We start from the raw sequence: 72,089 nt of genomic DNA, 5'->3' as shown, positions 1-72,089 counted from the left end.
ACATAGGGGCTGGGGTTGTGACTCAGTGGTAGCACACTTGCCTAGCATGCAAGAGACACTGGGTTCAGTTCTCAGCACCACATACAAATAAATAAAATAAATGTCCATCAACAACTAAAAAATATTTTAAAAAGCAAACAAACAAATAAATAACATAAAGGTATTGTGTCCATCTACAACTAAAAACATTTTTAAAAAAGAAAACATCATGGATTGTTAGTCTCTTGTGTGTAAATTCTCTAGTTTCCTCCTTCCCTCTAAGCAGGCACCTATTATGATGTTGGTATATATCTTTCCTTTTTATATGCTTTTGTTACCTGTTAATGTGCCTACTTTATGTAAATGGCATCATATCATATTTGAGCTTACAGCTTTCTTTTTTTCATTCAACATTATATTTTTGAATGATATTCATGTTGATATCAGATCTGATCACTGATTTGAACTGCTCTATAGTATTCCTGTGTGGATATTTTACAGTTTATTTATATTCGTTTTTACTAGAGTTCCTACACATGGTAAGTACCCCCACAAAACTGGCAGAATTTACTAAAATAAATGACTTATTTTATAAACACTTAAAAATTAGATATTAAACCAAAGAAAGATGACTGTTTTTGCATTTCTCTGTCCATGTTCTCTTATGCATTAGCTTATTAATCTTTATTACATCCCTGTAAGATAAGCCTTTTTATCATAAACATGGCACAAATAAAGGAAGTGAAGTACAGAGAAGTGAAGTCATGTGCCTAAAAGGTTTAGGAGGTGTAACAATACACCTTCCCCTGAAGCTTTAAACTACAGACCTCCTAAAAAAGGAACCAATGCTTACTCTAAATTTGCTGAAGTCAGAGAGTACATATGTCTTTAGCAATGAAGGACAGACTTGATATTTTCATGTGAATATAAAATTGTATCATAAAGAATTTGTAAATTGGGAAATGAGATTATTTTCTTCTTCCTATTAAATAATGATTGAAGAATGTTTTAAAAACTAAAATTCATCTTTATAAAGAGGCTTCATATGAATTAATATGAGGAAAAAAATGAAAAACAAGATTTATAATCAACCATGGGAGGGGACCAATTTGTAAAGAACAAAAAAGAAAAGTGTTTTCTACAAAAAGAACTTTAAAATATTGCTATCAGTAACAGCAATTCAACAATGTATTTGAAAATAAATTTTAGGCAACTGTGTATGTATGATATCTAACAATTTCTCATTATATAAATGTTTTTCCATCTGACCATATAATGTATGTGCTTTGGGGAAATAAAATTCAAAAACTATTTAAATAGTAATTTAACAAATAGATTTTTCTTGTCACTGAAGTAGATAGCCACTTTAAATTAAAACAGTGGCTTAAATATGGTCTGATATTGTGTTTTATATTCCTAAAGAAAGTGATAACCTTAAGTCACACTAGTCCAGCCTTATTTCTTATGATTCTCATTCCAAAGTAACAGGAAATTGAACTTATTTTGAGTGAGTACTAATTAGTACTAAAATACTAAATAGTATCATGAAAATCATGTCTCCAATACATGTCCTGAATGTATAAAGAATTTCTATTTATAAATTATTTTAAAATTCTGGTTAGAGAATGGGCAAAGGACTTACCTAGATATTTTTCCAAAAAAACGGCCAAAAAGGTACTCAACACCACTAATCCTTACAGAATGAGATGTGCATGGTAGCCAAAAGGTGGAAGGAATCCCAAGAATTCATCAATAGATGAGCAGATAAACAAAATGTGGTACATATATACAAAAGAATATTGTCATCTCTTATATGTAAGCATCACTGATAATGGTGTTGTACTAAATTTTCTTCCAGTTTTCTTCATAAGATGTAATTTATTCTTTTATGGTTGATAATTTTTTTTTTGTGTCAGGTACATTTATTTAAAAAGATAAAGGCAAAAACACTGACAATCAATGAAATGCATAAATGGAGAGTTGTATTTTTTTTTTATTGGTCGTTCATAACATTACATAGTTCTTAATACATCATATTACACGGTTTGATTCAAGTGGATTATGAACTCCTGCTTTTACCCCGTATACAAATTGCTGTATCACATCAGTTACCCTTCCATTGATTGACATATTGCCTTTCTAGTGTCTGATGTATTCTGCTGTCTGTCCTATTGTCTACTATCCCCCCTCCCCTCCCCTCCCCTCCCCTCCCCTCCCCTTTTCTCTCTCTACCCCTTCTACTGTAAATCATGTCTTCCATTTGTATTCTCTTGACTTACCCCTCCTTACCTCTTATATGACATTTTGTATAACCCTGAGGATCGCCTTCCATTTCCATGCAATTTCCCTTCTCACTCCCATTCCCTTGAGAGCTTGAGAAGAATATTTACAGTAAACAGGGATGAGAGGTGGGAGGGAATGGGAATGGTTGATAATTTTTATGCTTTTATTATATTTTATTTTTCTGTGGTGCTGAGGATCAAACCCAGCGCCACACACTTGCTAGGTGAGAACTCTACAAGTGAGCCACAAGCCCAGCCCAACAATGTTTTTCTATTACTGATAAAACTTGCTATTATGAACATTCTTTTGTGTAAATTACTTTAACAATATTTATTGAACATCTACTATGTGCCAGGTACTGTGATTTTTTTGTCCTAAGCAGAATTCATTTTGACACAATGTACACAAATGGAGCATAAATTCTCATTCCTTTGGGTGTACATGGTGCTGAGTCACACCAGTACTGTAATTATACATATATACATAAGCTAATAGTGTCTGTTTAATTGTAATGTCCTTCCCATCCCCAATGCTTCACCCCTCCCTTCACTCTCCTTTGCGCTATCCAAAGGTCCTTCATTCTTCCCTACCCCCACTCCCACTGTGGATCAGCATCCATTTATCAGAGAATATATTCAGCCTTTGGTTTCTTGGAATTGGCTTATATCATTTAGCATGATGTTTTCTAGTTCCACCATTACACCTGCAAATGACATAATTTTATTCTTGTGCATGTCTCTTGGTAGACTTATGCAGTTAATTACTGTGTAGTACATATTCAGGGATAGAAATGTTTTGTCATCAAGTATGTATATCTTCAAGTTTAAGAAATAATACTAAGCAGTTTTCCAAACTAGTACAGATTTTACTGCTATTAGAATACATAAAAGATCATGTTGCTCTTTATACATATTTTCAATTATTAAGTTCTGTCATATATATGTATGTAATGGTATCTTGTGGTTTTAATTTGTATTTCCTTGAGTAGTAATAATGAGATTGAATATATTTTCACTGGCCATTTGGATAAACTTTTGTGGAGTTATTAAAATTTTTCCCCATTTTAAGTATCTTCTCTTGGCTTATCTTTCCATTCTACACTTCTTCTTGTTTTTCAAATCTGCCACGCTTGAATTAAAACTAATAATATTCCATATTTATGCCAAGGATTATAGTTTTGTTGATTACACATGGGTGGTTTCCTTGTAAAAATTATTTAAAACTTTAAAGTACCTAGTAAGAGAGAGTAACTGCTATCCTTAAATAAGAATCAAAACTAATCAATGAGTTTCTTTTCTCACTTCAAGTGCCCACGCACTTTCCTTTAATCTTTTAAAAGCAGGAGGGACTACCAAAGAGTCATGTGGGAGAAGGAGATTTTCTGGAACCATCCAATCTCATTTCCCTCCACAAGTGCTACTAATTTCCATTGATTTCAGCTATTATCAGAGCACTTTCGTCTACTTTCAGATTGCTTTTGATTTTTCAGGTGTGATTCCAACAAATATTGTTCACTGAAATTTTCTTCTCAAACATTTTTAAAAAGCAAATGAATTTTCTGCTTAACTATTTTGTACTTGCTTTCTTTTGGGGGAGTTCTGGGGATTAAACTCAGTGGCAATCAATTAATGAGCCACATCTCCAACCCTATTTTGACTTTTCCTTCCAAAAGAGTCTCGCTAATTTGCTTGGTGCCTCACCATTGTGGAGGAATCTGGGTTTGAACTTGTAATCATCCTGCCTCAGCCTTTTGAGCTGCTAGGATTACAGGCAGACCTGGCCTAATTTACTTCTTTCGATTATGTTGCTTCAGAGAGCCTGTTTACACTTTTTCCATCTAGTTGTTTTAGTAAAAATATTAAATAAATGTCAGAATAATTATTGTACATACATTTTAGGCACATAGTCAAGAAATTGATTTGGTGATTTCTTTCTTTTTTGTATAGTTTGATTTTGCTGTCAGCACTGAAAACTGAACCCAAGAGTGCTCTACCTCTGACCTGCATTCCCAGTTTTTTGTTGTTGTTGTTTAATATTGAGATAGTTACCCATTCTGGCTTCCAACTTTCAATCCTTATGCCACAAGCCTCCTGTGTTTCTGGAATTAAAAGGATATATTTGTTGTTGTTGTTGTTGTTGTTGTTGTACATGCTCTAAATTCCTCACTCTCTGTGGCATCATGATGCTCTTTTTAAATTAATTTTGATTGCTGCCTTTTTTCAGGGGAAGGAGATGCTGTTGGAAAATATGTTTTTTCATTACTTGTAATTTTTCCTTTATGAAACAGGTTACATAAAAGCATCTTGTAGTCCTTGATTCTTGCCAGTTTATCTACAAAATTTAGAAGATGTAATGTCACACAATAAATGTTCAATGAAAGTTTTGAACAGGTGACTGTAAAAGGCAAGGAAAGTGTGTCCATAGATTTCATGGAAAGGGTTTTTACTCTAATATTAAAAAAAAAAAAAACTGTCCCTAATGGTTCTAGAAAAATCACATACTCATAATTTCCTCCTAACGTCTTAGATGCTGTTTTCACTCTAATTTATGTAGGCAAATAAATCTGGAACCATGGTGAAGAATCTGTATACTGATTTTACAAACAGCTCTTACTGTTGTTTCCTTTACATAGTACTTCCCTACATTCTCATTGTATTTCAGTTTAAAAAGGTTTTAGGGGAAGTGTGATATGGGCCATGAATAATTCACATGATGATTGAAGTCTGCATATTCCTTTCCTCATTTGGAAATTTTTAGGAGACTTAAAACTTCTTCAAAATCTCATTCTGGTTGAATAAATTATATGGTAAATTTACTGGTATCTGATTTCCATAGTGAGATAGTCAGGATTATTTACAGAAATAGAAAAAAAAAAACATTGTATCCACACACCACACATTCATTCTTGTACAGACATAAATATGACTTATGTTAAGAAATTGGCTTATGCAATTATAAAAGCTGAGGAGTTGTAGAATCTGCAGTAGGAAAGCTGGGGATATAGAAGAGGAAGAGGGAAGATATGTTCCAGTCTAAACATCAGACAATTCAAGATCAAAGAAGAACTGATGTTTCAGTTTTTGTCCAATGGCAGAAACAAAGCAGAAAAAGATGTTTCTGTTCAGGTAATCAGGTGTGAGAAGCTCCATATTACTTACTCAGTTAATCATAATATTTTGTTCTATTCAAACATTCAAATTGGGTAAGAGCTACCACAGTAAAAATGGTAATCTGCTTTCACACTCTACTGATTCAAATCAGTCTCATTAAAAAATCACCTTCATGTGCATCATCTGAATAATATTTGACCAAACATATGGGGACAAGTGGCTCAGAGGAATCCATGCATAAACTTAATCACTAGAAATGCACGTGCATGCTTATTCATAAAAAAATTTATTATATTTTCATTTCCTGAATGCCACTGATTGAAAGAAAAGTGAGATCATTTTAAAATTATGTTAGCCACTGATTTAAAGACAAATGAGATCATTTTACAATTATGTTAGCCATAATATACTTAGATATTTTTTATTTATATATACACACAAGTCTCACTCTGATTATTGTATCTTCATCTCTTAGATATAGCAAAAAAAATTACCAAATTTCAAGGCTTTAAACATAAAACTGTGTAACCAAAATCTGGTATTTTCTCTGCAAGTAAGAAATTTAGATATTTTAATGATCAAATCTCATCATTCTGTGTACAGCTTATATTAATTTCTTCATTATTTTCTTTATTTTATGTTGTTTATCATTTGATTTTGAGTCATTAGTATTTTTCATCCTGTCTAATTAGAAAATGATAGACTAAAATCTTATTAGAAATGAGACAATTTAGTAACATGTTGTGCTAATTTTAAAACAAAATTAATCTTTTAATTTGCCTTAGGATCCATGTTTCTTATTTAGAGATATGAAGCATAATATTTTATGGAATATTATACATTATATTATGAATTGTGTACATTGTTGTATCTTTTTATTGCACTCTTTTATATAAAAAAGACATTCACACTACAGTTGATTTCCTAATATAAGAAAGATATTTTGATTTCACTGTGAAGCTATGCATTTCATCATTGCACCCTCTGTATACAATCTTGTTTACATTCTATATAAAAACACAATTTTATATACAAAAGTCACAGTGCAATTAGGCTCCTATGTGGAAACAACCAGAGTCACCAAACCAGTGAGCTATATCCCCATTTCTTTTAATTTTATTTTTTTTTAATTTTTAGACAAGTTCTAAGTTGCTGAGACTGTCCTTGAACTTGTAATCCTCCTGCCTCAGGCTTCTGAGTTATTGGGATTGCAGGCATGCATCACTATGCCTAGCTGAATTTACATTTTACAAATAAATTGGCATGAATATTTACATGTACCTATATTTTTGTATTGAAGGATTTTGGTAAAATTACTGAATGATAGAAGATGTGCATTTAAAATATTACGTGTTTCACAGTTGTTAGCAGGTATTTACATTGTGTTTCTGATTTCAAAGAAATTCTTCTGAAGATTGAACATAATGAACAATCTCACTTTAGATTAATTTGTTTTTAAACAAAGGTACCAATATTTTATATCTGAGGAAAACTTTCCAACTTTTTGTTAGTAATATTTTTAGACATGAGTAGGTTTTGAACTACATCAAAATTTTGTATAAAATTGTTTTTTACATGATTCTGACAGACCCTATTTAATGTTCTTCCAAAACTTTCCTGATTCTATTAAATTAAATTTGGAGCAAGTACAGATATAAGATGTCCAAATTTTGAGTAAAATCAAGATTTTGTCAGAAAAAAAGAAAGAATAAAGTCAGTAGGAGGAATGTGCAGAAGATGCCATATTGAGCAGAACTTTTATTCAAAATGTGATGAAATAAATACAGACATGCAATGAGTCCTCTGAAGGCTATATAAGCAACTTGTAACTGGAGGATCAAAATGTATCCAGGAAAAGACTATCAGAAAATTGACAAAAGTGACAGCTTTGGCAATGGATCAATAGGAGACATCATTCTCTTGAGGCTAATTCTAAAATGATCAAAAAGTTGCAATACCAGATTTGGAAATAAAGATGTGGTTAATAATAGAAGCCAAAAACAGCAGACCCAGAAAAAAATTTTGCAGAATTTCTCAGTGAAGATGGAAGTGGGGAGCAAGATGATGGATATGGAGCCTTTAAATTATGTTCTATTCAATTTTTAATAAAGTTATCAATGTAACAACAATAACAACAAAAAAACACAGGTTTTCCAAATAACTCTCATTGGATTAGAACTGAATTTATTAATTTAACATAATTAGCATGTTAAACATTAACTGACGGATAAAACATCAAACTTAGTATGTTGATCTTATAGCCAGCTACTTTTCAAGCTGTCTTAATAATTATAAAAGTTAAATGTCCATTTTCTCAAAGAGTGTATTGAGTTTTACTTTTTTGCTCAAATTCTTCTAAATATTCTTATTTTAAGTATACTTTTGCCTTGAGAGACAAGGCTAAAATATACTTAAAATAAGAAAATCTATTCTAGCAGATATTTATGTATGGTCTCTTATACAAGCACACCAAATCAAGATGATGTTTTGCTTCATATTTGTTGTCCTTTTGAAAAATGGAAACTAATTTTAATAGGTTAATTGATTTATACTTCTGATTTTTAAAAATAATTTCCTAGTCACTAATAGACATTGAATATTATTAAATATGTTTCATCTGCCTATTAATACTCATCAGTTTCTGTTCATTATGTGACAAATTACATTGGTAGATACAACAAAATCTGGTCATCATTGAAAAAGCCCTTGTCTGTGATATATATAGTTAAATATACAACTGAAACAGTTGAGAAGCTCCTTACTACTTACTCATGGGAGAGTTTGCTATTTTGTTCTATTCAAGCATTCAATTTAGGTAAGAGCTACCACAATAAAGATGTTGATCTTATACCCACCTACTTTACAGTTAACATTTTTTTCTATTTTTTTCTTTTTTATTATTTTAATTGACAGATAAAATTGTATTTCTTTCTTTCTTTCTTTATTATGTACAACAAGTTTTGAAGTATGTATGCATTATGGAATAATAAAATCTTATTTATTAACATATGTATTACGTCTCATATTTATTATTTTTGTTGTGAAAACACATACTATCCACTGTCCCAGAATTTTTCAAGTTAAGCTATATGATTATTGACTATAACTAACATGAAGTACAACAGAACTTTTAAAATTGTTACTCTTAACTGAGATTTTTGTCTCCTTTGACCAAAATCTCTCTATCAACCCTCCCACATCCACCTCAGACCCAGGTAAGCACCATTCTGCAGTTCAATGGGAAATAATTTTAGATTGTACTTACAAGTAAAATCATGGGGTTTATCTTTCTGTGCATGGTTTTAATTTAATAATGGCATGCCTTCCATGTTTATGTATCTTCTCACAAAGACCAGGATTCTCTTTAGTTTAATGATTGAATATTATTCTATTGTGTGTATGTACCATTTCTTTATCCATTCATCTATTAATAGATCCTAAGGTTGATTCTTTACCTTGGATATTTTCAATAGTGCTGCAATGAAAATTAGAGTACAAATGTCTCTTAGACATACTTATTTCATTCCTTTGGGACATATATAGCCAATAGGGATTGCTGGATATGTGGTAGTTCTTGAAGTCTAATGAAGACAATTCTATAATCAAAAGGAGGGGGATAAATAGGTTTTAAATTATTCCTTTGTCTCTGTCAGTTCTGTTGCTGTGGTGTTTCTGCCAGAACTGGCCCTGCAGTCTGGTAATGAACAGCTTTTATTATAACATGATCCCAAACTCTGAGTCTTCATGGTAACACACACTTAGACTCAATAGTTACAACACTCTTTTTAGTTCTTATGCACTCATGATTTTTTATTTAACAATTGTTTCCAAGCAGCAGCACTCTGCTTTGGCAACTTAGCCTCTAGCTTTGGCCAACAAATGTTAAACACTCTGACCTTGTCCCCATTGTAGGAACCTGATTCCTATTAGCCTTGCCCTTTCTGGTGAATTATCCTTTGAGGACTTTTTTTTCTGTCATAAAATTAAAATCATTCAAAGCTATTAGAGAGCTTCAAGTAATTTCACTGGAAGATACCAAGAGTTTTTTGTCAATGTGGCTAATAGATCTGTTCCCTGAATCCTTCCATCCCTTGAAATAGATTTTCTTTAACTGCAGGGAGCCCCATATCTATGTTTTCCAGGGTGGGTGCCAACTTTTGAATGGCACTTCTAATGGTTTTCCGGAGCAATGAAAAATTTACAAGCTGTTGGAATCACTGCCTAAAGTTTTGAGCATTTATTAAGTTCTATCTCAAAAGGAAGAGATTAAGTAGATTCATTGAATGCAAGAGAGCTAAGCCCCATCATGACTCCTCAGCATCCATTGTGTTAAAGAGGAGTTTGTGTTCCATGTCAGTTGGAGATCAACATGGAAACGTAGCTACTCTTACAAAGATCTGCTGGTTCTGTTCAACTAGGTAGGGAAGAAATGGTAGTCGACCAAGCCAGTACTTGGCATTTGTTAATTTCTTGCCTTTGATGCTATTGATTAGTCTCACAGAAGGGGATGATTATATTCTTTATTAAAGGAGATGTTTATAAATAGATTTATAAATTAATTGCTGATTTGCTCTGAGTTATAAAGCACAAAGAAGAGCCCAATTAATAATGAAAGTTAGGACACAAGCATTTTTTAAAATAATTTTAACTTTTGAATATTAGAATCTGTGAAAAATACACATTAGTTCTAGGTCAGTTTTAAGTAGTGAAGTATGTCATTATTTTACTATTTTGCTTAAAATGTTTCAATATTATCTTGGTAAATCTCAATAACAACCAGGTGAACTAAAGTTATACAACCCTAATTTTTTAGAAGGCTTTTAAGCCTAAGGGAAAGTACTTGTGCAAGAACAAAAAGCTATTTTTTACAGACAGAGAATTTTCTGAGTTCAAGACACACTAGTTAATATATGTACCTGTCTTTCTCTCAATTCATGATCATTTCATCTTACTTTTTCTTTTTAATTACAAGTTATGAGTACAGAGACACATGCATTTACCCCAGCCACTTGGGAACCTGAGGCAGGACAGTTGCTTGAGCCCAGGAATTTAAGATCAGCCTGACCATCATCATGAAAAACCATCTCAAAAACAGAACAACACTGTACAAATAATTTTCAAGTTAATAAAATGTTTATACAGCATACAGATTTGGAGAGCATATTAAAAAGTTCTGATACTAGATCTAAAACATTAATAAGTATTGAAAGGTATTTGGTCAATGTTTTCATCTGAATATTAAAATACCAATTTTATTACTTTTCAAAACATAGCAACAGGAATCTAATTCTTTGTTATATGAAAGCATAATCTAGAACATCAGTAAATTTCAATCCAGGTAAGACTCACAAAAGTGAGTTACTCTTGGTGTTCATGCCCTGTGTAAATAAGAGTAAGAAAGTTTGATCACAAAAGAACAGTGGAAAAAAATAAATGTTCAAATTCCATTCATATTTTTCTTAATATCTTTCTTGATCATATAGAATTCAGGAGTTAGTAATTAATTATAGGAAATTTATCATCTAAATGATATTGTGAAGAAATTCTACATTAATTTTGATTCTGAAATTTTATGTCTTTGCAGAAGTAAGAATAATATTTTTAAATTAGTACATTGTGTTTTGTATATGGTCACATGATAACAAATTGTCCTTGTTATAAAAAAAGGTGTTCTTGTCAACTATTAATATCAACTCCTATTGAATGACCAAATTAGTGAATTTCACAGTGATATTTCTATACACTCATATACAATACTTGAATCCTGACCACTCTCCTTAATTCCAATTTTCCCTACTCTCTCTTTTTCATCCCCAGTTACCATCCCTATTCTTTAATATTCCCTCCATAATTTCTCTTTCCAGATACCATATGTTAGGAAGAGAATATGATAATTGGATTTTTTTCTGATTTTTTCACCTTAACATGATGACCACCCTTTTCATCCATTTTACAGTTTTTTCTTCGTTTCTTTTATTAACCTTTTCATGTGAGGTTTGAATTATACCATTTCCTACTATCCTGGGCCTTTAAATTTCTACTCATAAATCTAATATTTTTCTGATGTGTTTATAATTGCTTTGGCCCTTATTATAGATTTCAGTTTACCTTTGGTAATTTTATAGACTATGATTTGGAGAGGTTCTCATATGGCCATGTCCACTTGGTATTCTAAAATCTTATACCTGGATGTCCATAACTTTCACAATATAAAAGAAATAGTTACTTTTGTTCACTGAGAAAATTTGCATTGCCTGCAGCCTGTACCTCTTCTCCATTGTGTGTACCAGTGATTCATAAAAGTAGTCTATGAATTGTGTCTAGTGGGTTTGTAAGTTGTTTACAATTGTTTTAATTGTTATTGATATTGTGTGAATGTGATATTTCATCACCTTCAAGCTATGATATTTTTCTTTCACTTGATCTAGTTTGTGGGTCTGACTTCAACTGGATATTTTTAATTTGAGGCATTGGGCTCTTCATTTTTAAGATTTCTAATTGTTTCTTTTCCAGAATCTGTATTGAATTTTTTTTCCATGTCCTGCATTGTTTTCCTTCATTTACTCAGTTTTTCTTTGCTTCATCTTTGAATTAATTCACAATTTTAAACCCCTTTTCCAAACTTTTTTTCTGGCACTTTTGTCTATTGCATTATCTTTGGAAAGAGTTTCTAGAGTTATGAACTATGAAGCAGTCATGCTACCTTGCATTTTACCTTTCGTATATTTCTGTATTGAAATTTGAACATTTTCAGGGATATATATCTTTTCCACATTTATGTGAGTGTCTGCTAAGGAAATAGATTTCCCTGGATGATGTGTCCTGTGCTATTGGTTAAACGTGTAATGTTGAATTCTTTTCCAAATGGTGTCTGTATTGTAGTTTCCTATGTCTTATCTATGACTCCTGAGTTGTGATAGTTTGCACTGTCAAGTAACAACTTTTTGTGTTGGTGTTGTGAGAGTGGAGTCACGTTATTGGACTAGTAATATAGGCAGTAGAGTATCTGAAATGCATTTTCTGTTGTGGTTCTTCCAAACTTGTCAATAATGTGCTGTCTGCAAATACATTGGAGAGACCTAGGCTGAGGACCTGAATAAATGAAGATCTCATACCTGCATAATTCCATAAGAGTTGCTTCATTTATTTTTAGTTTTGCTTTAGGATGTTCACACCATTTAATTTTAGTCATCTCTATTCATTACTAAATGGGTGTGTTAGGTGAAAACTTTTTATCTCTGTTCTTATTTTTAATTTCTTTCAGCACCAGGTTTTATTTTTATTTTTGAAGATATATATGACAGTATAGTGTATTTTGTACATACATGGGATATAACTTATTCTATTTACAATCAGAGAGAACATTTGACATTTGGTTTTTTGGTATTGGCATATTTTACTTGGTATAATAATCTCAGATTCCATCCATTTACCAGCAAATGCCATAAATTTCATTATTCTTTAAGGATGAGAAATACTCCATTGTGTATATATACCACATTGTCTTTAAATTTCATCTTTTGAAGGCCACCTAGGTTGTTTCCATAGCTTAACTATTGCTGGGCTGCTGTAGATATTGATATGGCTGTGTCACTGTAGTATGTTGATTTTAACATACTACAGTGTGTTTTGGTTATATATGTAGGCCCAACTCTCCATCATGTCAGTTTAGGAACTGACTTCCTCAACAAGACTTCTAAATTGCAACAAATAAAATCAAGAATCAACTGGGTTGATAACTGGTTGAATGGGGTTTCCATTCCAAATTTTCTGAGGAATCTCTGTACTGTTTTCCAGAATGCTTGCACAAATTTGCAGTCTCACTAGCAATGTATGAGTGTAACATTTTTTTCACATACTCTCCAGCATTTATTGTGACTTGCATTCTTGATAATTACCATTCTGACTGAACCAAGAGTGGAATCTCAATGTAGTTTTAATTTGCATTTTTCTAATTGTTGGGACTTTGAGCATTTTAAAAATATATTTGTTGACCAGTTGTATTTCTTGTTCTATTAACTACCAGTTCAGATTCTTTGCATATTTATAGACATCCTGTGCCCACTAGAAGAGAATATAGGCCCAACTGTATTGGGTTATTTGTATGTTTGGGTTAAGTTTTTTGATTTTTGTCCATGGGGGCAAGTACTAGGGATTCAACTCAAGGGCATTCAACCACTGAGCCACATCCCCTGCCCTATGTTTTGCATTTTATTTTTATTATTTTTAGTTATAGATGAACACAATTTATTTACTTATCTATTTATTTGTTTTTTATTTATTTATTTTTATGTAGTGCTGAGGATCAAACTCAGGGTCTCACACCGGCAAGGCAAGTTTCTAACACTGAGCCCCAGCCCCAGCCCTGTTTTGAATTTTATTTAGCCACAGAGTTGTTTAGTACCTCTTGATGCTCCTGTTTCAGCCTCCTGAGCTGGTTTTTTGAGTTTTTTACATATCCACAAGACTAATGTTCTGAGGTGCAGGTGGTAAAGATTTTCTCTCATTTTGTAGGCTCTCTGTTCATGTTCCTGATAATTTTCTTTGCTGTGAGAAATCTTTTTACTTTGTTACCTTTCCATTTATTGATTATTGATTTTATTTGTTGCAGTTTAGAAGCCTTATTGAGGAAGCCAACATGATGGAGAGTTGGGCCTATATTTTCTTCCATGGGTACAGGATATCTGGTCTAATGCCTAAGTTCTTGATGTACTTTGTGTTGAGTTTTGTGCAGGAATAGGGATATGGGTTCAATTTGATTCTGCCATATACATATTTCCAATTTTCTCAGTACAACTTGTTTAAGAGGCTGTCTTTTCTTTCAATGTATGTTGTTGGTGCCTTTGTCTAGTTTGAGATAATAATATTTATGTGATTTCTGTAATGTTTTCTGTGTTCCATTGGACTTTTTGCCTGTTTTGGTGTCAAAACCATGCCATTTTTAGCACTATATTATAATTTGAGATTGGATATTGTGATGCCTGCTGCCTCCTTCACTTTTTTCACTAAGGATTGTTTTGAATATTCTGGGCCTCTTGTTTTTTCAAGTGAATTTCATAACTGCTTTTTCTATTTCATTGTAAAATATCATTGACATTTTAATAGGAATTGCATTAAATCTATAGAATTTTGGTAGTATGGCAATTTTGATAACATAAATTCTGCCAATCCAAGACCATTGAAAATCTTCCATCTTCTAAGGGCTTCTTCAATTTCTTCCTTTAGTGTTTGGTAATTGTCATAAAAGAGGTCTTTCACTTCTTAGATTGTTTCCCAATTATTTTGTTTTTCTAATTTTTTGAGCCTATTGTGATTCATCAGCTGATACATAATTTGTGTACAAGATCATAATTGATTTATGGGTGTTAATTCTATAACCTGCTACTAAGCTGAGTTTGTTTATGAGTTCTAGAAGTTTTGTGGTGTAGTTTTAGAATCTTGTTGTTGGCAAATAGGGACACTTTGAGCTCTTCTTTTTCTATTTATATCCCTTTAATTTATTTAACCAAACTGCTCTGGTTAGAATTTCAATATTCATATGTTGAATAGAAGTGGTAAAAGAGGGCACCCTTGTCTTGTTCTAGTTTTTAGAAATAATTCTTCATTTTTTTTCCATTTGAAATGATGTTAGTCTTGGGTTTTGGGGAATAGAGCTTTTAAAATGTTCAGTTATGTTCCTATTATCCCTCGTTTTACTACCATTTTGAACATGAATGGGTGCTGTATTCTGTCAAATGCTCTTTATTCAATTATTGAGATAATTATGTGATATTTTTAAGTCTATTTATGAGTTATGTTTTGATTTTCATAGGTTGAACCAACCTTGCATCTCTGTGATGAACTCCACTTGGTCATGGTGCACTATGTTTTTAATATGTTTTTGTATGTAATTTTTCAGTATTTTGTCAAGAGTTTATGCATATATGTTCATCAGAGATATTTATCTAAAGATTTATTTCATTGAGGTATCTTTGTCTGGTTTTGTTATCAGGGTGATTCTTCCTTCATAGAATGAGTTTGGAAGTGTTCTATCCTTTTCTATTTAATGGAATAATTTGAGGAGTTTTGGGTGTAATTTCTTCTTTACAGATTTGGTAGGAATTGACATAGAATTTATCTACTCATGGAATTTTCTTTATTGGTAGCTCCAAATATTGATCCATGAAAAATAAGTGGCTTCAAAAATGCTAGTAGTCTCTGGGCTCAGTAGTACATGCCTATAATCCCAGCAGCTTGAGAGGCTGAGACAGGAGAGGCTGAGTTCAAAGCCAGCCTCAGCAATGGCTAGGTGCTAAGCAACACAGTGAGATCCTTTCTCTAAATAAAATAATGAATCAAGGATGAGATGTGGCTCAGTGGTCGGGTACTCCTGAGTTCAATCCCCAGTAACAAAAAAAAATGCTAGAAATGAGAAAAAATATGAATTTGTATAAATGCCCATAAATCATTCAGGTCACAATTAAACAGAAAAAGAAAACAATACATTTGAACATATATATATATACATATATATATATATATATATATATATATATATATATATATTTATATATATTTATATTTATATTAGTGCTTTTGTGGTGCCAGCATAGCATCATGAAATTGAGGTACATTCTCTGTGAGTTGGGTACATTTAAAGCTGTTGTCTTCCATTTTTAGTGCTTTTGTTCATCAGAATAGGACATGAGGACATATAAAATGCATACTGAAGCATGCTGAAGAAGTGTGGAGTCTATAAAAGACTTCCACTTATGAGGAGGATTGGGAAAATTGACATCATATTGTATAACACAGTGCTAAATGGACCATCCTGCTCTCCTGGGACCAGATAAACTCTTCTTAATGGAATTTTACAGTCTCAAGAAATTGTAGTTTGGGCTGGGTTTTTTTGGCTCAGCAGTAGAGCACTCACCTAGTACATGCAAGATGCTGGGTTCAATCCTTAGTACCACATAAAAATAAATAAAATAAAGGTATTATGTCCAACTACAACTAAAAACATATTTTTAAAGAAGTCATAGTTTATAAAATTCTCATCAAAAAGTCTTCTACATTTACCTTGCCATGGGAAATAAGACTCAAATTTGAATAGAATGCATGAATTGAAATAATTCTCTTCTTTTGAGTGGTGAATATAAATTCAGCCTGTATCATTTTAACAGTACAATTTTTTTTAAAAAATCATCATTCATCATCATAGTCATCATCATCTCCATTATAGTTATCATCATCATTATTTATTTCGCTGTTGGGGATTGAAGCCAGAGCTCATACATTCTATGCTATACAGTACCACTTATCTCTTTCCTCTGTCCTACCAGTAAATTCTCTCAGAGGAAATGCCACAAGATTCACATTGTTTTTTTTCTTTGATTGTTGTTGTTATATTATTTTGTTTTGTTCTATAATGTAAATGAAGTGGGAAAGATTTTCTTCTCCTATGTGGATAGACAATGTTTGGCTCCTTCTGAAAGCATGAGTGAGTTAATAGTCTATGTAAATATTTTATTGTATCAGCTACTACATAACAACTTACTGATACCTTTCTAGTGCTTCTTTCTACATTTACCCATGACAATGTGGTGTGGATAAGAGTATATAAACTCTGAAGGTTGCCATCTTTGAACACTTTTACCCTTAAGGGAGGTAAAGTTTTGTTTGTACCACACATAAAATAGAAAAAGTAGCTGGAAGTAAGATATTAGCATATTTGCTCTCTCCTACACTGGAATGTCTTTGTAAGCCATCTTTCCCTGGTCTGTTTACTGCTTTTCTTTAACTTCTGTAAACATTTTTATATATTTGTTGATCATCTGTATTTCTTCTGTGAAGTTCCTGTTGAATTTCTTTGGTCATTTATTAAATGGGTGGTAGTGTTATTATTAGTTTTAAGTTATTATTATTATCATCATCATCATCATCATCATCAAAATCATCATCATTATTTAGTTCTTTTTTTAAAGAGAGAGTGAGAGAGGGGAGAGAGAGAGAGAGAATTTTTAATATTTATTTTTTAGTTCTTGGCAGACACAGCATCTTTGTTGGTATGTGGTGCTGAGGATCAAACCCGGGCCGCACGAATGCCAGGCGAGCGTGCTACTGCTTGAGCCACATCCCCAGCCCCATTATTTAGTTTTTTATTCTGAAGTTAATGCTTTTTCTGAGGTGCAGGTGGCAAAAGTATTTTTCCTATTCTGTTGGTTCCCTTTTCATGTTCTTGGTGTTTTTCTTTGCAATGAAGAAGCTTCTTAGTTTGATGCAGTACTATTTATTGATAATTGATTTTACTTTTTGCAGAAGAGTCTTGCCCTTCCAGCATCTACTATTGGGAGCATGAAGGCACAAAGAAACTGCTCCAAAGACATTTTCAGAGAATTGTTTCTGCTCTATTATGCAGCAAAAATAGCTTCTATAGTGGGTATGTGCCAATATTACAGGATTCTTGAAACCAAGAGTCTAGGAACTGCCTTGTACCAACAGGGGAATAATTTATTGTCAAAGGAGCAGGGAAATGGTGCTTGCCAGTGTTCTGACAACACTCTGTTCCAAAACATAGTGTTGTATGTTAGGACTTCTCTGTTGCACAATGAGCAAGATAGGCATTCTTCTTTGTCGATCCATGGTCAGGCCCACCAATAACTTCTTGTACTTTAGAGATTATATTAAGAAGTCTGTTCCTGAGCTGATATGTTGGAGTTTTTGGCCTACATTTTCTTCCATCAGGAGCAGGGATTCTAGTCTAATACATAAGTCATTGATCCACTTTGAGTTGTGTTTTTTGTGTGGTGAGAGGATTAGGTTTCCATTTAATTCTACTACATATGGATTTCCAATTCTCTCAGCACCATTTGTTGAAGAGGCTATCTTTTCTCCAGCATATTATATTGGTGATTTTGTCTAGTATGAGGTAACTGTATTTATTTGGTTTTGTTTCTGTCTTCTGTTTCATTGGTGGTCTTGCCTGTTTTGTTGCCAAAAGCATACTGTTTTTGTCTTTAGACCTCTGTAGTGTAATTGAAGTCTGATATTGTGATGCCTCATGCTTCATTTTTCTTGCTAGGAATTGTTTAGGGTATTCTAGGTCTCTTGTTTATCTAAGTTATTTCATGATTCCATGTTTTCTGTTTCTGTGAAGAACATCTTTGGGCTCTGGAAGGGAATTGCATTGAAATTTTATAGCACTTTTGGTAGTATGGTCATTGTGACAGTATTAATTCTGACTAAGAACATGGGAAGTCTTTCCATCCCCCAAGGTCTTCCTCAATTTTTTTCTTGAGTGTTATGTAATTTTCATTGTAGAGGTCTTTTACCTCTTTTGTTAGATTTTTTTCCCAAGTGTTTTTATACTATTTTGAATAGGATAATTTTCCTAATTTCTTTTTTAGCTCATTCTTTATTGGAGAATAGAAACAAAATTGATTGATGAGTGTTACGTTTGTATCCTGCAATTTGATGAATTCAATTATGTTCTAAAAGTTTTCTAGTGAGTTTTTTTTGTGGGGGGTGTTCTAAGTATAGAATCATGTCCTCTTTAAATGGAGCTAGTTTTAGCCCTTTCTTTCATTTTGATATCCCTTTAATTACATTCCTTTGCCACATTGCTCTAGCTAGAGATTAAAGGACCTGATTTGTTCAGCTCTCTGTTTATCATTCAATAGTGAATTTGGTTATTCGGTGTTTTATTCCATTATGATCTGATAGATTGCAGGGTATTATATCTACATTTTGTATTTGCTAGGAGTTTCTTTATGTACTAATAGAAGTTGTGAAAGTGGGAATCCCTGTCTCATTCTAGTTTTTAGAAGAAATTCTGTAGTTGTTCTCCATTTAGAATTATGTTGGCATTGGGTTTGTCATGTATAGCTTTTACAATGTTGAGGTTTGATTCCTTAATTCCTGTATTTTCTAGAGTTTAAAGCATGAATGGATGTGGTATTTTGTCAAAAGTAGATGGTGCATCTATTTGGATAATCATGTGTTCTCATCTCTGTGTCTATTTGTGTGATGAATTACATTTATTGATTTCCATTTGTTGAATCAATTTTGTATTCCTGGGATGAAACTCACTTGGTCATGGTGCACTATTTTTTAAAATATATTTTTGTATGGGATTTAGCAGTATTTTATTGAGGATTTTTGCATCTATGTTCATCAAGGATATTAGTCTGAATTTTTCTTTTTTTGATGAGTCTTTGGATTTGGTAGCAATGTGAGATAGGCTTCATTGAATTAACTTGAATAGTTCCCTCTTTTTTACTTTCATGAAATGATTGAGGAGGATTGGTATTGGTTCTTCTTCAGAGATTTGGTAGAAATAGGTTGAGCATCCATCTGGTCCTAGGCTTTTCTTTGTTGGTAGAGTCTTGACGACTTCTTTATTCTCATTATTTGCAATAGATCTGTTTAAATTTTCTATATCCTCTGGTTCAATTTGGGTACTTCATGTTTCCAGGAATTTACTGATGTCTTTAAGATTTTCTAGCTTATTTGGATATAGATATTGAAAAATAGACTCTATTTATGCTCTGTTACAGTAGTGTCTATGATGATATTTCCATTTTCACCATAGATTTTAGTACTTTGCATGTTTATCTCTGTGTTAGCTTGGCTAAAATTTACCAATTTTGTTTATTAAAAAATTGATTAATTTCTTTTTCAATATTTGATTTTATCAGTTTCATCTTTGATTTTTATTATTTGCTTTCTTTTGCTGATTTTAGTGTTTTTCTCTAGGTCCTTAAAATGTAATGTTAGATTATTTGCTTAGTAGTAAAAGAAATAAAGAGTAAAGAGAGAACAATGGAATTTGATTATTTGTAAGAGAAACGAGAGATATAGAAACAAAGGGAAATAAAAGATTTGAAACAGAATAAAAAGCCAATGCAAAATATGCTAATTGAAATCTTTAACCCTCAGAAACAGATAATGGAAAAAATAACTATGTTTAACAATGGCACAAATGAAGAACCAGAAACATATGTAGATGTGCAAATGTATAAATATTCATCATGCATCCATCTGTACACAGAGAAAAACTAAAACAACAATAACAACAACAAAAATAAAAACCTAGTTTGTTACTGAGATTATGTGCTTGTTGTCTGTTCCAAAGTATCTTTCCATATCTCAGTTTCCCTTCTCCATGGAATGGCATAGGGAGCTGTGAGAAGTGCTGTCAGCTGCATCTCCATGATAAGGGTTATGCTGCATTGTACAAGATATACTCAGGGAAGGCAGTGAGGTCCAGTATTTTCCCCAATTGTTTTATTCCATGGGAAGTTACTAGGCATAAATAAATAAATGCACACCTCGTACTATACCTCACTCTTCTCCTCAGGGCTACATTCATGGGACAGTGAAGCCAATCCTTTACCATTCTGTATTTCCAGGGCACTGTTCTTTCTGACATCCTGAGGTCTGTTACCAAGCACCAAGAACCATCAATACTGCTCAATGAGATTTTGAAGCCACTGCCACTGGTTTTGGGCACTGTTGTGTCAAGGGAAGAGAGGAGGATAGGCTCTTTTTGGCTTATCTGACTTGCATTACCTCCAGGAAAAATACTGTCCATGCCAGGAATTTTACTGATTTGCTAGGCTCAGTTTAGGCCTTGTGGCTGGTGTCTGGCAGATTTATGTATCGGACTGAGCCTCAACACATGGATCTAAGTTCTCAGTCTGAGTTGGAGCCACTGCAGTAACAGATGTTTAAATATATCTCCAGCTTCTGCTACCTGTACATAGCAGGCAGACTGGTGGTGACTTTCATTCCACAGTTTAATGAGTAGAAAAACTTGAGTCTGCCCAGGGCAGGCTTGACCCCTGGTCCCAGATTCTGCATTCCAAGACTGTCTGCAGCACTTTTGTTCTTATTATTATTATCTTTTTTAATTTTAGGTGGACACAGTATCTTTATTTTATTTTTACATGATGCTGAGAATTGAACCCAGTGCCTCATGCATGCTAGGCAAACACTCTACCTCTGAGGCATAACACTAGCCCCTTGTCTGCAGCACTTTTCAGTCTTTTCCGTCCTCATGTACTGATTTCCCCCACTCACATCAGAACCTAAGCTTCAGTTCTGTTTCTCATCTTCATCTGATGCACCCCAAATTCCCCAGTTTTCAAGGCTCTCTGTCCAATATTGAGTATCAGGGGCATGCTTTAATCCCCACCTCACAGAGAAGTAATTTTCTCACTCTCTGAATCCCATGTCATGGAGCTGTGAGAAAAGCCACTTCCTGCTTGTCTCCCCTTGTTTGACACTGATATCTTTATCCTATTTTATGTGACAAAGATAAGGTTTTCTTTCATTTTTACAGCTTTTAGTAAAGATTAAGGTTATGGGACCAATAATTTACTTTTAAGTATCAAACTTTTATAATCCCCATGTTTCTTCCTTGCATTTGATAAGTACAAAGTGGGAGACATAGGAATTTTTAATGCATTCATTAATTACCTGTCAGAAATACAATTAATATTAATTCTAAAAATTTCTCCAATATGGGTCTGGAGGAATATTTTATAACAAAACATCAGTGTCATAAGCTTTTAATATTTTTATTTCTATTTTGATTAGATATATATTTAGACAGGCCACTGATTGAGATTCCTTTTAGTTTAACCTTATGTCAGGAATCTGTATATTTAAGGAATGTAGACTTCAAGTTTGGAGACTGCCACTGATTTTTGCAGATGAGAAACTGGGAAATGGATTCCCAGAGGAAGGAGGACATTTACATAATAGTTAGGGAAACAGAGGTACAAATACCAAGACTCTGCTTTTCTGGCAGTCTTTCCCCTTGAGAGTCTGTAAAGGTTTTAAAATGCTTCCTAGTTTATGAGGACTTGAATAAAGTGGGAATGACACAGGAAAAAAATCAATTTTATAATTTATTTCAATGTGTCTGAAAGATGTATTCTAATAACATTTAGAATACATCTTTCAGACAAATTTTGTAGCTTTCAAAATTTTTTTAAAGTTCCAGAGAACTCTTCGCACTTTTTATGTATAAAGGGATTGGATAGTGTATTATTACTGGTGATTTCCATGCTGAATAACAAAGACCGACATTTTCAAGCCACCTTGCTTAGTATTTGACTCCTGGAATTCCAAGATAGGGAACTGTGCATCTTGCTACCTTGTCTTGAGTTATCAGAGGTTTGTTTCAGTTCAGGTGGAAGAAAAATGCCAGCTATTACATGGATTTTAAGTTCAGTCTTCAAGACAGGCAATTTGCAAAAATAAATTATTATCAGGTTCTGCTGATTTATTGGCTTTTTCTCTGAATTGGAACTAAGAGTGCCTTCATTGAATATTTTATAGATTCACAGCAGTAGAGACAGAAAGAGGTAAATACGAGCTATTTTTTTAAATGGAGGTCATATTTTAATTATGGCAATCAAGAAACACCATTTATTTAATAAATTATACCTTAACTTTAAACAGAGTTTACTTTAAAAAGAAAACTACTCACCTGTTTTTTTATACATTTTTGCTCTAAAAATCTACTAAAAAATCACATCCAGGTGATTGCTGCTTTGCAAGGGTTGAGAGCAAGTATAAAGCTCATAATAAGGTAAAGTGATGTTTTGTAAAGCTCATGTTCTTGCTCTGAATTTTGTGTTTTAAGATGTTAATGCTGAAAATGTAGCTATATTTTTCTTACATTTTATATGAAAATTTACTAATAATCCATTTTAAAGAATTATGTTGAATTTTTTAAAAATGTTTTTTTGTATCAATGTTCTCTTAAGTACTTGGGGGTCCCGGGGGTAGGAAGGAATGATAGCCTGGGAAATAAATAGTAACAGAAAAATTGCAGCTTTCTAACTGCAGAAAAAAATAATATTTTAGTCAAGGATTTTTGGGTCAGTTTATATTACTGTGGTTTTAAATCATTCTTACATGACTTACAATATCCATTCCTAAATTAATTTTTATAGAATTGTGGAATTTCCCTGGTGCCATTAGTTTGGAATGCATAATATACATTGCATATAACTTTTCTTTTTTCACTTGGACCCTTGATGTTTTGGTATCATAACATTTAAGGAGACTTGTATTCTCTATTTCACTCCTTGGCTCTGTATTTATACTAATGTAATATTGCGAATTGTGGCAACCCAGTAATCTAGAATCTATATCTTAATACTTGCATTAAGAAGGGCTTACATATCCATACATTGAGTCTTTCCACTAAAACTTTCAGTAATTTTAAAAACTATAAGTAAATAGCAGATAGATTAGAAGAACATAAGGAAGTACTAGGTCCTGAATTAGAACAAATTAAATTCTATGCTTTTATAATTATATCCTAGTATATAAATTCTATTTTGATGTATAACTGAAAAGAACCAATAAAAATTCTCAAAAAAATATCAGGTAATGAAATTTTCTAAAAATTTACTCTTCATCTAATCGAAGATTAGATGGCATGTGCAAAGTAATAACCAGTTTAGAAGCAGAAACTCCAATAATTGAAATACTTTAGTTTCAGAATTGTTGTTTTTTCATTATACTTTCTTAAAATATCCAAATTCTATGTCACACTCTGAAATTTCAAATTTTAGATGTTTCTATATTTACTTAAATGTTCATTGCAAAACACTACTATTTTATAAACTATTCTAGGTTAGGAAATATATTTGCAAATATCCTGGAGCAGCTAAAATAAGGTTAAATGTAAACAACATCTTTTGTTTTTGAATAACTTTAATTTTATTTCAGTTATGAAGATCCAAATATTATGTGAGTAAGAAGGGTGTAATTTTTATTTGGGGGATAAAAGTATAGAGTTATCATACTGTATTCCATTTAGAATGCTATTATGATATTATTCATAACTTAACTGAGCTCATTTGGCTTGGAAAAATGCACTATTTCTAGCAATTGGTGTTATATACTTTGTTGAACATGAGTAAATGTGGATAAAATAAATGTCTACTTGCTGAAACGTCATATGTAATATAATATGCATGAGATAACTAGTAATTAAGTATATTGAATTCAAAAATATGCTTTAATTTTTCATTCTCTATTAATATGTTGGATGTGAAAGTTTTGAGCAAGTTATCTCAAATTGGTGCTATAAAGGAAGAATAAACAAGTTAGAGTAATGTCATAAATGTGTTAGTAGGAACAACAATATCCTCCAAGCCTTCTCCAAATTTGAGTTTAAATTTGGACTTCAGATGAAAATTTGTAGTTTCTTCCTTCTTGCTTATCCTTTAAAAAACAACATATTCCACTGTCTTTTGTTACCTATGTCAAGCAAACCTGGTGATGTGGTTAGCAGCACCACCTGGTTTATTAAGAGATATTGTATTGTTTTATATCTTATTGTTTTGTTAATTTAATTATATGAAGGTACTGGAATAAAAAGAATATATATATATCCCTTTCTAAAACAATAACCTACTCTAATGCCTAATTTTCCCTGCAGAAAACATTCTTCAGTGTCTTTTCATTGTGCCATTTCTGTCACTTTGGTTTGGTTATTGAGTTAGTGTTTCTGTTTAGTAACTCTGTGTGGTTTTTATTCATTGATATCACCCCAGAAGATGGTTTTTGTCATTTCTCTTTCTTTTGAAAGCAGCAAAATTTGTATAATCATTTATCTTTAGCTATTTAACACATAAGATGGACAAAACTTATACTGTTTATGAATACAGTCAATCATCTTTGATACTCTAAAAGCTCATGTCTTATGAGCTTTCCCCTCAAGAGGTAATTCATGCCAATATTAAGTCATAAAAACACATTAAAATATTACCTATAATTTCTCATATTTTTAGTCTTTTTCACAAGTATTCTAAATAAATATGGATATGATTTTTATTCTATAACATTCAACTTAAAAATAGTATAATGTATTTCAGTATTTGTGTAAAAATCAATTGGAGATAAGGGGAGTGACATTTTGGAGATATCTCTGTCATGGCTCATAATCCTTACCCCATTAGTGAGAGAATTTTAGTTTGAGTATACATCAGAATGCTTATTCTGTTGTACCCTGCAGTAGTGGAGAACATTAATTATTTTGTCAACTTTGGTTCTTATTATATTTTAATTTTTTTTCTTCCTAGAACATCCCAGAAGAAGGAAAAGAATTAATTGAAGCTTCCAGACAATCCATGAAGAATGGTAAGATATTTGAAGACTGCCTGAAATTCTGATGCTTATTGACTTTAAATTACAGAATTTTGGCCGTTCCTTCCCTCCGGCGGAGGTGGGGGAAAGAGGAGTCGTTCTGTTTAACCCTGGGTTCGCCGAACTCGCTTTAATTTGCTCAATTTGCATTTTGCTAATTATTCCTCCTTTCTCTTTTACATTCTCTGGCTCACCCCTTTCCCCTATACCAAAGTCTAGTTTGTAGTCAATGCCGACTGGGGCAAGACCTAATCTTATCCTTTCCCCCGCCAGCCCCCACCCCCAGCCATTTTCATAGCTTTCCATCGAACTCTGCAAATTTTGCAATAGGGGGAGGGATTTTTAAATTTGCATTTGCAAAGTTAGGTATCTGGGCAGACGGGGGGAGGGAGAGAATGGGGAGCAGGCCCCGCCCCTACCGCCTTTGCAAATAAAAATCCAGGGGGGGGAGGGATTTTTAAAATTGCATTTGCAAAGTTTGGTATCTGGGCAGACGCGGGGAGGGAGAGAATGGGGAGCAGGCCCCGCCCCTACCGCCTTTGCAAATAAAAATCCAGAGGGGGGGAAGAGCAGGAAGTGGCGGTGCGAGGGCTGCTGCACAGCTAGCAGAGCTGCGGTCCGGATGGTAGCGCGTGCCCCGAGCTCTCCGCCTTCCCCGGCCCGCCAGTCCGAGTTAGCCCGAGCCCAGCCCGCGGCCCCAGCAGCAGCTCCGAGAGCAGTCCCAGCAGCAGCGCCATGGCCGGGTGGAACGCCTACATCGACAACCTCATGGCAGACGGGACCTGTCAGGTCGCAGCCATCGTGGGCTACAAGGACTCGCCCTCCGTCTGGGCCGGCGTCCCCGGGAAAACCTTCGTCAACATTACGCCAGCTGAGGTTGGTGTCCTGGTTGGCAAAGACCGGTCAAGTTTTTTCGTGAATGGGCTGACACTTGGGGGCCAGAAATGTTCTGTGATCCGGGACTCACTGCTGCAGGATGGGGAATTTACCGTGGATCTTCGTACCAAGAGCACCGGTGGAGCCCCCACCTTCAATGTCACTGTCACCATGACTGCCAAGACGCTAGTCCTGCTGATGGGCAAAGAAGGTGTCCACGGTGGTTTGATCAACAAGAAATGTTATGAAATGGCTTCCCACCTGCGGCATGCCCAGTACTGACCTCTTCTGTCCCTTCCCTCACCACTGCCCACAGCTTTTGCACCCCCTCCTTCCCATACACAGACACCATTTTTATTTTTTGGGCCATTACCCCACATCCCTTATTGCTGCCAAAACCACGGGCTGGGGCTGGGGCAGGGCCGGGGCTGGATGGAAAGATACCTCCCCCTTACCCATACTCCTCCTGTGTGTGGTTGGAAAAAAATTTTTCTCATTTTTTTTTTTTTGTGTTTTGGATTTTTTGTTCTTTTTTTTTTGGTTTTGTTTTTTTCTGAATAAAAAAGATTCTACTAAAAAAAATTACAGAATTTTATATACTGTTTATTATGTTTTTACCGTCAGAAGTAAAATATGACATTGGGAACCAAAAGAGTGGAAACTTACCTGTCAACAGTAAACCTACCAATCAAAGAAGGAAGTAGTTGAAACCACACTTGTGCAGGCAATCAGAATAAAGAATGATTGTCCTTCCATTCCGTCACCTGATTCAAAGGTAATGTATTTTTAAAAAAAAAATTCTTTGCATTTTTTTTTACATATCATCTTCCATGATGACAAACATGCTAGAAAGAAATAAGGCTACCAGGTTATAGTAGAAAACAAGGATAGCAACAGATGAGATATATTTATAGAATTAACATTGAAAGAATATGGTGGGAATAAACAGTTTTTCAGTGTGCCCTTATGGAATGAAAGAAATAGAAAAGAAGCCAAAAGAACAGCTTTATGAATATGAACCTGAGAAAAGGGGATGCATACAAAGAATTCATTTATGAAGGGAAAGTTGTGTCCAGATTGAATAAGAGTCAAGATGGCTGATACTTAAATAATAAATATTAAAATTAATAAGAGTAGCAACTTAATATTAGGCCAAACTTTGGAATGTTATGGGAAGTACATGCTGGACATATAGAACAATGTGTCATATTTGTCTATCATTTACTCTTGACGTCCTTCAATGACTAGGAGGCAGGGTTTGGGATTACAATCACAATCATTTGTGATTATAATGAATAGAAAACTAAGCAAATAAATGTGGCATATTTTATATGCTTAAGAAATCAATGTGACATATAACTAAAAAGAAATCAATTAAAAATATATACATATATATAATACAGATAGTACTGCTATTCAAAAAAATAAAAATCTAAACAGAAAAAGTATTAGTGTTAATGAATATAATAAATAAAAAAATGAACTTCTAAAAATTAAAAAAGATGGTAAATTTTTAAAAATTGATACACATTAATTATACAGAATTTTCACGGTGGCATATTTGTACATACATATAGATCAAGTATATTCCCATAATTCTGTTTTCAACATTCTTTCCTCCATACTCCCAATTTTATGTATGCTAATGGTTAAAAATTTTTATTCATTTATTTTTATGTTGAACATTTCCACCTCTAGTTATTCATATGAGAACAATATATGATACTTTTTTACTGAGTCTGGCTTATATTACTTAACATTATGCTTCCCTGTTTCATTCGTTTTGCTAAAATTAACTTATTTTTGTTGTTCTCTATGCATAGAAATCTTCCTTGTGTATATATACCACATTTCCTTTATCCATTCTTTTATTAACAAGCATCTAGCCTGATTCTATAACTTGCCTATCATTAATAGTGTCATGGTAAAGATGGGCATATGTATATCTCTAAAGTAAGCAGATTTTAATATTTTCCATTAAGTACTGAGTAGTATAGTTGGATAATAAAGTAGTTCTATGTTCAGTTTTTGAGTAGCCTTCATATGAATTTCCATAGGGATATAGTAATTATGTTCCTACCATTCACATATAAGAGATTTTTCTCCTCATCTTCCCAGTATTATTTGCTTTCTTGATGATTACTTTTTTGAATTGTGGAAAATGGGAGCTTGTTGTTTTGATCTGCATTTTCCTGATTGATAAAGATGTTATGGTTTTTTTTTTCACTGAAGTGTTGGCCTTTGTATCTCTTATTTTGAGGACTCACTGTGCATTTGCTCATTGATTGAAAAGGTTTTTGTGTTTCTGGTGTTAAGATATTTGCATTAATATTTTCAGGTTATTAACCCTCTGTCAGAAGAGTAGCTAGTAAAGCTACTCTTTTCTCCAATTCTGGAGGCTACCACTTCTTACTGTTATGCAGGAATTTTTTCAGTTTGATGCACCCCCTCTTATCCATTGTTGCTCTTTTTTTCTGAGCTGTAGGGGGCTCTATTCAGGAAGTCATTGCCTACATACTGAAGTGTTTTCCATATATTTTTTCTTCTAGCATTTGTAAACCTTCTAGTCTGGTACATATGTCTTTAGTCCTTTTTGAATAAACTCTTGTATAGTGTTATAAAATAGGCATCTAATTTCCTTCTTTTACATATGGATATCTAGTTTTTCCAACACTATTTCTAAAATGTCTTTTGTCTTTCCGCCAAAATATGTTTTTGGTGTCTTTGCCTAGTATCACATGACTGTATCTGTGTGACTTTGCTCTCTGAATTTTCTTCTATCCATTGGTCTATGAGTCTTTCTTTACACCAGGGCCATGGTTTTTATTACCATGGCTGTGTTTTATATTTTGAAATTGGGCATTGTTGTTTATCCATTGTTTGTCTTATAATCAGCATCACTTTGTCTAAGTCTTTTTTTGTTTGTTTTCCTCCCATACAAATTTAGGAGTAGTTCTTTTTTTCCCAATTTTTGTGAAAAATGTCATTAGAATTTGAATGGGAATACATGGAATATATAATTCATTTATGGTACTATGTCCATTTTCACAATATTAATTCTGCCTCTCCATGAACATAGGAGGTCTTTTTAATTCCTATTTTCTTCTTTAGTTTCCTTTTTCATCAAATGTAATTTTTCTTGAAGAGGTCATTCACTGTCTTCTTGAGGGTTATTCCTAGCTATTTTTAAAGCTATTTGAATGAGCTATTACTCTTTCTTTGTTCTCACTAGGTATGCTATGGTGTATAGACACTTTATTCTTATATATTTATTTTGTTTCCTGTTACTCTGATGAATTCGTTCATCAAAAGTAGAATTTTCATGATACATCATTTATGTTCCTCTAAGAATAGGACTATATCATTTGCATATAGAAATGATTTAACATTTTAACTTCCCTATTTGAATCTCTTTTATTTCTTTCTCTTGTCTAAACTTTTAAGTACTGTGATTAGTGAGATTGGTAGCAATGAACATTTTTGTCTTTTCCGATTTTAGTGAAAATGTTCCTTGCCGCACTCCAGCTGCAGCAAAATAGCGGGGGTGGGGGGGGTGACGAGGAACTTGTGTAGATTGATACAGCAGGAGTAGAAGCCCTTTATTGTAGGACAACAAAGGTATTTATACATTCCACCCAGCTTATCTTAATTAGCATAAACTAGATACATCAGTCAACCAATAAGGAATCTCCACATTTAATGGTTCGCTGGCCTTACTTCACAAACCACTCCCTCTGGCATTTTTCCAGGCGCCATCCAGACTTGTTTACAGACTCTAACATTTCTCTGGCAAAATGCCAGGTGCCATCCTGACTTGTTTACAGACTCCAACAGTTCCTCTTCATTATACTATTGGCTTTGGGCTTGATATACTTGGTCCTTATTATCTTATAATAAATTTCTCATATTTCTAGTTTCTCGGGGCTTTGTTATTAAGGGCGATTGAATTTATCAAAGGCTTTTCCTGCAGCTGCTTAAGTGATCATAAAATTTTGCCCTTGATTTTATATGTGGTGCATTAGTTTTATTGATTGGCATGTATTGAATCATCCTGGAGCAAAACCAGCTTTTATGTTTTTTGTTTTTGTTTTTATGTGACTAGAGTCTCAAACCAGGATGTGGCACAGTACCACTGAGCCACATCTCCAGCACCTTTTATTGTTTACTTTGATACAGGTCTCATTAAATTTCCCAGGCTGGCTTTGAAATTACAGTGTTCCTCAACAACCTGCTGCCTTTCTGAGAATGTAGACATATACCACCATGCCTGACACTGTATGTAATTTTGTAATGTGTTGTCAAATGTGATTTGTAAAGATTTTATGATTTTTATACTATGTTCCTCAAAGATATTGGTATCAATTTTTTTCCTTGTTCTGTTCATATTCTCTTTTCCAGTAAGGGTAATACTTTGCAGAATTGCTTTGGAAGAATCTTTCCTTTGCTCTTACATGTAATAGGAGGACTAATATCAGTTCTTCTTTAAATATCTGATAAAATTTAGCCATGCATTCACCTTTGGTCTTGGAGGCCTGTTATTATTGCTTCAACCTAATTGCTTGTTATTGAGCTGTTTGGTTTTTTTTTCTATCCCTTTGATTCAAAAATTTTAGGCCATATTTTACAAATATCTTCTAGATATTTTTGTTGCAATTTTAGTTTTTAAAATAATCTAGATTTTCCCATTCATTGACAAATAAGTTTTCCTATAGTCTCTAGAGATCTTCTGGATTTCAGTGGTGTCTGTTTTAATATTTCTGTTTTTGTTTTTACCTTTATTCACTTGAATCTTCTTTCTCTTTCTTTTAGTTCCCTTGGCAAAGGGTTTATCAATTTTATTCACAATTTCAATAAACAATTATTTGTTTTATTATTGATATGTTTTTTTAATTATTTTATAATTTTGACTCTGACATTAATTATTTCCTTTCATGTATTGGTTTTAGAATTCATTTACTGAAGTTTTTCTTAGACTTTGGATGCTTCATGAGGTATTTAATTTGAAATATCTCAGATTTTTAATGGAGGTAGCCATTGCTATAAACTACCCTCATACAATTGCTTTTGGTAGATTAGTGAAGGGACATCAGAGGGAAAGAAAAGTTCCTGTGCAGTAAGATTTATCAAAATATGACATGTGCATTTCTGTATATAGTATAATGAACCCCACTATTATATTTACATACAATGTCTCAGTAAAATAAAATAAAAAAACAAGCAATAAAAATAACTGCTTTTACTTTGTCCCATAAATATAGAGATGTTGTGTTTTGACTCTCTTGTGGTTCTTGGGTCTATTTAAAACTTTTCCACCCCTGATTTCATCAGTGACCCTTTGATTGTGCAACTGTATTATTGATTCTTCAAGTATTCATGCAGTTTCTGTAGTTCTACTCACTATTTGCTTCTTTTATAATTAGATAATTATTTCACATATAATATTGGGGTTCATTTTGCAATAATCATACAAGCATGGTATATATTTTTCCAGTTTGAATTCCCAGTATTCTCCCTTCCCTACCTCTGTTATCTCTTATCTACTCCACTGTTCTTTCTTGTATTTATTTGTAGTTGTTTTAATTAGTACATCATTGATATACATCAAAGTGAAATTCAGTGTGATATGTTCCTAAGTGTACAAAGGAAAATTTCTTCAGATTCATTTCACCACACTTCCTTTGACAGTCCCTCCATCCCTTTAAATCTCCTTCCTCTACTCCTCTGACCTCTCTATTTTTATGGAATCCCCCATTTTTTCTTTATTTTTATCTACCTTCTTAATATAAGGGAAAATATTCAACCCTTGACTTTCTTGAGTCTGAGTTATTTCACTTAGCAGGACATTTTCCAGTTTCATTCATTTACAATCAAATGCCATTATTTCTTTTTATTGAAGACTTACTAAGTAGAGCTGCATTACATGTATGTGCCACATTTTCTTTATACATTAATCTGTTGATTGGCACCTAGGCTTCTTTTTGATAGCCTTTCTATTTTGAATTATGCTGCCATAAAATTTGATGGGGCTGCATTCCTAAAATGTGCTGATTTTAAATCTTTTCAATATATACCAAGGACTGGGAGAGTTGAGTAATACATTACTGGTGTTTTGAGGAATCTCTTCATTGCTTTCCAAGGTGTTTGTGCTAATTTGCAGTCCCACCAACAATGTACAAGTGTACTTTTCTTCTGCATCTTCATCAACAGTTACTATTACTTGAGTTTTTGATAATTGCCATCCTATAGAGAGTGAGGTAAAATCTCAATGTAGTTTTTATTTGTATTTCCCAAACTGCTGGAGATGTTGAACTTTTTAAATATATTTATTGTTCATTTGTAGTTATTTTAAGAACGATCTCTTTAGTTTTTTTTCAATTTATTCTGTGAGTTATTAATTGCTTTATAATAAGTTTTTTGAGTTCTTTATATATTCTGGATATTAACACACATTTGTGGATCAGGTGGCAAAGATCTCCCATTCTGCAGGTTCTGTCTTTATGCTTTTATTTGTTTCCTTTAGTGTTCAGAAGTTTTTAATTTGATGCCATCCTACTTATTGATTCTTGGTTTTATTTCTTATGCTTTACGAGTTTTGTTAGGGCAATTGATGCTTGTGTTAATGTGTTGAAAAGTTCACCTTACAATTTTATCTAGCCGTTGTAGAGTTTCTTGTGTAATTCCTAAATCTTTGATCCACTCTTAAGTTGACTTTTTCTCTTCATGTGTGTATCTATTTTTTCCCAGACCCACTTGTTAAAAAGGCTGTATGTGTTGTTTTCTGATAGCAATCCATTGTGATGTGGTAAGGGCTAGAGGGAATTATTTCAGTTTTGTATTTACTAAGACATGCTTTGTATCCTAATATATGATCTATTAGAAAGGAAGTTTTTTGTATGCTAAAAAATTATGAGTTCTGTTCTTCTCTGATGAAATAGTGTGTAGATAACTATTAAGTTGATATGAAATAAAGTAAAAGTGATATATAGGACAGTTATTGATGTTTTGTCCACCTAACCAGTCACTTTTGATAGTAGTATTAACTTCACCAACACTTATGTTTTTTATTGGGGCCTATTTGTCCCTTTAGACTGAATAGTAATTATTTTTATAAAATTGGTTGCAATGCCATTCACGTGTAAATATTTTACAGATGTTTTTATTTTTGTTGGATTTTTCCCTTTAGCAGTATGTAGTGACCTTCTTTGCTACATTTGAGTAATTGTTGCTTGAAGTCACCTTTATCACATTTACAAATAGCTACTACTTTTTTGGCTTTCATTTACATGGAATATCTCTCTATTTTTTCACTTTTATTATGTGAACAACTTTGCAAGTCAGGTGTGTTTCTTATAAACCACATACATTTGGGTCTTGTTTGTTAATTTAATATTTCAGTCTATATCTTTTAAGTTGATAATTAACATGATGTGAATCCAATGTTAATGAGGTGTGTTTCTTTATAATAGAGGGTTCACTCTTAATTCGCATTTGCTTATCCACTCTTCTGGTTACATTCATTCTTTGTATTCTCCAATGATTTATTTTAATCTTCTTCTTGTGTATATAAAATTCCATTGTGAATCTCCTACACTGGTAGCCTAGTTGTCATAGTTTATTTTAGTTTATTCTTGTTTTGAAAAGTCTTTATTTCTGAAGAATAACTTTGATGCAGATCACAGTGTAGACTGGCAGTACTGAAGTAAGACAGATGAGACTGGACACCAGAGGAATTAGCAGGAAGCAGGTTTATTGTCTGCAGCATCTCCAGAGGGAGCTTTCACTTAAAACAAATTCTCTCACTGAATACTGAGTCCAGACATTTGTTGAGCTTTATACCCAGTGGTGTGGACAGGGGAGCTTGAAGGTATACATTTTTGCAGGGGTCTACATGAAAGTTATTTTTTTCTGTGAGTTCTCATAAGTTACCTGGTGTCTCATTTCTTAGAACTGTCAGGGATTTTACAGATTATAAATCCACAGAAGCAGAGTGCATTCATTAAGTCCAGGGGTAATTTTTTTTTCCCCAAATTTGAATTGCTTTTAATGATTTTTAAGTTTCCAAGAATAAAAACACAATACAGGTCTATATCATACTATATGTTAATTGCTCTCATCCAGAGGAATTGCTATCTGGCTAGGATGGTGTCTTAATACAGAAGAAGGAACAAACATAACCCAGGTTTGTTTTGGCCCCTCTTCCAATTTTCTCTTTATCCCCTATAACACACACACACACATAGACATACAACTTTTCTCACCAAATAAAACTAATCTTGCTTGGAAACAAATGTGGATACTATTCATCTCTGCATACTGCATAAAACACTGCTCACTAAGAGTGAGTATGAACTATGAAGTAATCATTTTCAAAACCAGTTTAATATAGTTGTAACTTTGCCACACGATCCAATTTTAGTTTGGTTTCCTAAAAATTAGTAAACTATCGAGGTTGACAGGTCTGTAACACTCAAACCCTTTTCTTCTATCACACATGTACTCTACACCTGTACATACCACACAAGCACACAAACACATACAACCTTCCCACTCTTCACAGGGCACTACATTAACATTTGCTCTAATGTGGTGACATCTGAAAATATTAAAAATCACAAACATCTCCAGATGTCCTTTCAAACCTTGATGTCAATGTATAAGCTTAAGATTAATAACATATATCAGTACCCTGTGGCAGTTCCAATAATTAACTTATCCTTGAGGTTAAATTTAATAGTTTGGGGAGAGTATAACCAGTAAGATTTTCCTAGAAATGAAAGTGAAAATTTTGAAAGAAACATTTCATGGCTCCAAATTAAGAATGTCAAATTGTCAATTTACTGAGGTTCTATACAATAATATAAACTTTACTGAGGCTGTTAATTATGTAATATAAAATACTTTGTTTTTGTTTGTTTACACCATAGTCAAATGTGAATATTAATATAAAGCCTTCTCTGCCCAAAGATTATAAAAATCCTAAGTTTAATTAAATTTAGGGGCCTTCACCAAACTTGCTGCAAGTTTGGGGACATAAATATCCAACAGCCATAAAGCTGTGAAAGCCCCTATAAGGAATAAAATAAATCCTACTTGCCTCAGACTGAACAGGGCAACACTGAGACTCAGCCTCAGCCTGTCCTATGGCAGGGCTATAGGAAGAAGAAAATTTTAATTTTAGAAAAACATTACCCAATTAATTTAAAATACATGCATTATTTTTTAAAAAAAATCCAATGATCAAGCAAGAATAGGAGAAAAGAGCAGCTCTTTTATCTACTACAATTCCATTTTGAGCCCATATTTGTTTTTTTCCTAGGGAAAGGGAATTTTCCCCTATATAAGTTTAATTAAACTGAGTTCAACACATAACTTGATCAATGGAATAGGTATTCTCCCATATCTAATGGCAAACATTGTGAGAGATTTCTAAAACACAAATTCAAATGAAATAATTCCAGCAGTCTCTCAAAAATTGATCCTCATTTGCCAGCCTTGTTACTATCATCAATTGTAAATCTTATAAAATAGAAACTAGTGCCAGACAAAATGTTGTTTTTGCTTTTCTACAAAGGGTGATAAGAGGAGTAGATGAAAGAGCCAAAACTGCAGTTCTATTAATCTTATAACTTCCTCAATAATGGCAATTACAGTGCCTGCCTGAATTTATCAAATCCCCAAAGTAGGACAGTTAAAATTCAATTTGACTCAACTTTATCTACTACTTAAAGAAGCACAAGTCAAAAGAGTTATTTCAACATAATTTGTCCCACTCATGATTCAACCACATTAAGGACCCCAGAAGCAGTTAGGTAAAAGGTATTTTCTAGAAGCTTAATCATCTTTAGGTGCATGAAAATTACAGATTACATACACTAAATGGGCATCACCTATGAGCCACATAACTTACAAGGTACAGGAAAGATCATGTACTTAGTTCTTAAATGCCATGCATAACACCATCAATTAATTGTTCATTAGAATTTTATCACTTGTTTAATTTTTTTTATCCCTTTGGACCCCAGAGAACAATAAACTTTGCTATAAAATATTGGTCTTCTCATAAAATGCACATAAAGCTTTACACAATTTTTATAAAGGTCTACCAACTCTTATAAAGTTTGTGGATAAATCTGTACATGAAATCCTTTATTGACACTGATTTGGGAGAACATTTCCTATTTAATCATTATAAATGATTAATCATTCTTAATCAGGCCACTTTTACCTTAAATACTTTTCAACAAAGTTTTTTTCTTTGGAAGTATGAAAAACAAGTGACCAAATCTAAAAAAAACTTATGCATATTACAAAACAATTTAGCTATGCAAACAGTGGAAAGGATTGTGGGACTGGCAAAAGCTTTCATGGTGATAAATGGATTCTGTCTTTTCAAAGTATGGAATTTTTTGCACCTCAATGGTACCAGAGTACAGAAGCTATATCAGAAGAGCACAGCACCAGATTTTAAAAACCATTCAGCTTTAAAATACTTGAAATTATTCACTTAAATACAAACTCTTCTGTAATGAGTAAACATTTAAATATATTTTCCTACAAAGTTAAAGCCTTTTTGCCTTAAAACTTTATTTTTTAACATTTTTCCCATAACCTCAAAGTTATTTTAAGAAATACTCACTTTTTAGAAGCCTTACAATTAGAGAAACTCCACTTGTATTCATTGATAATTACTTTGTGGATTATTTGATACTTAAAGATATCAGGAAAAACAAAAAGTCCAACAAGGGCTATTATTATAAAAGATTTGTAACACAAAATACTGAATAATGGCAGTTATCTCTACAGAAAAGTTCTCTATTAGAACACAATAATATTCAAATTTGCCAAGGATAAAAACAGCAAAGCCAAGTAGGCTTAATAACAGAAGGTATCCATCTAATCAAATAAATAATGTTACCTTCCAGGAACCTAATATATTTAAAAATTGTCAGTCCACCAATTACCATCAAAGTACCCCAAGAGGCACAGTAGTACACTTAGAATAACATATAACAACCCATTAACAACATAAGTAGCTATTACTACATGCACCTAAGCTTCTAGAAGTTTGTACCTGAAAAGCTTCTGAGGTCCATGCAGTACTGAAATCTCAAAAATAATCAGCATGAAATTAATCGGTCTGGCAGTAGGCTCTAAATAGCTCATGGAAGAACTATTAAGGCTTATATATTTTAAATATCTATGAGATCTGATGACACCCAAGGGTGTGGAAAGGTGACAATATGAAGATTTCAAACCTATTGCATAATAATTAATATGTATATTTAATGGAAATATCAACATACAATTCTATATAAACTGTTCAGTTTAAAACATGCAGCTAAGAAACAATCTACTATTCAAAGGACAGAATTCAATAATGTATCAAAACTGCATTGATAACTATGAATTTTATTATGTGGACATCTACTGTGGCATGCATCTGTACAAACCTTTCAGGCAGTGGTCCACAGCTGGGTTATAAATAAAAAGGCATACTTTTTTCTCTCTTTATTACAATGAAGTTTAACAGTACAGAAAAGTCACATGACCTTCATTAAGTATTGTTACACATTCAGACTTCCAATGTACAGGTACTTGGAAACAGCCCTCACCAAACTAGGTTGGGGACATGAAGTCCAACAGCATCTGAAATGCTGTGAATGCATAACTTTACAAATAGCAATGTAAGCTTACAGAACTTGCCTTTATTAAGGTGGTATGTTCATGTAATTCCAGCGCCTTCACAATTTAACAATCCAAATTTACTATACTTCACTTCTAAAAACCTAGACGAAACATGAAAAAGAAGCCATACAGTATAAATTGCAACCTCAGGAAAAGTTCCTGCTTTATTATTCCAAATAATTTTTCCTATGTGAAATAAATTTACAATACTTCCTGGTATGTGAGAAGATAATGTTTGTTAAAGTCACAATGAAGCCTTATTGACGGAAGCTCGGCTATATAAACAGCACACCTTGCAACATTACAGGAGGTCTCATTCCCATTGGAGGTTGAGGAGGCCCACCTTGGTTAGTGGGTACCATTGGTGGTCCCTGCCCATATGGTGGCATAGCACCAGGAAGGTAACCTGGCATGCCTTGATGATGACCACCATACTGACCATGAGGTGGCATTGGGGGTCTCATTCCTTGCTGCTGTGGGATGCCTGGCTGTGGTGGCATCATACCTCCAATTGGTCCAACTGGTGGATTACTGATTGGGGCCTGTCCTAATCGAGGAAGATTATGCTGATAATTATGTAACTGTGCCCTTCTCTCTTCCAGTGATAAATCCTCATCTGGATGGATCAACTTACTGGTTGCACTGGTGGTTGTAGGTGTAGCAAGCTTACTTGTTATTGAAGCTGCTGGTTTTGCTGCAGTACTATTTGTTGTCCTAGTGGTTGAAGCTGTAGACTGTGTATAACCAGGGAATGTAGACTTTGGGGGTTCTGTAGTTTTTGCAGGGGTGCTATTTAAGGGCTTGATATCTGTACCAACAGGTCCTTGCACAGATGCCTGAGCTTGTGCTGTGCTAGGAAACAGAGTTTAGAAGATGCAGAAAGACTTTATGAATTGGATGAAGCTATACTTGAGCTTGTTACAGGTGTCCCCATCTGTCCAGCACTGGGGAAAAGAGGCTTAGTTACTGGAGGCTGTGAAGCAGGTACTGTTGCTGTTGGTGCAGGTGGCCTATTAAGAATACCTGGTGCTGACACAGCCTGTGCTTGAGTCATTGGAGGAATTCCGGGACAGGGAACGGGGGGGGGGCATACCTGGTGGCATACCAGGCATAAGAGGTGGTATTCCTGGTTCAGGTGGCATCATTCCACCCATTGGCATCATTATGTTTTCACCACAAAATGACTGGGTGTATTTTCTCTGATGATGCAATCCAGGTGGCATGCCTGGCATAACTGGTGGCATACCTGGCATCAGAGGAGGAACACCTGGCATCAGTGGAGGCTTGCCTGGAGGCATTCCTGGTGATTCTGGAACTGGTGGCAGTCCTGGCTGAGCCATTGGAGGGATATAACCTTGCTGAGGTTGAACAGACTGTGGTTGAAATGAAGTCGAGGCTGCAGAGTCATCATCATCATACTCATCAGAATCATCCTGTTGCCTCTTTTTTTTTTACTCTCTTGTGTTTTCTGTTCAAGAAGTTGTCATCTTTCATCCATATCTTTTTCTAGAATACCTTCAATACCGTATATTTCCAACTCTATGTATGTTCTCCCAGGTATTGCATTCCTTACAGCATCTATTGTCTCTTTATGAACCTGCATGCAATGAATAGCTAAGCCAGGTCCTGTATACAATTTCTTATGACATATATGGCATTTAAAATGCTTTGCCTTTTTGTGCTGTATAAGGATCTTCTCATCATCAAATCTCTATTACAATACCAGCACCACGGCTTCAGCTAATTCTTCTTCTTGCGACCCATAGCTGTGTCCTTTTGGAAAATTAAAGGGAGGAGAAAAAAGCAGGAAAAGGAGGAAATAAATTGCTCACTTTTCTGACCCAATGGCCACCACCTCGTCCCACAAGAAACCCAGGGGGTAGATTTAGTTTCTGCAAGTCAGAGCAGATCAAAAAGAAATAGGGAGTGTAACCACATTTGAGCCATTTTGTAGAGATCTTTGCTGATACATTGTAAACAAGAACAATTATGGTGAGGGTCTGTGGAGAAGCTTAATGAAGATGCATTTGTGTATGAGGAGGTGCCACTATAGTATTTCTGTTTTAATGCTTGAAATATATTATTGCGTGTCCTTCTGGCCCTTTGAGTTATCCAGATGTGTTACCTTTTACCAATGACTTGGTGCTTCTCTCTTGAATCTGTAAAAATCTTTCTTTGGTCTGAATTTTGGCATTTTAAACAAAGAGCAGCTTCATTTGTGACTGTCATAAACTGGAAGCAATCAAGATTCCCCTAGACAGGTAAACAGAGAAACAAAGTGCTCTCGTCACAGAGTGGACATGACTTGGGATTTAAAAGGGACAAACCAAGGTACCAATAGCGTGGCTGAGTGAGCCACGCTGGGAGTTTGTGTCATTCCATTCACATGACATTCTGGAAGGGCACATTGGCTGAGGCTGGTGTGGGGTCGAGCAGGAGACGTTCTAGGTTATTCTGTGATGCTGTGGTGGTGGATATATGCACCACTCCTTGTGAAAACCCAGAGACCCACCAAGAGTGGAACTGGATGTAACCAAGTAAAATCCAAAGTGAAGATAGGGACCTGTGACGGAATGCAGATTGCAAACAAGAATGTACCTGCATTACGAGCACTGAGGATTGAGCCCAGCACTGAGGATTGAGCCCAGGACCTCCTGGAGGCTAGGCAAGTGCTCTGCCACACCTACAGCCCAACCCTACTGCAAATGCATGCCACAACCCCGCTGAGCAGGGTGAGGGGAAGTGACCACCTGGAAACTCTGGAGGTCAGAAGAGACTGGAAGACAAAGACAGAGGAACTGTGCAGAACAGGGTGTGCTGGTGGTGACCAGCCCTGGGAGGCAGTGGTGATGGTAGGAGCAGGGTCTCTCACTGGTGGAGATGAGTGACAGATAGGCAAGGGGGAGATAAGGAGAGAAACACAGAAGGGTCTCTCACTGGTGGAGATGAGTGACAGATAGACAAGGGGGAGATAAGGAGAGAAACACTCAGTGACAGAGAACTCCCAAACCCGGGATTGAGGGGGCAGGCCAAAGGGATACAGGAGCCAACTGAAAGTTCCCAGTGGCCAAAGCTGGAACAGAGCGCTGGATTGTAACCAAAGCGCAGTGTAGGTATTCATAAGCACAGACTGAAAAATAAATGACTGCACTCACCCCGCCGAAAACATAAAATCAAATACATAAATGGTTGCATGAATAAATAAACGGGGACACCCCCAGGCAGAATGACAATGTCCATGTTCTTGACTTTTATAGGTACTCCCTCCAGAAGGCAGGGCTCAACTCCCACTCCTTCAGTGTGGGTGGCCCAGTGACTTCCTTCCAAATAGGACACAAGGTGGAGCAGGGAAAGCCTGACCCCTCACAAGGTGGTCAATACGGGCAGAGGTGAGTCATGCCCAGGACCTGTACCCCGGCAGGATATGGGAAGAGAGTGACACTCGCCATGGTCTTCCTGCCTGAAACCACAACCCGAGGCTAACCAGGAGTGGAGAAGGCAGCCCCCTACACTGAAGGCCAAGGGACCCCCTGACCAGAATTCCCCCAAACTGCCCAGTCATCAAAACAGGGGGCCCGTCAGTCTAGCAGGGCCTTGGGAGACAGATGACTAAGCAACATGGTGTCCTGGATGGATGGGTTCCTGGGACACAGCAAGGGCAGGGGCAGTGAGGAATCTGACAGAGGATGGGCTTTCGTTAACACTGTACCAACAGCGGCCCCAGAGAATCATGAGCAAGAAGGTCACTGGCACAGGGTCCCGGGGACTGCCTGCCCCTGCAACCCTTCGGTAAATATAAGCTATTCTAAAATAAAAGTTCATTTCAAAACACTAGCATGATTTACTTGTTAATCACAAAATTAAATCTGCCTTAAATTTAGGTCTCCAAACTACCCATGACAATTCCACACAAAATTCCAATTTTAAAATACCTTCTAGTGCCGAGGTAGAGGGACATACTCCCTTGTTATTTTAATGCCCTCCTCAGTAGACACGTCGTGGCTCCCATCCAAGAATTCAGTCTCTCTCACATCTGCTCTCCTTCCTGCTGTCCGCCTCATCTCAGCCTCCTCTCTCGGCCCTACCCACCTTTCAGTCTCATCCATTCTTTAAGAATACACAGTGGCCAGAGTTATAGCTCAGCAGTAGAGCGCTTGCCTAGCACATGGGAGGCCCTGGGTTCGATCCTCAGCACCACATAAAAACAAATAAAGGTATTGTGTCCATCTACAACTAAAAAATTATATATATATATATATATATATATATATATATATATATATATATATATGAATATACATACTGAGCTCCTAATTTGGATATACCAAATTTGCATCCACTGGGAACCTCAGAATATGGCTGTATTTGGAAACTAGGCCTTTGCAGGTGTTATCAAGGTAGGGAGCCAGATGAAACCATTGGATTGAGTGGTCCCTAAACACAGTGAGAGTTCCCTCGCAAGAAGGCCATGTGTGGACGCCCAGGGGAAGGCTGTGTGAAGAGGCAGGGACCAGCATGATGTGTCTCCAGCTGAGGAGCGCTGAAGACTTCAGGAGCCACCAGAAGCTAGTGGAGCCGTGGAGCAGTGCTCCCTTGGAGTACAGAAGGAACTACCTGCTGACACCTTGATTTAGGCCCAGAGAATAAGTGGGCTTTGGTGGCACAGTTCTTTTTGTCCCCACTGTTGCTCTCTCTGAGTCTCCCCTCTCAGCCTTCCAGCACCAGCACATCTCCCGCCATCTGCTTCTGTCCAATCCAGTCTCCTTACAGCTCTGGTCAGAACACCCCAGCAACACTCCTGTCTGCCAGGCAACCAGCGCGAGCTTCATAAAAGAAGGTTCGATGCATAAAAAATTGCTAGTGAGTTTTAAATTAAAGAGGCAGACTCTCGTTTACTTTTATTCCCAGCTCCGGGACGGCTTCTCCTAGCTCCCGCCTCCAGCCACCTAATGCGGTGGAGAGGTTTACAGAAGAGACTAGCGAGAGAGGGAGTGCATGCCAGGGAGTGAGCTTTTATTGGGGAACAAAAAAATTCCAGGGAAAATCCCATCCAATGAAGGTTAAGGGGGGGCAGCATCCCAAGGTCAGGGCCAGCTATTGGGTCTTCAGGGCAGTGGCCAGGCACGCCTCTGCACGGACAAGCCCTCGTACCTGGGACAGGGTGGGAAAGGCTCTGACACGGCTGTGTCTAAGCGCCTCTCTCCCAGCCAGGGAGGTAACTCAAATCACATGCGAGGATGGCCTCCCACACTCCTGGGCCCTGGGGAGCCTGCTGCTACACCTGCTACAGGTGGTCAGTCCAGGCAAAATGCAACCGCTGGAACGACAGCAGTCCCCAAGCGCCTGGAGCTGGGCAGGGTCTGCAGTGTGGAGCACACCGCGTCTCCTGACCAGCACTGAGGCCTGGCCTGACTCCCACTTTACAACCAGGTCTCAGGAGAAGGAAGGCTGGCCTGCCCTCCCCCCCGCCCCCCGAGGGCTGGGCTTGCAGGCGTGCTCCTCCACACCTGGCTGCTCGTTCCTTCTTGAATTATAGTTCAAATTCAGCCTCATAATAACCTAGCATTGCCCTTCTCCCTAAAGCAGAAATAGGATTTTAAAAGCCTGTGTAATGAAAACTAAGTGCACGCTGCACGGCGTATAAGAAATTTTACCTTAAAATCTACCAGAGTAGCATCAGAAGTAGACAGAACTACTGGAGCTGGGCTGAGAAATCAGGGAAGGATAGAGGGAGAAGGGAGGGAGGGCCAGGGAGCACCCTTGGGATGAGGCTGGGAAGCTCCCGCACTGGCAAGATCACTTCCAGCCACACTCCCCACGTGTGACACCACTGGCCTCTCCCACACCAGCATCACCCCAGCTCCAACAGTGCACTGAACCCCGATTCTGCACGTGATGTCTCTCCAGGCTCCTTTTCTGTCACCAAATCACAAAAGCCTCAGGCTCTGAAGCCCTTCGCATTCTCCCTTAGGGGAAGGAAGGGCAGCTGCCCTCCAGACAGCACGGACTTAGGAGCCCACTGCTGAGGGCCTGGTCACAGCCTGTGGTGCTGAGGGAGGTGGGACCTTTGGAAGGTGGGGTCCAGCAGCAGAAGGAAGCAGGTCACTGGGGGCATCCCCTTACAAGGACATTGTGACCTGACCTCTTTTTGCTCTCTCTTTGCCTGCCGACCACCTTGGGCCACCTTGAGGTGAGCAGCTCCCTGCAGCACGTGCTCACTCTGTGATGCTCTGCCTCACCACAGCCCAAGGCAATGGGCCAAGTGACCGTGGACTGAAACCTCTGAAACCAGGAGCAAAGTAAACCTTTCCTCCTGTAAGCAGGTCACCAGTAGCATTTGGCACAGCAGTGCAAAGCTGGTTGATGGAGCTTCCACTGAACAGGTTCCGCCTGGACCACGAGGACAGCAGGGAAGTGGAGCAGCCGTGGCCAATCACTTTCAGAGAAGTGCTCCCTTTGATGCCAGGCAAAGGGAGGCAGGTGGCAGAGCAGGGAGGGGACTCAGGTGTAAGGTCAGCAACCAGGGCGCGGGTGCCTGCTATGTCCCCCACTGGCAGTGTGACCACAGGTGAGGCCCCCTGGGCCCTGCTTTCCTTGCCTACAGGGGAAAGGCTTCCATCTAAATGTTGCTTAGGGAATTTCCTGCTCTGCAGTCCATGCCCCTTCACAGGTGAGAAGAGCCTCTGTCAAGTGACATCTGAGGCTTGCAGTTGAGCATGCTGCATCCCTTCCCGCTGGCAGACTGTCAGGTCTGAGAGGCCTGAGGGACAGCAGCCAGAGCAAGAGGCAGAGCATGTGTGGCCGGTGGTTTCCTGATGCGCCCCACGCTGACCGACAGTGTCACCAACCACCCGGGGTCAAATTCCCTGCAGTCGCACTCGAGTTAGGAGACTGAAAGATCTCTGGCTCTAACTAAAGCATGTCCAGGATGGCAGCAACGGAAACACTCCCCGAGCCGGGAGTGACATTTCTCCTCTCATCTTTCTTAATGGGAGTTTTGGGATATCTAGATTTCAAGAGGTACTAATCATGATGATATATTTTCAAAATCGCAGTTGCTGTAAATACAGAATTTCCAGTATAAGCTAGTCAAACCTACTAAAGCATATTATTATGGGATTAAGTATCAATCTAAAGATCAACCAATCCCTTTACCTTACATGATATTCATAACTCTGTGTATAATATCTGGTACCTACAACTTCCCATTAGATTGAGAAATAAATGTAATTATACAAAATGTTATTTTTCTATGATTATATGTGGAAATCTGAAGTTTAATTTAGTACATTTGACCATTAAGCATCAGGAATCCCTAATTTTCACTAGGCCAGGTGGGCCACATCTGTAATCCCCAGTACTTGGGAGGCTGAGGCAGAGGATATAAATAAAATAAAAAGAGCTGGGAAGGAAGTTCAATGGTAGAGCACTTGCCTAGCATGCATAAGGCCCTTGGTTCCATCTCTAGTACTGCCAAAAAAGAAAAGAAAAGAAAGGAAGAATTCCTAAATATCTATTTCAAAATCTAAAAGATGTCCATGTTTGGAATAGGAGAAGGCAACCTGGTTTTGCTAAATTGCACAACAAAATAGATGATTGCTGAGTGCTAGGGAAGATTCCTGTCGTCACCTCCACCAGGACCTAGCAAAATCACAGAAGCATTTGTCCTCCCGCCCAGCAACACCACTTCTAGGAATCTATCCTAAAGCCGTCCTGGCCAAAATATAAAACACCCTCTGCACAAGGCCAAGCACGGCAGAGCTATTTGTAAGTAAGACCGCACGACACTGGCTGAGTAAGCCATGTCCCAACCCCATGTGGAGCTCTACGCAGCTCTAGAAACTCCCAGCACTGCCCTGCAGGCCTCTGGACACGCCCTTGTGAACAGGGCAAAGCACAGAGGACGGTACCTGGTGCTCACTGCCCCACAAACCTGAAGATGTAAAGCAGGCTTGAACCCCTAACTCTTATTTATTTATTGGTACCAGGGATTGAACCCAGAGGCACTTTACCACTCAGTCACAGCCCAGCCCTAATTATTTTTTATTTTGAGTCAGGGTCTCCATAAGTTGCTTAGAGCCTCAACCTGGTGATTGTCCTGCCTCAGCTTCCTGAGCTGCTGGAATTACAGTTATGTGCCACCATGCCTGGCTTCTTACATCATTAAAAATATATATATTTTTAAATGAGCTTTGCATGGTGATCCCAACAGCTCAGGAGGCTGAGGAAGGAGAATTGCAAGTTCAAAGCCAGACTCAGCAACTTAGTGAAGCCCTAAGCAATTCTGTGAGACCCCGTAAAATACTAAAGTAAAATACTAAAAAGATCTGGGGATGTGGCTCAGTGATTGAAGGCCCCTAGGTTCAATTCCTGGTACCTCCTTCCCCCAAAATTTAAATGATCTAAATGCATAAGTTGAGTTTTAATATATTGATCAACAGGTGGATGAGGCTCTCCATTGTACCATTTTTTAATCTGAATTCTGAGGGGTGAGTATAGTTGTGCAAGAATGCTGTAACATTAAAAATTCAATATAATAAAATATGTGGAAAATAGACACTAATGAATTGAATTCATGTCATTTGTTAACAACCTAAATGTCCATCAACTGATGCAAGGATAAACAAAATGTTGCATTTAGTAGAAATATTATTCAGCAATAAAAAGGAACGATGGGGGCTGGGGATATAGCTCAGTGGTAGAGTGCTAGCCTAGTAAGCACTGAAAAAAATAAAAGTGAATAAATACGTAATAGATATGTTACAATATGGATGCACCTTGGAAGGGTTATGTTAAGTGAGGGAAGACAGTGGTGACAGCCCTCGCACTGTAGGATCCTGTTTACAGAAGACCCCTGGAGAATGGGAGGACCCACAGGGACAAGGGTGTGGCTGCAAGCTACGAGAGGAGCCACTGGAAATGACTGTGGAGGAGGGCGGGTTCCTACCTGGGTGATATCAAGATTTCTGTGAATATTAAAAACCAATACGATAAGTGAAATGCATCTCATATTAAACAAAATTTAAAAATCTGCTGTTAAAGGAATGGATCAGGTAATTAGGGGACATGAAGGCTGACTTGATATTAGAGGATGTAAAGGAACTGTCAGTGTTTAACGGTTACTAGGATCAGTAATTTACAGACTTAGGGAAGAGTCCTTGTAGCCTGGAGAGACATACTGACGTGCTGTGAATCAAGTGACACTGGTCTTGGGTTTGCTTTTAGGTGACCCACCACGGAGAGCAGTGGAGGGAGTCCCTGAGGAGGCGGGCAGAGGTGCTGTCCCGCTTCTGTGTACATTTGAACATTTTCGTGTTACAAAGTTTAAGAACAATCTTGACCTCTGAAGAGTTAGGAACATACTCAATATTTTCTATAAACAGTGCAAAAAACCTACTAAGCCTGGCAGGGCAACTATTGAGAAAGTGAAAGTGTGGTGAGCCATTTCTGTGAACTGTGGCCGCCATTACAAGATGGCGCTGGTTTCCCCTGTAGTCTGTGACAAACAACTCCTTATCAGAATGAGTTGGCACGCTGTGACTTGGCACCCTATGAGAAAAGTCCACGTGGCAGTTGTGCATTGGGGCTTTATCTGCTTTATTAAGGCTGGGGCACACGGGAGTAGTAGTAGTGGCAGTAGTAGTAGCAGTAGTAGTAGTGGCAGTAGGAGTAGCAGTAGAAGTAGTAGTAGGAGTAGCAGTAGAAGCTAAAAGACATGTCAATACAAAGGCCTGAATAAACAGCTGAAAGAAGAAAAAGTATCAAGGACCTGAATAAACTGCTGAAAGAAGATTCCTGAGTTGCGTCTTCCTTGCGGGCAAGGGGTCGCGACAAGTGGCGCCGAGACCCGGGAACCAGAACTTTCAGTCAGTCAGGGGTGGTGCACCGGTTAGCCCTAGGTAAGTGGGATCTGCGATCAAAGCAGGGATAGTCCCAGTAAGTGGGATCCGCGTCCAAAGCGGGGTCAGCTCCTCTACAAAGAAAGAGAGAGCCTCATATGTATTGCAGCTGCACTGTGTACTTTCACTTTTGTTTTCTGTGTTTCTTTTGTTGTGTCATTTCGCTTTTGTTTTTTGTGTTTCTTTTGTTGTTGTGTCCTCTGTAGATAAAGAGAGAGCGGGGAAAAAATAAATAAATAAATAAGACGCTCCTCTGTAGATAAAGAGAGAGCGGGGTTTTGTATTTTCACTTTCTTTATACTGCTTGGAACAGTATGGGTGCTACTCCCTCAAGTCCAATTTTGCTGGCCTTGGACAGGTTACTGCGTTCTAAGGGACTTAAAGTGAAGCAGTGCACATTACAGAGGTTTTTAGAAGAGACTGACTCTGTAGCTCCTTGGTTTGCTTTTTCAGGGAGTCTCACGATTTCCAGTTGGGACAAATTAGGGAAAGATCTGGATTTCGCTTACAAACAAGGAACTTTAAGGGGCGGTACCATTCCGCTTTGGAAATTAGTGAGGGGGTGTATAATGGATGGTAAATGCTAGAAAGCTGTGAGCGAGGGTCAGGCCGTTCTTGAGCAATTGCATGAAGAAAAATCGGAAGGGTCACATAGCGAGGTAGCAGAAAGTATTAGGAGTAAGAGTGGTGAAAAGATAAGGGAGTCTGAAGTTAAACAGAGGAGAAGGCTCTATCCGGAATTGACTGAGTTAAAAACTCCCAAGGACACAAGTAGCTCGGATAGTTCTGAGGAATTAGATCCACCCTAGCCGCTCTCAACCCCGCCTTCTCATCTTCCCCCTCCCTATCAGGCCCACAGAAAAGTCTTAATTGACCTTCTCCAGAATATTCACCATGGCTTATTTTAGGACTTTCAGCAAAAAAAATCTCTACAAAAAGGTTTAATGTAGATAAACTTCCTATTTTCATGTTGCCCTGTTTTATTTGGCTACTGTCTGAAAAAATCAGCATTCCAGGCACTGGACACTCCCTTACTAGTTTTTCACAAAAATATGTAACAAGGCCTCTGGCCTTGAGCTGGGCTTCACAGTGCTGATTACATTTCTAAGATAAGGGAGTTACTAACTGGGCTCCATGGTAACAGCTGGCAGGAGGAAGAATTGGAAATGGAGATAGAGGAACTGGAGGGTCGATTGAAAAAGTCAAGATTTAAAGCACCTACAGCCCCGATCGCTGTCACGCTCCCTCCTTATAACCCCGATTGGGACAAGGACAACCCCAGAAGGCTGGGGGGTGTTCAGTGGCAGCCTAAGACGGCCCAAACTTCCCAGTAATTGAAAACTTGGATGCCGATGGACAGCCGGCCAGAGTACATGTTCCTTTAGCCTTTAAGGATATTAAACAACTAAAGGAGGCAGTTACTAATTACGGATCCCATGCCCCCTTTACATTGACTCTCTTCGAGTCTTTCTCTGCCAATCAGCTGACACCTAGTGACTGGCAACAGCTTTGCATGGCTGTGTCGTCCGGAGGGGATTTTTTGTTGTGGAAAAGTGAAAATCAAGAGAGGTGTCGCGAGCTAGCCCGAGTCAATCAGGACGCCGGCTTCCCACGGCATAACCTTGAAATGTTAACAGGCTTGGGACAATATGCTATCATAAATCAACAAATTAATTATAATCCTGGGGTCTATGCTCAGATAGCTACAGCAGCCATTTAGGCTTGGAAGGCTCAACCTATTTCAAATGCTAAAACAAAAATTTCAAAAATTGCTCAAGGACCCTCTGAGCCTTATTCTGACTTCCTTGCCTGATTGATACAGGTAGCAGAAAAAATATTCCCTAACTTGGAACAAGCCATGCCGGTCATTAAGCAATTGGCTCTTAAATATGCAAATTCCTATTGCCAAAATGCCATTAAATCTACCAGAGCAAAGAGTGTTGATGACATGATTCGAGCTTGTAAGGATATTGATGGAGCTCATATTACAGGACAGGTTCTGGCCGCTGCCCTCAAAACGGAAACAGGGACCCGGCCTGGGCCCCGGAAGCCTAGGTGTATGGGGCAATCCAGGGACGGAATGGTACCCCGGGGAGTGGGCGACTTCGTCACCTCCCAGGGGCCAACCCCTTTCTATCTGTAGACTCCCTAGGGGAATGCCAGGAAGTACAGCATGTACAACTGCAACCGCAGGTCGCAGAGACAGAACAAGCTGCTACCGCAGTAAGATCTTGGCCAGGCGGGGGAAAATGCAGACAAAATCAAACAAAATACAATCGGCTAAGAAAACTTGGAGAACTTTTGCCCTGAAAATGGGCACCAGACTCCATGTTGTTTGCATCACCATGGTAACCATTGGGTGCCTGGCCGGCATAGCTGCTTCCTGGTCCCACCTCCCACACTTTTGCGGGCTTCTGATTGGTTCTTCCACAGTCACTCAGACAGGACTTCTGGTTCCGCTTTCCAGCCACTAACCTGTACTGCTGTGTTTCAGGTTTCTACCGGAGCTGCTCAGAGCCTGTATTTTTTTTACAAAAAAATGCCTACCTGTAAATGCTAATGAAAGATATCTTTTTCAGACAAAATTTAATTCCACAGGTTTCTATGTTACAGTCCTAAATTTAAGCGAGTTCTAAGTTAAATAACCTGACTTTTTCTCTATAGTTGTGTTACTAAATAATGTTCTATTGATAGGAGATATCAAATATGCTTCTTTATATTTTACTTTTAATTTTGAAGGTTATGAGGATGCATTTGCTCGCCACAGGAACAAGCCGGCAAAGTTCCTGTGATGACCAAAAAATCCTTATTTTCATTGCTAACTATAAAAATAAAAATGTATACTCAAGGATCTTATTTCAGTTACATCAAGTGACGTCACATAGAAGAGTGCACTCCTAGTTAAAAATAAATTACAATGGATCCAAATATTTTAAGACCACGTGGTTACATAAAGTTAATACAATTATAAGTTATGTTCTTATTCTTAATATATATATATATTTTAGATATTTAGATAACCTATATTTGTTAATCTATAAATTAATTAGCACATGCCTAATTAATTAGTTAAGTTAATATATATTTGCCTAATTGTTTTTCTTCAACAGAAAACCTATAATTTATGTTTTATATTTACATTTATCAGATACTCTGCCTTTTCAGTTACAGATATTTGAGATAAATGTGTTTACTATAAATTTGCTTTTAAGTAAAAATACAATCAAGTAATTTCTAATTCTCAAGGTTATTGTTCAAACTCATAAAATGATACATTATTATAATTCTCCAAAATATCTAAAGGTTTTAACTTTATTTTCATTGATATTTCTTATCAAAATATAATAATTTGTTTATAGATTCTAAGGTTTTCAAAAATTGTTCCAAAGTATAAAAAGAAATTAAAAAAAAAAAAAAAGGGGGCACACATGCCTCCTCCTGGATGAAGAACCTTGGTGTCCTGTGATTTAGAATTAATCAACACATTTTATCTGGGATTTTGGCTGCTAATCAAAGGATAGATTTGCCTCAAGCTCAAGTTGAGGAATTGTCTGACCTAGTACATTTGGGTTGTATTGATCAACGAGCACATTTATGTATAACCTCTGTCAGATTTTATGATTCCAGAAATGCCTCATACATCATCGGAGAGTATTTATCCGAAACCTGGTCCATGGAAGCAGAAAACTTGATCCAGTCTCAACTAACTCAGATTGCTGTTTTGAATAACACCCGTGTCGTACCAGTGACTTTGGGACAATTCACCCGTTGGATTTCTTCTGCTTTTTCCTTTTTTAAGGAGTGGGTGGGAGTAGGCATTTTTGGTGCAATGTGTTGCTTTGGTATGTTTCTCTGTTTGTGGTTTCTCTGTCGCCTCAAGGCCCGCAGTGCTCACGATAAGGCTATGATCATACAAGCTCTTGCTGCTTTAGAAAATGGCAACTCGCCACAGGTCTGGCTTGCGCATCTTAAACAGTAAACCTTTGACATGGTCGTTGCACCCCAAGTTATTATAACATTGCACTGGGATCGACATGTCCTTCTTTTGTCACTCTTCTAATGCTGGAACTTCTACCATATCTTTCCTTTGTGCATACCTCTCCTCCCTGCCTTTCTGCACTAGGATCTTTACTAACTAATCTTACGGTTCAACTACACCTGCCATTTGACAGTGATGGTCATGGGTCCTGTACATGGAGGCGGTTACCATAACACTGTCCTGTTGGCCACAACACGCTGAGCTGATCTTGTAGTACCCAGTGACGGGCAACTTCCACGCTTGCACTGCAACCTAAGACAGGGGAGTGGGGCCTCCCCAGAGATGGGTAAGCAGTGCAGGGGCGGTGGACGACCTAAGACAGGGGCTACTTGATTCCCTTTGACATGCAATAAACAAAAGAGGGGAACTTGCTGATAGCAGGCCTTCCCTGGTCCCCGGGGCCCAGCCCCCAATTCCTTGTTCTGCATGTCAAAGTGGCCAGTTCACAAGGCCATGACATATGTGCTCCACGGGAACGTCTTGGCCTTTATCTAACAATGGCAGATGTCACGACCGAATTTCTCCCCCTTTCTACTGTCCGTGCCTTTCTTTCAGGGTGCTGCCAACTTGTTTGTCGTCGTATTTCTAATCAGTCACAGTTCAGCCTCAGCTGTCCCCCTTCGTCCACCATCGTCACGATACAGGATGCGAGGCAAGGCACTGCACTTGAGTGATCCTTGAAGTGGACCTCAAGGAGAGCATGTCCTATTGCATGCGGGTTGGACATCCACGCCCCGCCCCACGAAAAAAGGCGTCGGCTGATATGGCCTCAGGTTTGGGGAAGGGCCCTCCTTAAGGCTGGGCCATACTATGCAGCCACTTCTGCACAGTGGGATAGGACCTCTACTCTCGCCTGTATTGTCGTAATAAAACAAAAAAGGGGGAACTGTGGTGAGCCGTTTCTGTGAACTGTGGCCGCCATTACAAGATGGCGCTGGTTTCCCCTGTAGTCTGTGACAAACAACTCCTTATCAGAATGAGTTGGCACGCTGTGACTTGGCACCCTATGAGAAAAGTCCACGTGGCAGTTGTGCATTGGGGCTTTATCTGCTTTATTAAGGCTGGGGCACACGGGAGTAGTAGTAGTGGCAGTAGTAGTAGCAGTAGTAGTAGTGGCAGTAGGAGTAGCAGTAGAAGTAGTAGTAGGAGTAGCAGTAGAAGCTAAAAGACATGTCAATACAAAGGCCTGAATAAACAGCTGAAAGAAGAAAAAGTATCAAGGACCTGAATAAACTGCTGAAAGAAGATTCCTGAGTTGCGTCTTCCTTGCGGGCAAGGGGTCGCGACATGAAAGAAACAGGGTCTTCTAGCTAAAGGAGAGAAATTCTCCCCCTGTAATTCACCATTTTGTGAGGAGAAAGATATGGAGAACATGCATAGATGAGAGAGATAGAAAAGGCCATTTGCTCCCTGAAATTGGTTAACCAGGATAAAGAACTAAGTTAATTATTCATTGATTCCATGAGGGTGAATATCCCCAAGTATTGAATTTGTTAGTTGTACCTACCTAATAAAGCCTGGGGAGAGACCATAGCATAATATTTCTACACAAGGGCGTGCTGAATGTGGTCTATTATATTGGAAATACTTTGCAAATAAAATTAAATCTTGGTGGATAGAAGTCTTATTTCCAGCCATGCAGCTATTCATTTCTTAACTATTTGGTTTGATTTGATTCATGCTAATTTTGAGTTCTATTGCTAAGACACCTACATAAGGAAGCAGCCCCCTGGCAAAAAGAATTCCTGGAGGTGCTGCCTAGGGTTGTCCCCAGCCAGCTGAGCAACTGGGACAAATTATCCAGGCCTCCTGGAGGCCGCTTTTTCTTCTATAAAAAGAGCACAATAACACCTGCCACGTGGAAGTGTGGAGAGGTGAAATGCGCCAACACGTCCAAAATTGCTATTGCAAAGTCCAATCAACAGCAGTAGTTATGAGAATTGTTCTGAAGCTCAGTGTTAAGTTAGGCTAGCACAGGGGCTGGCAGAAGATCTTGGTCTTCGTGGCCAGGGTGGCCGAGGTTAAGGTCTGGGGCTGGAGGGTTTCACGGTCTTGGAACGGCAGGACTCACTTGCTGGCTGACTGTGCCAACTGAAGCCTTTTGGTTCTTTAGTAATTATCTGATCTATTAATTAATAAAGCTATTAATTAATGTAATTCTCCAATCTCTTAATGAGTGGATCCACTAGCTGATATAGCCAATAAAATAGTTTCCAAAGGCACATTAAAGTATTTTAAAAGATAAGCTGCCTAACTATAGTCTGAACGAATGAGCATAATTTAAAATAATATAAACTACTTGCTGGTTCCTGAGTAACAAGAGATAATCCCAGATACATGGAAGAATAGCAAATTTTAATCTACATTTTACATTTAAAATTCCAGCACTAACATGGAAATCAGCCATGCCTGCACACAATGGATCTTTTATTAAGTGAACCCCACACCCTGATCCTTGAGAACACGTGGGAGCCAACCCACCTCCTGACATTGCCAAGAGCCCTGCTGTCCACCTCAGAGTCTGCAGTAAAAAAGAAGTGATTTTTAAAACATTTTTTTTCCTGCTTATTAAGGACTAGGTACCACAGAACACTTAGAAACAAACTAAAATTATATAAAAAGTAAAAAAAAATTAATCCCACACTCAGAAAAAAAAATATTACCAACTTTTGGTCGACTTCATTCCAGTCTTCTCTGCATGACTTTCATCTCTACTTGAAGTGATAGTGTATTCAATTCTATATCCTGCTTTTGACTTAAAATACCGTACAAGTGCTTTCCTTTTATTACCAATTCTCAGCATTTTCTAAGACTGAACAGGACGTAGCCATATGGAAGTAACCGATTTGGGGCCTGCCCTGTTGCCAGCCGGCTGGCCCTATTGCTTCCCATTCGGGGTCTCCACTGTGCACAGCTCTGCAGGGATCCCTGCATCCCTCAAGCATCTGCTCTCTCCACATCGCAATAGCAGCATCTACAGGGTCACTGTGCTCGGCCAGCAGCGAGACCCCCACTCCAGTCACGTCTCTGAAAAATAATAATACGAGCAGGAACGTTAAGAAGATAGGCCTCGGGCTGGTGTTGTGGCTCAGCAGTAGAGCGCTTGCCGGGCATGTGAGAGGCACTGGGTTCGATCCTCAGCACCACATAAAAATAAGTAAATAAAATAAAGGTATTGTGTCCAACTACAACTCATATGTATGTGTATGTGTATGTATGTATGTATGTGTGTGTGTGTGTGTGTGTGTGTGTGTATATATATATATATATATAAAATTTTAAAAAAAGAAGAAGATATGCCTCCATAAACTTCAAACTACTGGGTTATCTCTTCTCCACTATATGGTAATCCAAGGTCAGCAAAATGGGGACACGCCGAGTGGAACAAACTGTTCCTATGGTCCATGAGCCCCCAGGCAGCACTGAGGCTAGTGAGTATTAACTGCAGGCTAACAGTCAAGGACACCACCGCAAAGACGGACACATCAGGCACTGGCTTCCAGCTGAACCACCTGAGCACTCTGAATGTTCCCTGGCTTCTAAGGCAGCCTCTTCCTTTGTGGTGCAACCACCCACGCTGTCACCTAGGCAAAGAACAAGGATACACACCTGCAGCTCCAAACATTGAGCCTAGAGTTTCTGTCAGTTAATCTTGGGGTTGGGGGAGTCCCTTAATACTTAAAGCTCAGAATGCCTGTGTCCAGCCTATCTCAAAGCTGTAATAGGAACAAGAGCCAAAATATTGCAAAATGATAACAATAACAGAGGTCAAGCATCCCTCATCCAAAAATCCAAAATGCCCCCGAAATCTGAAACTTTTTGAACACTGACATGACACCACAAGTAGAAAATTCCACACATGACAGGTTGCAGTAAAAATGCAGACATGCAGAATCACTGTAGAAAACTGCTGCTACCACCTGGATCTGGAGTGGCTCCCCAAGGCCCTGTTTTCATGGACTGTTCTCAGCTTGGGACTACTGGAAGATGTGGGCCTAGTGGGAGGTGTTCTGGTAAGTGGGGGCACATTTTTTATCCACTCTGAGGCCATGGTGCATGCAGTGTCACCATGATGTGCTGCCTTCCCACAGGCCCAGAGCCATAACACTAGTCAATCATGGACCAAAACTATAAGCCAAAATAAAACTTTCCTTTTTATGAGTTGACTGTCTCAGGCATCTGTACAGCTAATGGAGAACTGATTAACAAGATGACCTTCTGGTACATAAGGTGTTTAAGAAACATACATAAAAAAAAGAAACATACATGAATTTTGTTAGGATTCATCCCCAAGATATTTCATGAAGTATATGTAACTATTTCAAAATCTGAAAAAGTCAGAAATACTTCTGATCAGAGTGTTTCAGGTAAGAAGTGCTTGACCTGTAATAACACAGCCTCCCAAAACCCTAACATATCTCACAGAGGAAATCCTACACCAAACTGTGGCTAAAGAGTGTAGGGTCAGGCCACGGTGCAAGGCCATGGCCAAGGGACAGCTCTCTACAGAGGGGTACCCACAGCTTCTGATGCATATGCTCCCCTCCCCTGTCCTCCCCTGCCCTCCCCTCCTTAGCTGCACAGTGCGCAGAAACCACGCCTGCTCCCGGGAGACCTCCCGCTCGTCCACTTTCTGTGGACTCCATCTCTCAGTGACCTGCTGGCTTTCATGATTAGATTCATTTTCACTTATGAAGAGCAAGGTATAAAAAAAAAGTCAGGTAACTATGAAAACAAATCATTTCTCTTAGAAGAAGTTTTACAAAAACCAAGCTTCCTCATAATCAAGAAAATAAAACTCCTGGGCAAGCCCTTTATATTGTTGTTTTAGAAGTTTGAATCTTCATAAGGCAACTCCTTCAAATGAACCCTCTGGGATACAGTCGTCATCACATTTATTTTTGGAAAGCCGAGTAGGTCAAGAATACCTAAAATAACCTGGTTTCTATTTAAAATACCCCGATCACTTTGCAACTCAGAAGGAAAAAAAGATTACTTAAAACAATTATTCAAAATATAAACATCCGCTAAGCATGTGTATCTGACACACAGTGGGGCAGGACTCCACTGAAGGACAAAGAGAGAGATTTCCTTTCCCAGATGTGTGAAAATGCAGCCAAGTACTTGAGAAAAAAATTAAGAGATATACTGGACAGTCATCTCCACATCAAGAAAAACACATTAACTGTGAAGTGATCTGCTGAATCCAAACAAAAAAGAAAGGCATTTTTCAAGGGATCTCAACATGTTCTTACCAAAGGAACCTTTCAGCCATGACGGCAGCCACTGTGAACACGTTGTGGCAGAAGAGCAATGGCACCCATCCAGTGCAGGCCTTGGGGCCCACCCAGTCAGGGAGACGTTTCCGAGGTATTTATTCCCCAATTTTTAAGCAGTACTTACCACAAATACTTTTTAATGCCTCATTCCCAGGAGCCACAGGACATGAAACAGTGACTTAAATTTGCCAGAAATCCACTGGCTCAGACCTCTGCACAGGTGCCCCTGCCCCACCCCATGGCAGAGAAGACTGGAGACAGAAGGGGAGGCCGGGAGGAGTGCCCTAGCCAGGCAGGGAAGTCAGGGACACCATCAGGACTCAGAACTCCTCAAGGAGGGACCCCACCTCTGTGCCCTGGCTGGGGGCCTCCCTGGTGGCGTACATCAGTGAAGCGTGTGCTGTGTGAGCTGAGGGCACAGATAGAGATGGGAGCTGGCAGCAACCAATCCCTGCGGGGCCCTCCGAGGTGCTGGAAGGAGCGGTTCCTCTTCAGGCTCTAGCCCCACAGCCTTGATGAACACAGCTCTCAGCAGGGCATGTGGACAGTCCCTTCTCCGACCCAAAGAGCACTGAATGACCACACAAATGCACACCCCCTAGGCAGTGTGATTCACCAACATTGTGCCAAAAATACTGCCACACTTCACGTGGTTGTTTTGACAGAGCGAATTGTTGTACTGTGATTCTGAGTTTTGCTGCTGTCAGCAATCTCAATGAGACTTGTGCCGCCCTCGTTCCTGAATAATACTCACCTTTGGTAGGTCCTTTCCTGTTGAGCACAGCCTGCTGCTCCTCAGTGATGTTCAGCCGCCAAACCACGTTGGCCAGCGCTGACTTGAGCAGCTGGATGTCGTCTTCCTGCATCTGGACCCGCTGCTCCAAGGAGGCGATGTGGTCTGACACCTCCATGCTACTCGCGGCAGACGCGCTGTCATCTAAGCCAAAGGGAAGATGGGGATAGTTTTAGACACTCCCAGAGCAATCACATCTTCAACCACAGGCTGGCACAAGGCTCCAACTAGACTGTAAATTGTGCATTGTTAATTGAAATTTATAACCTGAAAATGAAAATTGTAATTTATAAACTCAAAACTTGAGAGACACAGACAGAATGAAAAGAGCACAAGAGAAGGCAGATCTGTCCCAGCATTGCCACGTGCTCCAGCCCTCCCTCTTCCTGTGCTCCAGCTCTCTCTTCTCCAGTGCTCTAGCTCTCCCTCCTCCTCTGCTCCAGCCCTCCCTCCTCCCGTGCTCCAGCCCTCCTTCCTGTGCTCCAGCTCTCCCTACTGTGCTACAGCCCTCCCTCCTCCCTTGCTCCAGCTCTCCCTCCTCCCATGCTCCAGCCCTCCCTCCTCCCATGCTCCAGCCCTCCTTTCTGTGCTCCAGCCCTCCCTCCTCCCGTGCTCCAGCTCTCCCTCCTCCTGTTCTCCTTTCATTTAGTCTGTGCCTCTCAAGTTTCAACTGTGATTTTAACTGCTGTTGTCCTTTTCTGCAGGTTGGCCAACTTACTGTCTTTTCTATGACATTAAGAATTCGGAAGTAGAAGGGATGCGGGCATCTGTCCACTTCACCTGCACAGAAGTCTGTTCTGCCTGGTCTGCTGGCTTGTGTTCAGCTATGCTGACGGTAGGCCACACAGGGCTATGTCAGTTGAGTTTGAAGAACAAAGTGCCGAGTGGCCCAGTGTGCTCGGTACACAGCATCGCACCCCCCATGCCCCCCAGGCAGGCACTCCGGCATCCTCCTGCCTTTCCTGTCCTCCCCTTCGCCTATCCTGCTCCAAGGGGCTGGCCTCTCCTCTCCTCAGGATTTTTTTTTTCTGCATTGCCTTTGCTTGGGCTGTTTCTCAGCCAACTTTTTGCATGACCAAATTCTTATGCTTGAGACTCAACTCAAATAGGAGCTTCTGGGAGAACTTTCCCAAAAACTTTATCTAAAGCTGTTACTTTCTATTTCATTGACCTTATTTGTTGCACAGCATGTTCTAAAAACTATAAAATGGTCTTGCTGGCATGTTCACTGCTACCCTTCCACCTGGAATGTGAGCATCGTGGAGGGATTTCTGCTTTGGGGTATGTCAGACTAAAAGACCCTCCTGGAAGCACCCTCCACCCCATGCAGAAACCAAAAGCCTGAAGTAGCATTAAAAAAAAATCTACGTGAAGGTACAGGGAAGAGAACAGAAACATGCACTCTGGTGGGCACTCACACTTGCCCTAGTGGGAAGCTCACTCAACCTAATGAGAGCTCATAGATTCTGATGGGGAGCTCACACTGAGACTCTAGTGGACAGCACACTTAAGACTATAGTGGAGAGCTCACACTGAGACTCTGGCGGGCACTGTGGGCCCTTGTGCTCACACTTAGACTATGGTGGGAAGCTCAAACTTAATACTATGGTGGGGAGCTCACACTTGGACTCTGGTGGGCACTCACATTTCATCTCCAGAGGGATGCTCACACTCAACACTGAAGACTTCACATTCACTTAGAAGAAGTAATGTAGGAAACTATACAAGAAGCCTGTCTCATTGCTTTTACCCTGGGGATAAGCAGTACACTCAGTGGTAAGGGCCCAAGTGGTAAGCTTTGAAATATTTTTGCCCTAAGAAATTAAAAAAAAATCAAGTTAGGAAACACTACTGGAAAAGGTGGGGAAATCCTACAAGGAAAAAAGCAAGAGAAGGGTCCCCAAATCCCATATGCTCAAATCTCTGACTGATCTGGCAGCAAACTGCAAAACATCAGAACTGAGAGTGGAGCTGTTGGTCCAGAGATAGGGTCTGCAGCTGAAGTCCAGACAAGAACAGCACCTATTAACACAAAGGAAACACCACCAAAGAAAAAAGATATCATGTAGCTTAACATTCACAATGCCCAGCACATAATTCAAAATAACCAAACACACCAAGAATAAAGAAATGGAGCACATTCTCAGGAGAAGAGAAAATAGAATTGAGTCCAATCTCAAGAGGAACAAAATATTGAAACTACCAGATGAGGAATTTTAAATAGATATTATAACTATTCTAAAAAGAAAAATTAACATTCTTTCAGTGAATAAAAATTCAGTAGAGAAATGGGAAATCCCAGCAGAATAGAAACAATTAAAAAGAGAACCAAATACACATTCCAGAACTTATACATATATATACATACACACAATTTCTGAAATAAAAGTTCACTGCATGGACAACAACTGAAAGGACACACAGAGGAAAGATCAAGAAAACCTGAAGGCAGGCATATCGGAAGCAATGAAGATGAAGGACACAGAAAAAAGCCTGACCAAAAATTAAGAGAGCCGTGGGAATCTACTAGGCACTCTTAGCAGTCCAACACACACTTAATTGGCACACAAGGAAAAGCAAGAGAATAGGGCAAAAACAAAATCTAAAAAACAATGGTCCAAATATGCCAAATCTGATGTGCAGGAATGTACAATTGCAAAATGCTAATCAAATACCAAGAAATAGACGGCCATGATTAATTTCTCTGACAAAAAATTGTATGGGTACTGTTTATGATATTTTTAAAAAGCTAGACCCAACTATAGGCTGTTAACAAGAAATGCACTTCAATATGAAGATACAGATAGAATGGAAGTAAATGAATAGAAAAAATACACCATGCAAACAGTAAGCAAAGAAGGCTGGACTACTGTTAATGTCAAAAAAACTAGGTGTCTAATAAAGTGTATATTAGACAGTCATTCCACAATGAAAAAAGGGATAAAAACCAGGAATATTCAACATCCTAAACATGTGTGTGCCCAATATAGAGCTTCAAAATACAGGAAGCAAAATTTAACTGAGTTGAAATGTAAAATAGATGATTCTACAATTTTTCCTGAAATTTTACACCCCATCTTTTAGTGACTGAATTATCCCCGACTGCAATGTAAGCATATTCTACAAAATACACATTTTTTTTCCTTTAACAAACTTTGGGGGTCCTCTGATGAAGCAATAACCCCAACATGTAAAAAAATAGGTGGTAAACTTTTGTGCATGAATTATCACACATCATGTTCTGATAATACATGCAGCGTGCTGTGAAAATCTGTTTCAGCCCTGCTAGTGAGACCAGAACTCTTCCAAGCATGCAGGATTTCATATTTGTTTACCCAATGCCCTATGCATAGGTAGGAATGTTTCCTTCTTGTAAAAAAATTCAACAAAAAACTATTATCCCGCACGCCAAATAAGACGCAGCACCCTGGAGCCAGTCCTCGCCGTCTTTGCGCTGAAAAGCTCCGGGCTGCGCGAAACGGCGGGTCCCGGGTCCCTCTGCAGCACACCCGCGCATCCCGGGAGTCGGCCGGTGCCTGGGGCTGTCCGGCCGGGCGCAGCGTCCAGGGCGCTGCTCCCCGGGAACAGGGCGGCCGCGCCGCCGCTCCTCCTAGGGCCGGGCGGGGCCGCCGGCCTCCCCGCCGCCTCCCGCGCTTCCCGCCGGGGTCCGCACGCAGGCCGCGTGCGCGGGGCCGGGGGCGAGCGTGGCCCCGCGGCCCCAGCACAATGCGCCGGCGGCGGCGGGAGCGGGGTGACTGCGTGGTCCCCGCGGCCGCCAGGCCTGGCCCCCCTCGCGCCGCCCGCCGCGGGCCCTCACCGTTGCAGAACTGGAGCGGCGAGGACGTGCCGTACAGGCTGCTGTAGCTTGAGAAGCAGTCCTCCATGCTGAGGCCGCGGGCCGCGCCCACTCCCAGCCGGCCGCTGCTCACCCACACACTGAGCCGCACCGCGCCGCTGCTGCGCTGGCGCTGGGGCCGGCCCTGCTGTGGCGGCGGCTGCCCCATGGCAACCGGCCCGCCGCCACCGCCCGCGCTGCCCGCGCCGCCCGCCAGGGGGCGCCTCGGCAGCGCGGGGACGTGGAGGGCGGGCGCGGCTGCTGCCTCCAGGCCCGGCCCTGCAGCGGCGGGCGGCCTCGAGGGGACAAAGGGCGAGGCCGCGAGCAGGGGCGCGGGACCCTGCCCACGCTCAGCGGACGCGCTGTCCTCGCGCCGTGCGCAGCTCCGGGACCCAGCGCAGACAACTGGCCGGGCGCCTCCCTGGGGCCGAGTCCTCCGAGCGCGCCCTCGCCGCCCGTTTCCCCCCGCGGCTGGCCCTGCCTCGGCCAGGACAGCGCGCAGCTGCCACCCTCCGCGGCTTCCCACCCAGGGCAGCCAGGCCCGTCACAGTCACAGCCTCGCATCTGCCTTCATTCAGTCAGGGCGAGGCCGAGGGTCAGGACAAAGTACCGTAGCGGGAGAAGCGCGCCCATCCGCGAGTTTGCAACTTTTCCTGCCCCTATTAAAGCTAGGTCAACCTTCTGAGCTAACTACCCACGGCCAGAAGTGATGACAGTGCGGGCACTAGCGGTGAGGGTGCGCTAACCCCGATGGACTTGGTCCAGAAGCGACAGTGTGACGTTTACACCTCTGATGCACAACCACTCGTACCTTGAGTTATATGGGCAAATCTGAAGTTTTAGGAGTGAACCTGTGTAGGTTGAACATAGCGGGGGATGTATGAGCTATTGTTAGGGAACTTTTGGGCCTCCCTAGGTCTGGAGGCCTGTCTTTCTGGAAACTACTAGAGTAGATACCAGTAGATGGCAGGGTGGGGTACGGGGTCTGTCACTCTGTGTGTGGCCCATTTAGTTTATGGGGAAACCAGGCTGCTGTTAGGTGCTGCAGGCAAAGGGGGACTTTTAAGGCCTGTTCTTTAAGGAAAACAAGGATTGTTGACAAGGGACGATATATCGAGGATAAAGGCTGAAAGACCTAGGTGGGTGAAGGACAGTGGGCAGGACGTCCTAAGGATGTTGCAGGAAAGAAGGCCAGCAGGACCTGCAGAGGGGCCAAGAAGCCTGCCCTGCCTGGTGGAAAAGGATGGCTCATGTAGCAGACATTAGCAGAATGAGATTGGACTGAGGGCCAGGAGCCAGGGGAGAGAGTTCCAAGAGCCAGAGGGGTCTAAACAAGACCCTGCAGGAGATGGAGGGCTATGTGGAGGTTTTCATGGGTGCACATGCTGATGAGAATGGGGCTGGGAGCTGAGTCTGTGTGTGACCTGGACACCAGGGGTCAGGGACTGCTGCTGGAGCAGCCCAGGGTGTCTTGAGTGTTCCAGAAATGAGCACTGAGGGCCTGGATAGAGGAACCAAGGTGGACCTGGGGGATAGGCAGGGACAGCGAAACCTCCAGTGAGGAGTGCCCTGTGGCAGCTGGAGTGAGAGGGTTGGGCTCTAGGAATCCTTGGCAAAGAGTTGTAAGTGAATTCTCTAAAGGAGAGAGTGGAAAGTCAGAGGGGAACTGGGGCAGAGCTTGGCAAGGGGGGGAGAAGGAAATTCCAAAGGAGCAGTTGGAGAGGCCAGAATTTCCTCGGAGGATGTGGTGCAGGAAGCTGAGAGCACAGACAGCTTCCGGGGGTGAGTGCTTGGCAGGGTCTTCTGCAGAAGGCCAGGGAAGATGCAAATGGGGAAAGACCCTTCATCTGGTGGCAAAAGGCTCCCAGGTTACCTGGAGCATCTCAGGGGGCAGTGGGAATGGAAATCAGGTTCCTGGATGCCAAGAGGAGGACACATGTTTGAGGACTTCATCAGGGAAGGGAAATGAGAGCCCAAGACACTTGGCAAAAGGGCCAAGTAAAGGTCTCCCTGTCCCCTGCATTTCTAAGAGGCAGGTGCTGTGCAGAGAGAGCTTCCAAAGGGCGACACGGAACACGATGAACATTCTGAGTTTGCCCTCCTGTTTTCTCATTTGCCACCCTTCCCCTCTTCGGTGCCCATCTTCACACTCGACCTCCCAATCTTGAGCTTCAGGATCCAGGGGAGGTTTGGCATAATCCGGGTGTGGCATTTCTGAACTAGGAAGGGAAATGTTAACTATGAATACATGATTAAAAGTTGCTTCTCTTGGGTTGGGGCTGGGGCTCAGAGGTACAGTGCTCGCCTGGCATGTGTGATTTGCTGGGTTTGATTCTCAGTACCACCTAAAAAATAAAGAATTGTGTTCACCTATAACTACAAAATAAATATTTTTTAAGAAGTTGCTTCTCTTTAGTGACTTTTTAAAAAATATTTATTTTGTATTCCTGACTTTGAATGGTAAAAGAATACTATCTGGTCACCACAGCTGAGGTTTGGAAGTAAAGAAAATTCAGAAGTGGGAAAGGAAAACTCTGTTTAAAAGTAAATTTGAGCTGGAGATTTTCTTAGAAGATATTAATTCCATTAGAGTGGAATTACAAGGAAGAACTCAGTCCACTTGCATTTGAGTCAATAAAGATCATCATTACACTCAACCTAGGGTATCCAACAGCTGTGTTTTTCCCACAATGATAAAACCTTAGGCTTAAAAAAATATATAGAATCATTTCAAGCATATTAACATTAAGTCAATTAGGTTTAATCTACATGACACTAAAAAAAGAATTCATGGAGAAAGTTCAAGAAAAATCTCTGAAGATTTAATTAATAATGTGTGATGTTTTTCCCAATTATTTTAACAGACTGTGATTCCACATCATTTTGAGGTAATTTGTGGCCTAAGCCCAGAAAATGTTGTCATTGTAATAAATGATGTACACTCTGTAGGACAATGTAACCATAGTGTTCAGTGGAATTAATAACAGCATTTGTATAATGTGTGAAAAAAGAGAAAAGAAAGTAGGAGCTCTGTACCATTTATTCATAGAGAGCAATAAAAAAAATTACTTAGAAACATGAAGCCTTGGACATCTATTGTTTAATGAAACAGGCTTCCAAAAAATTTACACAGTGCCAGACACCAGGCTTGGGGCCGAAGTTGCAGCACAGAAAACATAGAGTCTTTCCAACTGCAGGTGGCCATGAACTCAGGTTATAGGGTTGTAATCAGCACCTTAAAAATGAAATAGAAAATTCCACTTCTGGGTATGTTCTCACAAGAACTGAAAGCAGAGACTTCATAGGTATTTGTACACCCGTGTTCACGACAGCATAGTGCACAGTAGCCCAAAGTAGGAGTAAACCAAGTACACTCCAATGGACGATGGGAGAAGCACAAGGCGGGAGAGCCAGACCAGGGAACATTCCATTTTTAAAAGAGAGGGCATTCAGACACATGCTATGGCATAGATGAACCTTGAGGACATAGTGCAGAGTGAAGTAAGTTGGTCCCCAAAGGACAAATGCTACAGGACTCCACTAATATCAAGCTCTAAGAGTAGGCAAATTCATAGACTTGGAAAATAGTATGGTGGGTGCCGGGGGCGTTGGGGAGATGGAATGGGGACAGAGTTTCAGTTTGGGATGATGAAGAAGTTCTGGAGAGGGATGGTGGCAATGGTGGCCCAATGATGTGACTCTGCCAATGCCTCAGAGCTGTACCCTTAAAAATGAATGTAATGGTCAATTTTATGTTCTCTGTTACCACAATTTAAAATTATGAAATGGACTAGAGAGTTGCCCCGGGTACTGAACATAGTAAGAACACATATTTTTACTTGGATTGTGAGTCTTTCCTTTAAATGCAGCTACCTGGGCCTAGTTGATATTTAAAGCATGTTCCCCCAGGAATATGCAGAGGCACGCTGATGGTAAAATAATTCATAATTACAAATAATAAGTGCTATGAAACAAAATGGAAGGATTCCAGTAGTTCTGGAGGATCCAAATTGGCCTGAGGAGGAAATTGAGGGACCAGAGGGGAGCACTGAGCTGGGGAGTCCACTTCTGGCAGATGAAGGCACCGAGGAGCCTAGGACTTCACTGTGGCAGAGGGGGCCTGCTCACAGGAGGGCTCAGAGATCCTGTTAGGGGCTGTGGTTTCTCTCTAAGTCCAGAGTTGACCTTCAGTTACTGTTATAGGCTGAATTATGCCCCCTCCAAATTCCTGTGCTGAAGTCCTAACCCCTAGGACCTCAGAATGTGACCTATTCAGAGATGGGGTCTTTACAGGGGCAATCAGGTAAAAATGAGGTAATTATACTGGGGCATAATCCAATGTGACAAGTGTCATAAGAAGGGGAAATGTGAACACAATTTCTCAAGGAAGAAAGATGGTGGCCAGGTAGAAAATTGTATCTACAGACAAGGAGGGGGGCCTGGACCTGGTCCTTCCGTTGTACCTCTGAGAAACTAACCTTGCCCACACCTTGATCTTGGACTTCCAGCTTCCAGAAAGACAGCAAGTGCCTGTTGTTCAACTGCCTAGTCTGTGGTCTCTTGCTCCGGGAGTTCTAGCAAGACCATACCGTTAGCATAGAATCTCAAAACCAAGAACCAGCAATGCCACCTTTCATTACTGATATTAAAATATGAAACATGCTTTCTCATGATGAAATCATCACTCCACACTGTGAGAGATAATCACCAATTCTTAGCACTGATAAGGGACATTAAGCCCTGTGAGGTCCCACCTGCCTGCCAATGCAGCTGTGGTTTCTACGGCATCCCTGACAAGTGGTCACTCAGCTCCTTTCACAAGTTGAAGAACCTCAATGATTAAATAGACTGTTGCTTATTTTTAGCCCAAATTGCCCTTGCCAAAGCATCCTTTGCAGGTCCTGCTTTTGTCTGGTCAATTCGATCTCCTCCTGCCCTGGTTCAAGTTTTCCTCTATTCTGAAATGTTGCAATGGTAGTCAGGGGCTTAAGCCCCCAGCTCAGCTTCATTACTGGAGGGTTAATTTGCACAAAGAGACAAGGTACTTGATGTCATTTCATTCTCTGTTGCCTACTATTAAGTGCAAACATCTTGGCATACACTTTGTCCTGCTTCGAAGGCCATCTTTGGCATCCAACACCCCTGTCACACCATGCCATCCGCAAACTCTAGCTCACGGCTCTCACGGCCATGTGTTTGAATACTCTGGACCTCAGTCAGCACCATTCCCCAGTCCCAAGTGCCCGCCTTCCTGGCCCACCAGCACCCTGACTTCCTGGTCAGGTAGGCATGAATGGGCCTCTGTAGGCACAAGCAAGTCTACCCCTTGTGCTTCCCTTATGTATCCCTAATGTCAATCCACCTCAGCCCGTGGGACCCTGTGTCCACTCTCCTGGGAGATCACATGCCTCTAACACCCATCATGCTTGACACAATGTGGAATGTAGTTGGCAGTGAGAAAAAAGCTACTGAATAAATGAATGAACCCTCCAGACAAAATTGGCCACCTGTTACACTCGACAGACTTTCAAATGCTTGGAAGACAGCCCTCGTATCTCAGAGTAACGTCCCCATTTCCTCCCTGTCCATCATGTGACAGCTTCTAGACCCTCATCTGCCTAGATGCATGTGCCCCTCCTCCCCAAGTCCTGTCCCCTGATCCTGGTACCCAGAACTACACACGACAACCCCAGAATGCTCTGACCTGGAAGCACTTCCCTTTAATACCTTCAATATTATGAGTCTATTGATGCACACAAAGTTTATATTGATTTTTTTTTTTTGAGCAGCCAGGATGTGGGCTATTGTTTCACATTGAACTTCCGGTCAATTATAGACCATCAGTCTGTTTGAGATGAACCGCTCTTGGGTCTTCTCCATCCTATACTGAGCTAGTTAATTTTTTCTATCCAAAGACAGGATTTATCTTTATCCCTGTTAAATGTCATCTTATTGGTTTCCATGCATCCTTTTACAACCAAAATCTCTTAAACTCTTAAGTCTGACATGTAACACATCAGCTCTGTGACAGCAGAGAATATGCCATAACAGACCCGTTAAGGTCTCCTCACCCTTGTCATTGATGAGCACATCATCAGGGTAGGATGTGGACAGAGCCCTCCGGCAGCACTGGGGACATCTGCCTGCACCTCTAATCATGCATTTGCTTATATCTGGGCTCTTGCCAAGCTGTTTGCCCACCCTGCCCACCTTCCTCCGTTTCGTTGAGGAGATTGGAGAAGAATTTCCGCCACGGCCCTGGAAACCCAATCTGGTAACACTATGAAGAGAGGAACTTAGTTGGCTTGGCTCTGAGGAACTACCTTTCCTGCCAAGTGTCGACACGCTAGCTCTTCAAAGATCTGCTGAAATCTTTGCTCAGAACCAATATTAATATCCAACGTATCATCTGTGTGTTCCAAAACCCAGCTTCTCCTGCTCTTTGGGAAATGATGAGCTTTTCTCCCTTCCCAGTTTTCTGTGACTCCCATCTGGCAAAATGAAAGGTGGCTTCCGGAGGCCTGGAGAAGGCAGCTGCAGTCCCTGGCCCTCCCTGGCCTTGGACTCCTGCCGACGCCTCCCAAGGGATGCTTCTCCTAACCCTCCCATTTTAAGATTACTGTCATCCTTGGAGAAAAAGAAGCCCATGAAACCAAGTCCCAGCTCTGCACACTGGCTTTCAGGATCCTTCATGGTCCCATCTGTGAGCTAGTTCAGATGCTCTTTGCCCTCAACAGTTCTGCTTTTCATTTTCCCCAAACCCCTTAACTGCCTGCCCCAGGGGCTTTTGCTCATGAGATTCCTGCTGGTGGAAATGTCTTTCCACTGGATCTGTGGGCTCCCTGGCCTTGCCCCTGGCTGGGAGCATCAGGCATGGTAGCAGCTCCATAGCTCAGCTAACAAAGCCAAGCTCCTGGACCACCAATATCACTGGGACGGGCCACAGTGGAGGAGAGGTACGGCTGAGAAGCAGTACTTTCTGCTCAGACAGCCTCATCAAAGGCCACTCCAACTCCATTATTCTACTACAAAAATGTTGACATCTCAGAGCCATGAACACTGGAGCCTCTTAGATAATTTGTTTATTGTCCAAGGAGATGTGACATCTCTTTATTATCTAAGAAGCCCATGGCCTTTTTACCCTAATAGGCTATTCAATCCAACATGTCCTTAATGATTTACATTCATCCAAAGAATTTACATGTTTCAAAGTATCTGAAATGAAGTGGAAGATCAAAAGCAACAGTTGGTTGGTTTTCTCTGCTTAGGAACATCAACCCATTCAGAAAACGTGTTGTCGTCCTTGTCTCTACAGTAAGTGCCACAGAACATTGTGAATCTTTGGCTGTGGCCTCTCCACCAAATCATGTCATTTTGGGGGCGTTTGGTCATTTGCTCCATTGTGCCGGCTGTGAAGTTTCACAGCCGTTCTTGGCATACCACAGGCTAACCACAGAGTAAATAAGCTAATATTAGAGCAACTACTCATTGCAGGGTGCCTGGGACAGCCGGGCTCCCGGACTGTGTCCTGGCTGATGGCTCACATCTCCCTTTGACTCGCTCAAGTATTCTGGTAGGGATGATAAATCATATAGTCATCCTAGCTGATGTGGGAAGGCTTAGGATCCCTCCACACTGTGCGCCACAACAAATTATTTGATTCCTGCAGGCACATTAAAAACGCCATCAGAAGCTGCCTCACAGCATCAAAATGGCGAGAAATAAAGTTGCCAGTCATCTATATTTTTATCAGAGAAGTCAAGGGGAAAAAGGCCCACTTCTGAGGTTTGCCTGGGGCCTGCTCACCACATGGCACCTGGTGCTCATCCTACGTGGGAGCTGCCAAGAATGAGCAGGAGGTGGGCTCAGAGACAGAGAGGGGTGGAAGGAGTCCCCAGGAAAATGGAGCTGGTCAGGGATAATCATGTCCACAGAAGGCGGCCTGCGGTGCTATTTCAAGAAAGGCAAATGTGTACCAAAAGGAAAGATGATGTTTGGAAGTGGCAGTGGCTTTGTGGAGGAAGAAGAGTGAGGGGTGGCGTGGGAAACCAGGGAAGGAACGGCCCCTTTTTAGTCTGAAGCCTTGTAGAACTATTTGATTTTTTAAAATAAGCACAGTGTGAGACAAGGCAGATTTCAAACTCACTCTGAAAGTCCCTTATATGTTTTAATCTAAGTCCTCAAGCTGCCATTGTGTATTTGCTCCTGATTGTGAGTTCCATCCTCGTCGACATTACAGACACCTGCGGAGCCATCTTCTGAGGCTGGCGACTGTGCCCGCCAAGTCTCAATTCCAGTCCCAAAGGGACCTTTCCTTTGAGTAGGGAAATCTTGGATGGTGAAAGATCTACATGCCTTTTTATTTTGCTTTGCATTGGATCTATGTAAAACAATCAAAGTCAGGAAAATGTGTGGCTAAGGGTCGAGATTTTAAGGTGTCCTGGGATAAATTTTCCAGGAAAAAAGTATATTCCTGCATGAGATTATAATGCATCAAGTTCTGTTTTCATATACTGTCCACTTGCTGAGACATGGAGGTGGAAGTTAAAAGGTAACTGGAGAACATGTTCCCAGGCAGCCTCTCACCCTGTGAGGACAGGGGGGTTCCCTTAGGACCCTCTTACTAATGACAACAAATTAGAATTCATTTTCATACCATATACTGAGATGAGGCCATTAGTTACATTACCATATGCCCTCTTAGTGACTTCATTCAGTGGTTTGAAACTCAACTCCATCCAGTGAACTTAGTAGCAAAATGAGTGTCTCTACCTACTGTAATAGGAAGTCATTGTCTTTGCCACGATTCACACAGGCATGGATATTCTATGTTCTGCTTCTTCCCTTGCATATCTAATGTCCTCAATCAACTGTCCTGCAAGTGCATCTAATTGGTGGAAGCAAAATTATAAGTCTCTATGTTGAGTCAGTGTGTCTATGCAAAGTGATTACATACTTTTTATGAGACCCTATTTTTTTAACTGAAGTTGTAGGTTATTAATTTTGAGTAGTTCAGTTTCTCCAAATTATGTCTATCTAAATTTTTGTCGTCTTCATACAAACTTGAGAATACATTTGTAAGATATTCAGAATAAAAATGTTATTACATTGGAGAAAATTAGCATATCATCATCCCACATCTTACATTGCCCATTTTTGTTTACATAGCAAGAATAGCTAAAATATACTCATTTAATTCAAACCATACATAGTACAATTTCATCACCCCAGTCCTCACATTGTACAGTACATCTCTAAACTTGCTTATCTTGTACATTGCCACTTGGTATCTTCTTGCCTACATTTTCCGGTGTCCACTTCCCCTTCTATCACCACTCTTGTTACCTAGCTCTTGAGCTCTTCCAAACAATACAAGCAGAGGACATACTTCCAAACACATTTTATGAGGCCAAAATGTACTTTCAAGTATTGATCTTGTATACTGTGACCTTGCGATATGCACTTATTTCCAATAGTTTTTGGTTTTGTTCTTTTGAATTTTCTACATAGATTACAATGTCATCTAAAAATAAAAACACCTTGTTTCTTCCTTTGAATGTATATATTTTTTTCTTTATTCTTGAACTGGTGAGGGCTTCCCATATGATGTTGAATAGAAATAGTGAAAATGGGTACCCTTGCTTTTCTCTTGGAAAAATCATCAAATTGCTCACATTAGGTATGATGTTTTCGTTAGGGTTTTGTGTATATTCTGTATAAGACAAGGACTTTTTATTTTTATTATGAATAGAAATTGGATTTTGCTAAGTAATTTTTTTACTTGAACTCATGTATTTTCTTCTTTTAGCATGGTAATGTAGTAGATCATGTTAAACCTTGTATACCTAGAATAAATTCCACTTTGTCAGTATGTACATTTTTACACATTTTATTTGCTAATATTTTGTTGAGGGGTTTTGTGTTTGTGTTACCGAGAGAGAGATTTCTATACTTTTCCTATTTTGCAATGTCTTTATCTGGTTAGGGTGCTGCTGGTCTTATAGAATGTGTTAGTGTGCCCTCTGATTCTATGTTTGGGGAGAGATTGTGGAGAATTTAGAAAACTATAAATTTAGGGTAGAACTCACCAATGAAACACTGGAGACTGATACTTTCCTATTTGAAAGGTTATTAATTATTGATTGGATTTCTTAGTAAAT

The 72,089-nt window shown here is 39.1% G+C and overlaps 2 pseudogenes; one reads left to right on the top strand and one right to left on the bottom strand.

The window, feature by feature from the left end:
• Nucleotides 1-26,191: 26,191 nt before the first annotated feature.
• LOC144251646 (profilin-1 pseudogene) lies at nt 26,192-26,694 on the top strand (annotated as a pseudogene).
• An 11,658-nt stretch (nt 26,695-38,352) lies between these two features.
• On the bottom strand, nt 38,353-39,848 carry LOC144251647 (BUB3-interacting and GLEBS motif-containing protein ZNF207-like; annotated as a pseudogene).
• Nucleotides 39,849-72,089: the final 32,241 nt, after the last annotated feature.

The sequence above is a fragment of the Urocitellus parryii genome, unplaced genomic scaffold, assembly GCF_045843805.1.
Source record: "Urocitellus parryii isolate mUroPar1 unplaced genomic scaffold, mUroPar1.hap1 Scaffold_143, whole genome shotgun sequence".
Classification (NCBI taxonomy): domain Eukaryota; kingdom Metazoa; phylum Chordata; class Mammalia; order Rodentia; family Sciuridae; genus Urocitellus; species Urocitellus parryii.
The sequence above is the reverse complement of the archived record's forward strand: the minus strand, read 5'-3'. Positions and strand labels throughout refer to the sequence as shown.